Consider the following 54612-nt stretch of genomic DNA (forward strand, 5'->3'; position numbering starts at 1 on the left):
GATACTGAACCCCAAAATTGCTCCTGATGTGCAGTTGGCACCTTCGTGGCAGCCACTGCCATCAGTAAGGGTGCTGGCGACTCATGCTGGCGACTTCGCCCATAGAGTCACTGGATTTGGCCCCGCTCCACCTTGAAAAAGGTGGTATAAAGCGGTAACATCACCCGCGGCCCGCATGGAGAAAGCGGAAGAAAACGAAACATAAATACATTACTTATCAAACAAGATCACATAAAATAGTGTGCATACTATGACTTAGTAGAGTGGTGTTGCGAGTCAGAAACTTGTAAATACCCTTGGACAGACCTGTTTCATGTATTGGGTGGAGTCTAAAGTGGCGTCAAACAGCAAATTAGGCTATCTTGGCTCACCTGTTGAGTTGAGATTTGTCTGAGGAGAAGCCCACAGTCTCATACTTTGAAAACATCTAAAATCTAGATATTCAGAGCAGCACACATGTTCAAAAGAGAACCAAAAGCACAAGTTACTTAACTCGAGCAGTCATTGAGTTATTCAGCTAAATAACCACACCACTCTGTACATGCATGAGTCACCAATGTCCCCTTTTTACAAACACAAACCATAAGAGACCGGAAGTATGTGTAAATTCAGCTGCGATTAGGATTTAACAAATACACGTTGTTTACTCTTTCATGCGACAGAACACCGCTTGTTTGATTCTTTGACTTCATTAATATTTCAATTAGATGTCAGTTTTCTGTTATGATTTTTTTTAATCGGATTGTTTTCCTGCTGTTCAGTCTGGCTTTCAAAGGCTTTTCCAGCCTGATGAGTACAGAATTGTGACAGGAATCATGAATTTTTCATCATGACAATAGTCCCACACGCATCCAGTCCCATTTACTACCATTTTACAGATCTGCTGATAAAATCTGCTTGGTGAACGTAGTAACTTACTGGATGGTAGAACATTTTGTTTATCTAGTGGTGTGTCACTGTGACGATAGCTAACAACTACAGCCACTTCCAGCTGGCAACTGGCAGATGATTTACAATGTGGAGATAAACCAATCTGGCATAACATTATGACCACCTGCCTACTATTGTGTTGGTCCCCTTGTTGCTGCCAAAACAGCCCTGACCCATCGAGGCATGGTCTCCCCTAGACCCCTGAAGGTTTGCTGTGGTATCTGGCACCAAGATGTTAGCAGCAGATCCTTTAAGTCCTGTAAGTTGTGAGGTGGAGCCTCCATGGATTGGACTTGTTTGTCCAGCACATCGCACAGACGCTCGATTGGATTGAGATCTTGGGAATTTGGAGGCCAAGTCAACACCTCAAAATCATTGTTGTGCTCCTCAAACCATTCCTGAACCATTCTTGCTTTGTGGTAAGGCACATTATCCTGCCGAAAGAGGCCACAACCATCAGGGAATATGGTCTGCAACAATGCATAGGTAGATGGTACATGTCAAAGTAACATCCACATGGATGGCAGGACCCAAGGTTTCCCAGCAGAACATTGCCCAAAGCATCACACAGCCTCCACCTGCTTGCCTTCCTCCCACAGTACATCTTGGTGTCATGTGTTCCCCCAGGTATGCGACACACACACCTGGCCATCCATGTCATGTAAAAGAAAATGTGATTAATCAGACCAGGCCACCTTCTTGCATTGCTCTGTGGTCCAGTTCTGATGCTTACGTGCCCATTGTTGGCACTTTTGGCAGTGGACAGGGGTCATCATGGGCACCCTGACCGATCTGTGGCTGTGCAGCCCCATACGCAACAAACCGTGATGCACTGTGTATTCTGACACCTTTCTATCAGAACCAGCATTAACTTCTTCAGCAATTTGAGCAACAGTAGCTCGTCTGTTGGATCGGACCACACAGGCCAGCCTTCGCTTCCCACTAACATGTTAATTTCCGTAGTAATCTTTAGCCATAACTGTGACATCTAATCATGTGTATTTACAGACAGTGATCCTGACCTATCTGACATTTCTGCTGTGCTTATTTTATGTACCGTGTTGTTTTGTTAGCATCTTTTAAAAAAAAAACTAAATCTACCAAGCCACTGTCATGTCACTTCCACTCAGACTAACTGACCATTTAGCCTGTGGCCCAACAGGTGAAATCTGTCTCAAACCTAACATTAGTGAAAGTCCTTCTATTACGGAGATGTTAAATACATTTAAAAACATGTTGTTTTGATGGATTTAATGTATACATTTAAAGTAACATCCTGAAAAAATAAATGAAATTGTATGTATGCTATCTTATGTCGGGTTCATATACTTAGGGTTATTGTAAACAATCATTGTGATGTTTTGTTTGTTTCTTGGCCTGGGGCAGAGGATGCGAGGTTGCCTGGCAGCCTGTGGAGAGTCAAGGAAGTTACTCGCCCAAAAAAAATGGTGCATTCCATTTGAAGTGGGAAGCTTGAACTCGCAGTCACCATTTTCTGGACTGGCCACTGAACCTCGATGAACCAGAAAGTCAAATGCAGCCACAACCTCAAGATCCAAGATGGCTGCTCCGAGCATCAACAGCTGTAAAGGCTGTAGAATGTGCTGTTTATTAGCACTTCTTTCTTATCTTTGTCTCATGAAATCAGTCTTACACACCATACTGTCCTACTTCTATCTGTGGACATGTAGCTTCAGAGTTTGTATGCACAAAATACAGAGTAATGGGTCATCACCTGGTATCATCAATGATGGCCAATCTGCATACAACTAGTTTCCTGACTTGTACTGAAACATGGTCAACTCAGGTATGATGTCATTCCCAGCTCCAAATTATCAAATTTTACAAGCAGTGACATTACTGTTCATGGTCTGGGAGACAGTTGTACCATGTAGAGTAGGTTCTGGATGAGGGCTTGATGTTGTATGTTGTTGTTGCTGTATGCAAAAGTGAACAATAGAAACATGTGTGTGTGTTTACCTATACAATATACTTTGAACATGTATGGTGCTTTACATTGCCGCCAGACAGCCCTTTCCTTTGGCACTACATTCCCTCAACAATACAATGTCAATAATCCTGCCACGCACTGTATTAGGCCACAGATTAGCTGTTTGGGTTGGTCGTTCAGCAGCTATCTGACAGCAATGTAAAGCCCAAAGTGTTCAAAATATAGCATACACTTGATGAAGAGATGAAGTCAGGTCATGGTTAGCATGCCTTAGTATAAAGCACAGAAAAAAAAAGATGCTGTCTGTCCAAAGTTTAAAATAATGCCCACAACGTGTCATATCTTGCTTGTTTTATCGAAACAATCAGAAACATTAATAACCTGTTGAGTTGGCTGGGTTTTTTTTTTGCTGGTCCTGTTTCTCCTAGAACAGTTTCCAGCGGAGAACTCCCTCTCTAACTACAAATTTTTCTCTTTAAATTTCTGTTTGTAAATAGATAAAACCACTGTTGAATAAGCAAGCTTTATATGTGTTGGTGCACATGTTTGTAAACCTTTTTTTCTATCAAAGATAATTAAGTTAAAATAAGCTAATTGCCTCCAAGATCCTGCTCCATATTTAATAGGGATGCGAACACACATATTTCTCACAATGCCAAACTATTCCTTTGCATTTTAGATTTGAAGCACTTTCTTACACACCTTAGAATTCACCATTAAAAAGGTGCCAAGAAAGAAAGTTTGGAGGCAGGTAAACTGTATACTTGCATTTTTTTTTCTTTACCACATTCACAGCAACCAACTGGACAATCCTTTTCTTTCTAGCAGATTTGTTAATAAAACAGGTTTCTCATCCTCATTCCAGGTTGGTTCCACATATATTTTTAATAACTGAATAGAAAGACATTTTTGAATTGCAATAAAGGCTTGACTGTTTGTTTCCCCCTAGCAGAAACTGTCATGACAACTTTACCGTACTCTTTTCCTTGTGCGTCATGAGACATAACTTGGTAGTTTACCTTTAATGCACTTGAGATGTTTGTTGCAGCAACCTAAAAGAAAAATCTGTATGTTCGTGTGAATCTAAAGGACAATAAGGTGAAGTTAAACCAAGTCATGTCATGTGAATGAGCAAACAGAAGCAGTCAGCATCAAGCTAATGACTGATTTTCTTCATTTTTTCACCAAATGCCACCAAAAGTGGCACTTGGCGGAAGCAGTTTGTGTCAGTGCGTTGTGGTGTAAAACAGATGGAATGCAATCTTCTCAGTCCCATCAGCAACATAACAATCATCAAAGCAACCGCTCACTAAGACTTAGCCAGCCTGTCCACATCAGAAAAGGAACATATAGGTCAACTTTGAAAGCAGTTTATTACGACCCATATTTACATATCCTGTTACCTGGTGGTCAAAGGAGGATAAAGAGCTACAAAGTCTGACAAAGTTTGCATAGGGAGGAAGTCAGAGATGGACGGTCGGGTCAAATGAGCACAGGGCAGCCACTCAGGAAACCGGTGATAGTGTCCAGAGTGAAACTTTTTAGATTCAGTTAGGTCACATACATGACGTGGGTATGTTTGTAAGTGTTGTTACAAATGTAACGTAGTGACTTTAACCAAAACCATGATGCTTTACGGATACAACAGAGGTCCATTACACCTGTTGCTGCTACGCTGCAAGAGTCATGTAGTTTTGGGAACCGTGACATAAAATATGTTGTTTTGAAAAATCACTGGCAATCGACCTATTCAGTCGGTTAGGTTTGAGAATGTGTTGGACTCAGCAGATGACACTAGAACTAGAGTAAGAAATGAGCCACTTTACCAGCATCACTCTGTCCATGTCTGGCTCTTCTCATGATGAACTAAAGCCTTCAGTGCTGCTAACAGGAGAATGAGCCAGAGACTGCTGGAGTGGCTCATTATGACTTTACATAACTGGACTACACATACTTCAATAAAAAATGTATCAAGAGGTCATCATTTATTAAAGAGCCCATCTTGCAGTAAAATGCTGGATAGAAAATAAGTCAGTGTCTTCCTTGAAATTTGCCTTTAACAATTAAATCATTTGTACCTAGATCTCCCACCATTCATCATGTGTTTTACTTTATGTTTTTATTTAAACTGTACAATGAAAATATTTCTTAATTCTTTTAACACTGTCTATTAAGACAAACAGTATCCAGCATTTTAATCCATGATGAGTTTGTTGAACTGTTCTACTGTGCACAGTTAGAGCAGTAGCTGCATTGGAGGGGTGGAGTAGACAGGTGACAGCAGGTGAATCAAAAACCTTGAGTGTCCATCCTCCCTCGTTTTCAGTTCAGCCAAGCTGGTGGCGCAGTCACTGTACACATGGATCCACATAAATCAAGAATTAATGAATCACTGCAGAAGAAGCAGTGTGTGTCAGTGAATGAATGTGTGTCTGTGCTCTAGATACTGCTTATTTTGTCTTTTCCACGGGACAACAGATTGTGTGGTTTCAAAGTCTTACACAGGTCAGCTGAAAACAATTGGCAGGCCCTTCTCTTCCTCATCTTCATCTGAACTTCCTGATACTTCAGCCTCGTGCTGCCTCCTTCTTTCCCCTTTTCCATGTCAAGTTCCATCTCCTTAGCTCTTTGCAGATGTTACTTCTTGTCGCTGTTTTGAAATACTTGTTCATAGGGTGGAGGTGGATGGTTGCAGTACGAAGGGGGAGGAGGATAGGAGCTCATCATCATATGTGTCATGGCAACGCCTGGGTCGCCACCTGTCATGCCGTTGACCCCAAAGCCCTGCATACTTCCTGGCTGCTGGGAAACTGGAAAGATGAAGAGACAGTTATCATTTAAAATACTATAACACAAAATTTTAGCCATAACAGTAGACAGTTCTTCAAATATGTATGTTGCTGCAAAGAAGCTACAAACTGGAAAACATGAATGCTTCACACCAGTTCAGTATCTGATCTGATGTGAAATATGGCCACAACCTGCTCCTGGTCCTAAGTTATGGTGTTGAATAATGACATGAGAATGGTGTGGATGGATAGACAGACCACATAAAAACGTAATACCTCTGACCACAGCTGCTGCCGGCACTGAGACATAAAGACACCTGATCTAGTAAGTTCTCCAAGGCCAACACTGCTGTCTGGTTAGTTGAAGTTATGATCCTAACATTTTAGTCATGCTTGATTTGGAAACATCTGCATTTGGGATACACAATATGGATTTTTATTTTTTTTTCAACTGACACTGACAACCAATAACTGGAAAAAAAACCTTTTTTAATTACATTTTTGTATTTCAAAAAGCTCAGTGTATCTGAGGGTAGAAATAGGCTAAGATGTAGTAAGTAAAGATGAATGTTTTTATATTCCAAAGCTCTAACCATAAGTGCAAAGTAGCAGCGGCTCAGCAGAAAAAAACCTGGGGTCCAAATGTGCTGTTAGCCGGCGGAATCCTTGGTTTTCAACGACAGGAAAGGGCTGGTTGTCAAGTACCATAAATTCTATGATTTTGTTGGTAATTGCTTTGGCCTTTTGGTTTTCTTTAGAAAACTTACTGCAGTTTTCAAATGCCATGAATATGCACGAGTGTAGGCCTTGATCGCTTGTCTTTTTTTGCGTCTTTTTAAATACACTTTTGTGCTGTGACGACTTTTTAAGTGATTTATATGGTTTGCTGTGTGGAACATGTCTTGCAAATTGCAATCATGTTGTCTGAAACTTGCCTTTTCAAATGTGAGTAAACAGCAGTCTTAACTTATATTTACATTTAGAGAGCGTTTAGCAGACGCTTTTGTCCAAACTTGCACAAAAAAACCCTTGTTTTCAGGGAAGACAACATCCTCCAAGAGACTTTTGCATGATGTGAAATGTGAAAAGCTGATCACATTGTCTTTTGTCGACTACATCATGTTCCGTATGTGTATTTAATTTCAATGATAATGAGATAATTTGTAAATGACACCATAAATAATATGAAACTAATGTAATGTTTGATGTGATGACAACCTTTAGGATTCCTACTTTAACCCTCATTGTTGTTCCTAAATTCTTTGGTAACACTATCAATAAGTGCTTGCTCTGTAGCACACAAGTCCAGAATGACTGCTAACAGCAAACCAAAACCATTCATCAATTTCATTGAACTATTCTCTCTGTGTCTAAGCCCCCACAGTTACATCACTAAATTTCCTTGTTTATCTCCTCTGGGCTAAAATGTTTGGCTACCATCCAAAAACCTCAACTCTTACAAAATTCTGTCATCTTCTCACAGCAAAATGTTAGAAATTATTACAGGTTGTAGCAAGTGACACTTATTTTGGTGCTCACATATTTATGCCTTCCTCTGGTGAGTCAGAGAACTAGAATTGAGATTTACATGGTGGTTATTATTGGAGCGTTCCATTCAATTTTCTGCTTGACTGACTGACACATAGTAAAAATCCATTAACTCAAGACTGAAAGAGTTATATCAGCTGCCCTACTTTCCCTAACATTAAGTTTTAAATGAAGAATCCTTTAAGGCCACAGTGTTGATGGTAATGAACAGCATAAACTAACCCAGACTCACAGCACATCTTCTTAGGTTAGGTTTCTTATCGGTTTTCCAGATAACTTGTCTCTAAATAACTTGTCTTGACTCATTCTGGATTCTATTATTCTCATCTCCAGTGTTAAGTCCATGTCTGTGCTTGTACTGTAGTTATCAGGTGACATTTCAGTAATGATTTCCTTATTATTAGGCCGCCCCAACAAGAGTCTCCTGTAAAATCCAGAATTTAATTTACCTCTCGTATCTATGCTGCCGTAGGCTTAGACTTCTGGGGGTCTTTCCAAGAGGCACTGAGCTCCTCTCTCGCTGTCAATTTTTACACATTCATGTCGCATTAATGCTTGCCACTATCTTCTTCCGCGGAGTCACTTTGCTTTTGTGTCAAAAATGTGTCAATCCCCGCAAGAGCCTATGAGAAATAAACGTGTTTACAGCCTGGTACAGAAAATGTATTTGCAGTATCCATAGCTAATTTCCCTGCTCATGACAACTGTACGGGGAGTTTATTCCTATGTAACTCAGTGTCTTCAAATATACAATTATGCATAATTAAGGGCATGGCAGCTCTTAGTGACAGCTAGTCATGAGCAGTCTGCCAGGCTTCCCCTCAACTTATTGATGTTGACCCCTCGGCCATGTATCATGGTGCTCTAAGTTTTAAAACAAATATCGGACACATATTATGGCTTGCTGTGTGGTTGAGACCAGAATGGCTCACAACAACCCTGTTAGCATTAACAGGCAGACCGCTGCTGAATGTGGTAAGCTGTTTGTGGCAAATAAACCCACAGTCAAACTCATGTGAATAATGAATAACGAATAACAATGTAATTCACTACTTTTTATATATAAAGACGGTAAGCTTGTGAGCCCTAGCTAACTGGGCTCGCTTCACCAACACTCCACTACTTTGCCCATTTTGGATTAGCCGGGAATTACTCAGATACTGCCAAGATGGCGACAGACGGTACCACCCGCTGTGAGCTTCATTCTGGCTCTTCAGAAACCTGGGGGTGACATCGCAGTGGCTCTGTCCACTGTCTTATCCAGTCTGTGGTCTGCTCTGACATTTTTTCTCGCTGCTCATGGGGGACAGTTCGGTCTGTTATGGTGTCATGAGATTACCTTTGTTGTGAATTGGCACTTGATAAATATATTTGACTGAAGTTTGTCAAACTCACTAATTGGACAGAGTTGTTGGTTGTACAGCTGCTCAGCCAAGTTGCATTATTTGAACTTTTTTCAATTGTAGCATTTCACACATGCTTTTTAAATGTACAATTTAAAAGTAAGGTGTTACATCACTGGTTTTGACAGCTGCGTTAATTCAAACTGTTCCATCAGATGGATGCTAGTAAAAAGGGTGAAAAACATATCTGAAAGCTGCTGAAACTAGAGCTGAATAGAATTTTATAACTGTCCCTTTTTTATTTTAATATATTATTCTTGCATATGAAACTTACGAGTATAGAAGATGTGTTAAGAGTGAAAACATTCTGTCTATGGGCCTGTCATGGTTTTCGTCTTGTGATAGTTTAATGGTTTCAGGGCATATGTGATAGACATAGACATAGATTAGACAACAGACAGACTCTTATCCAAGGAATTCATCCTGAAGAGCATTTTTGTAACCTTTCTGTGTAACCTCAGGAGATATGTGTTCTGACAATGGCTGATGTATGAAACATGAACACATGAAGATAGTAGGAATGTTATTTCAATTGAGTCCAGATGTAGCCTTGTGACTGCTACAATTGTTTGTGTGTTGGTTTTCTACTATAAAGGCTGAAGATATAAAGACTGCCTCCCTTCAGTCAACATCTATGCTCTGCTGGTGTGTGGCTCTTGCTTGCAAGCAATAAAGAACTTGTAGGAAAGAAATATTATGTTGAACTTGGTGTTTGACTAACTCTCATCTGCACTAGACAAGCTACTGATTTTCAGTTGCCATGACTCTTCTATAACTTTTCTTTTATCTTTTAAATCTGTGGTTTCTACTTGTACTAGTACTCAAGTAAAGTCCTACTGTCCTATCTGTAATTACAAGAAATAATATCTTATACAATTACGCCTCTGCGTAAGATAGTCCAGCCGTCCCTGACTAAACTCCCATAGCGGCTTACATGTGAAGTCTCACTCACTGCCTAAATGGCAAAAAACAGATTCAGTGTGTTTGCCATCTTTCTTTTGTGTATTTGTCCGAATCCTACTGTACCTGGTGTGGTGACAGGGTGCCTGGTGAAGGAGACGTTGAAGGCTGGCTCGTCTCTCAGAGGGGATGGATACATCCTCCTGCGGATGAAGAAGCCAGCACCGCAGCAGAAGAGTAACCCCATCATCAGCAGCACCCTGAGTGAAAAACAAAGGACATCGTAGATCTTTCACTAACCCAACATCATCAACACTGCCATGCAAGTACAGCAGGGGCAGTTTTAGCATCTGATGATAATGCTTTGTAGATATTATCAGCAACACAACAGGCAGACACAGAGGTACCACCGTGACTCACAGAAACATGCCGTTCAGTAATATGTTCCCTCTGGGGAGATACTGGCAGTAAGCAGATTTTTATTTGTTTGAAGTTTCTCGTTTTTGGTGCATCTCTAGTTTTTCAGCCACATTAATCCACGTTTATACATCTAATGCTTTGAAAAGTTCACAAGTTCACACTGTCATGTCCGTCCTTTACACCTGAATTGTGAGTCTCACTTAAGGGATTCAGTCAATCTGAATATGCCAGAGCTGTTAAGTTAAAAAGTAAAGCTAAGGGACAGCTGATACAAGAGTAATTAAGTATTGTTTATGAGCGAAACAGGAAACTGAGAAGAGACTTCCTTAAATCGGTATTTCTTTTCTGAAAAATGATCATGATGTTCAAAAGCATAATGAAGTTTCCGTCTAAAACCATCAGATGTCATAAAGTCTAACCCTGGAACCCTCATGCTGTCACCTCAGCATTGATCACAGAGCCTGACAAGTAAACAGACAGAAGACAGAGGCAGTCGCTGAATTAACAGGTGTTCCTCCCTGTAAGAGAGAACAGTAGACACAGCCTGAACTGTAACTCACCAGAAGTACCATAGTCTCTGGATGGACAGGGCTCTCACACAGCAGCGAGTACCACAGCAGTCCTCATAAGAACGACATCTGCAACAAACAGGCACAGAGTGAGGCGATCAGGTCAACAACAGCAAAAATACAACAGATATGATAATCTTCAATATATATATATATATGTATATATATATATATATATATATATATATATATATATATATATATATATATATATATATATATATATATATACATTTATTTACGGCTCCTTTATGCTATGGAGCCGTAAAGGAGCTCAATGAGAGTTCTCATTTCAGTCTTGCTGTAGTCTTTTTTGGTCTCAAACATTTCTCATGTGTTTCTCCTAAAATTCCTTAGGAGCAATAGGTGAGACTTGACACTTTACCACTTAAACCTTGCTCCTTTCCAGCACTGGGGAGACATTCTGAAACTTCATTGAGAGCTTGATGAGATCTCCTTTGAAACTTACAGGGAGCCCAAGTTGAGATTTTCTGCACCTGTTTCTCAGGAGAAACAATTGAGAAACAGGAGAAATCAGCCACAGCCTCACTTTTGTCTCACAGAGATCTCATAGTTGTCTAGGAGAAATGAATGAGACACTACTGAGATCTCTTTTCCAATTTTCGTTTCCTCTGGGAATATATATATATCTATATATCTATATCTATATCTACATCTATATATCTATATATCTATATATATGTATATATATATATATATACATACATATATATATATATATGTATATATATATATATATATATATATATATATATATATATATATATATATATGTATATATGTATATATATATATATATATGTATAGATATATATATGTATACACACACACATTTACACACACCACTTGGACAAAACACTCACAGAACTGCAGTGAAAACTAGAAATGTAGTTTTTAGTTTATGATAAGACGGGAGGTGTGCATGGGAATGAGGGAGTTACTCATGATACAATATGATACATTTGACGATACGTTGCTCACGATAATGATTGTATCATGAGACATCGATTCTGCAATAACTGATACATTTTCAAGACAATCATCTCACAATACATCATGAATCTGTCTCACAAAAAAAATAGAAAATTCCCCTAAAATGACAAAATGCGGGAATTGTGTATTTATTCACTGCATTGACACAATCTGAAATGAAACAATTTAAAGTACTGCCGTGCCAAAGATCAGTCTAATGCCTCGTATCCGCACAAAAGTGATGGCCTTGTCTCTGTGACAACAAAATCTTGACAATTGCCGCTATATGATCAACACTGCCCCTTTGTGGTTTACTATCGGTTTGATTTTTATATGACATCAGAACACCAGTACAAGGAGGATGTGGGTGTGCAACACGATCCATTGGAGACAAATATATGGTGATTATCACCTAGGTCAGGAAAAAGAAAAAGACTGTGACATCATCATCGCTTTCCTGAAAATTTGAGAGATTTTCAACTGGAAGCACTCAGAGTGGCTGCACAAAAAAATGCTGGCTCAGAAAAAAACTCTGGACACAGGCCCTAATGGAACTGTTAGCATGACTGCAGATTTATTTAACCAGGTGCATTATCAAAATACAAAAGTGTGCAAATTTGTGAGTGTATCCATCCAAACAGAATTTATTTCTTTATAAGTTACATTTTTCTTTTCTCAGTGATTTTATTACTGTCCAGAGGGAGGATTTGGGTCATTTTTCACCCCGCACCAGGAAGAATTTCAGCTCCATTACATCTACGTGTTGAGTGTACTTTCATGGACCTTGTCTCTCACCCCCTCAACAAAACTCTGGACAAGCTTAAGAGCAGCTTCAGCAACAGACTCATTCAACCCTGCTGCCCAAAGGAACGGCACAGGAAATCCTTCCTACCAGGTGCAATCAGACTTTATAACACTCACATAACAAAACCTGAAACACACACATAACTATTGCACTTGATATTATTATCTGTATTTCTATCTATCTATTCAGATCTGTAATACAATACAAGGTGCAGCCTCACAGAGTTGGTATGACTGTGCACAGGCTACACCTTCCAACAACCTCGCTTCCAATTACTGGTTACACCTGATTGGATGAATGCCACCCATGTTGAAATGTGTACATCAGTTTACAGTCGGTGAGTTTTAAATTTTCGGGCATTTTCAGAAGCGAGAACACAACATCCCATCTCTAGAAACGCAGCACTACCACAATGCATAGCTGTTTACAAAGACGATGAATGGAAAGCATGGACATGGTAGGTCATGTGCACACATACCATTAATTTTATTACTGCTTTACTATTGAGCACATGGCGGAGGCCTTATTGTAAATCTGTGTTTTCAACTCAACTAAACAGGCTTTATATTTTGTTGACTTACTCTGAACTTCAAGCTCTGGCATATCCAATATCGGTATCGCTTCAATGTTCCCATGTTCATATCTCCCAACATCACAAGTAATTAAAAAATTACATTATAAATTGAATGGCATGAGGCACAGTTTTCAGGCTCAATTTTACACAATCTAAAGCAAATCACTGTTTTTTTTTGCACTTTGCATTTCCATTTAAGACTGGAAGAAAAATGTGCATATTAAAACAAGTCTACAGACAAAGTGCTCACAATTTCTCACTGAAAAATATGTGAAGATACCAGAATTAATCTACCTTCTTTGTCAATTATAGAATAAAGTTCCTCTTTAGGCAAGAAAATTATCATAGTGATAAAAATTCACAGCATAAATCAAAAGTGTCAAAGTGATTCATCATATAAGAACAAAGAATTTAAAAACATTAGACAGAAGAGTAGGTCGGGCCAGCCATAAAATCACATCTCCTGAACATATTTTTCAACGCTAGTGCCTTTCCATAAACCAACCCAGCATCACTATGAATAATTCACATATAGGACGATTCATATTTCAGTGTATAGATGAGAGCAGCCCATGTTGGTGCTTTCCCTTTGCATCATGCTCCCGCCCCTCTGAAGTCTTTGCCATATTCATAGCATAAAATAAGAACACTGTTTTTTGAAGCGCTTAGGTGTCCAAATCCTACACAGTCAAACAAACATTTATTCATTTTTATTTTAATGTTTATTTAACAGGGACGATACATACATTGCCACAGAAAATGGGAAAATGTGATGCATATAAGATGTCTAGCTTCAGCTAATTTGCAGTCTTAACAAGCATTTATTTTGTTCTATGATCTGCAATCTGCATCATTATATATGGGAAAAATATGGGGTTGATGAGTGTCAGTGTGCCTCCAGTAAAGTCGCTGAAAATGACAAATACATGTTTACCTTATTGAATATAATGTATTTCTTTCATCTAACTTATTCTATCATTAAGACTTTATTTTGCTGTTTTGGTCATTATCGCCTTATTGATAATCGGCTCTCTCCAGTTGCATAGAAATGCCCATATATGGTTTTATTGCAGGGCACAGAGCCTGCTTTGACATTTCTTTCACTATAAAAAGCCTCGAGGCAACAGACACAGGTGTATTGTAATGTTGCCATTTATCACATTTTCTGCTTCGTAAACAAAATTTTCAAAAGACTGGTTTCAAATGGCAGGCCCAGCAGCCTGGGAGCTAAATAATCAGAACAGAGGCCTAAGGTGATTGATCGGTCTATGGAGAGCAGCAGCAAACCTGCAGTAATACAGCTGAAGAAGTAATAACAAGGTTAGTGTAAATGTGTGTGTGTGTGTGTGTGCGTCTGTGTGTGCATGTGTGTGTGTTTGTGTGCGTCTCTTGATAGATGACTGTGGATAGCCAGCATGACAGTGCATACCTTCCACTCCCAGTTCTGTCTTGCATTCCAACACTATACCGAGGATGAGCAACCACTGTGCCCAAAGCCCGGAGACCATCCAATGAAAACAGGGGAATATTAACACCATGGGCCAATTCCTGCTATACTACCTGCCTGTCTGCATAAATCGTGTTTCTTTGTAAAGAAGGTAAGGCGATTCATTTACACATTTCTGATTTTGTGGATCCAGATGCTGATCTTGCAAGTCTGAAATAATATGAGAAAAACTAACATCTTCTCTGGTACATTTAAGTCATAATTATTAAGAAAACAAAAGTCATAATGACACCATAAGGAGTCCATTTTTTTTCCTTTTCTGAATCCACATTCTGAGCCTTTGTTGGTTTGATTGATTGATTGATTGATTGATTGATTTCATTATTGTGTCAAGGGCTTCCAAGACATTATCTTATAAGATTATCAGAAAAGAAGACAAACAGACCAGAAACCAGAACAGCAACATACAGACTACAGAAAGCACAACAAATCAACCTGACGTCTTCTCCAAGCTTTAGAACCAAAAGTAGCCCACACATAAGCATTAGAATTAAACAACCATTTGTTTATTTTGTCATGATCTGACATTTCATTCAGAGCAGGAATTCTTGATTTATTATGATAAAGTATAGGAAATAAATATATAGGAAAATTGATTTATTCTCAACGTCTCCTAATTCACATTATTCACACAACCTTTTGTTCACCTGGATATTCTAAAATCTGCTGATTTCAACAGCCAAAGGAATGATTCCTGTTCTCAGCTGTGAGTTTGTATTTCTAATATCTTGATCCTCTTAAGTGAGTGACTTTTGTTTGTAATTTTTCTCAGTGAAGTTTGAGTTTAAGTTTATAGCCTTTTGTTTGCCTCCGGTGGAGTGCCTCCTTTTGTTTCTTAATTTTTTCATAGATATCGATAGAGTAGTTTTGTTTATAGCCATTGTCTTCTTCCTCCTTTTTGGAGCGATTTTTTGTGGTAAGTTTTTCTTAGCCAAGTGTGCCATAGTAGTTTAGTTTAGTTCTTTGCAGTTTTCTTTTTCCTCCGCTGTGAGTGAATTTCTGTTCTTTATCGTTTTTTTTTTTAGGTCTTATGCCTTAGTAAGTTTTCTGTGTTTTGTTTCTTGTTCTTCACCTTGCAGATTAGAGATTGTGATTAATAGCCTCTTTGTTTAGTCACTTTGCTTAAGAGTTCAAGTGAAGAAATATATTTCACAATAAAAGCCTGATTGAATTGCCCTAATTCCGCATAAATAGGGAACAGATGAATAACATGTTTTTTTATAGTCTATGTTTGGAAATAGGTTTAACAAGGCATTTTTAGTCTGATCCATAGGCGCACCAAAAATGCCAAAAATATTAATTTCACCAAATTTGGTGCCACTACTCTGGGGGCAGATCTGAAGTGCCACACTGATATAATCACATGAACACATTTGTAGTATACTCTGCCGCTCAATGCAGAGTTATTGTTGATGAAGGTTTTTAGTCATCCAACTGGCTGTCAGGAATACACAGTTTTGTACATTAAGGAGATCAAAACCGCTCCATAAACAAATGGCACAACACAGGAGGCTCAACTTCTCAGGTCAACACTCTGCTGTCCACTTACATCTGAAGGAGAAAAATCTTTCCTTTGAGGACAACAATGTAAACATCTTGGCCAGAGAATACAGATGGTTTGAAAGAAGAGTAAAATAATCCATCTATGTCAAACTGGAACAACAGTCTTTGAACAGAGGAAGTTGCCTAAGACATTAGTTATCACCCACCTACAATGCTGTATTGAGTTCTCTCCCCAGACAGCTTAAAAACCTTTTACACCTGGGCTCACCTAGCCTTAGCAACCCACATGAAGGCCGATTTGACCAGCAAACCACAAGTGGTCCTAACGACTCTGAAACTCAGAGCTCACACATGTCCTTAATGACTCTAAGAACAAACCCACACAGAGTTTCAAAGCCTTGAACTCCCCCCCAGTTAGTTAGAACTGAAGAAGCCTCTTGGATGAGAGGTGAAACGTCTTTAGGACACTACAAGTCCAGTTGCCTACAATATAGCACTTAAAAATGCAGAGTTTAGCTTTTTAGTTTAAATACCAGCCAACAAAGAGGCCACTTTTCTAAATGTAGCACAACTTGATCCAAATTCCAAGAAACTCAGCCATGTGCAGCATTTATGAATTTACTAGTTTCAAGTTGTAGTAGTGAAACATTGTGGTACTTACATGAAGTATATGGGGTATCCACCTTCAAAATACCAGCAGTACTTTTTGGCTTCAACACACTGTAGAAGATAAAGACAGATTAAGGTTAATATTGAGAAATGACATTCTGCACACAAAATGCATTTTTAGGCCAACCACACATTGGCTGAACAACAGAGAACAACACAGTATGGATGTAATTGCTGGCAAATGAAGAACAAACATCTTCTCTACTTAGACAAGGGTCAGTGAAACCTCACTTTAGATAGCTACAGTTGCATGAAAAGCGACAACTATCTCTACCAGAGTCTTCCCTCATCCAATGTTAATGAGCCAGAAGATCACAGATATCCTGAGCACTACTAGCTTAAACTGTTGGCGGGGTTCGCCTTTCTTGAACCCAAGGCTGTTACTCGCATTGTAGGTTACACTATGGTCCAAAAAAGAATAGGAGAATGGTAAAGAGCTAATGTTGGTGCTCCCATAGGGCCATCCAGTAGTTTTATTTTAAACTTGGAGCAGCTGTTACCTTAGTTGGGAAGCTCATGACTTAAATATACCTTAGAGTCTTGGCTAATTTTGGAAGGACAATGAAGCATAAATTACTTCACTCGAAAGCAGCAAATCCAGCATGATGTATACATGTGGCCAAAGGTGGAAAGTAACATGTACTTGTACTTGAGTAACTTTTTAGAGTAAATTGTACTTTATGGAGTACTTTCAATGCAGCACATTTATTCTTGCTTGAGTCAATTTTGTAGAAAAACCATTACCGTTACTTAATGTACATTTTGTTAAGAGGCAGGTGGTCGGCTGGTCCCAAGTCGAAGCCAAAGCTCTGTTATCCCACCACAGACACACCTCCACATGACTCTCTCAAAAGCAGGATAATGACTGAGACTATATTGGGAGAATGGCTTTCAAATAGCATTAACTTCTCATATTGACAGACGACAAAACAGCGTTGCTCTTTCTGCCCTAATCTAAATATTCTAGCTAACCGTTTGCAGGCATTGTGCATGTAACTAGTCAAGATCATTGGTGCAGCCCAATGAAAAAAGTCAGAAAAGTAGAAACTAAATTATGCACATGGTAAATATACAACTACTTTCAACCCCTTCATCAAGTCAAAGTAAGGAACACAACTGTACTTAATAGACAATGATGAAACATCACAGGATAATCCCTTATTTATCCTAAATTAGTTACTCAGATATAGTCACTCTAATCATATTGTCTTCATGTGATTGGACAGACCTCATCTGTGGTAGTCTGTAATGGGAACTGTAGATCTATCTATCTATCTATCTATCTATCTATCTATCTATCTATCTATCTATCTATCTATCTATCTATCTATCCCATAAACAAACATGTTCTGTGTCTAATCTGATACAAATCTACAATGCCATGCAGAGCAGTACACTCCGCAAGGATCTCCCTGCATCCTCACTGCACCTTCCTTTTTCTATTACTGGCTTCAGTTCAGAAAGCACAGAGCACTGATGCTGGCTGGCTGGAGAGCGCCTTTAATTAACTGTCTTTGAAATGATCGCCTTCTGTAAAAAAAACAGCCTGCTTTGTAGTGGTATACTAAGGATTTTCCGCTTTATCATTCTGCCCCCTGTAACAACGCAGTACGGGATAGGCTGAGGGTGTCAAGCAGAAAGAGAGAAAGGGAGAAGGAAGGTGAGATAGGAGAAGAAAGGAGCTGGTTGGAGGCGGAGAGAGGAGAGTGTGTTAAATGAAGTGTATCATACTGCAGAGACATGTCTTGCCTCAGGGTGGCAGGCAGCATACACAGCATCACTCTCCATGAAAGTGGGGACATCTTCTCAAAGATAACAAGTTGAACTGCAGTCTCAATGCAAGTCAAAACATGCGTTCTTTGGATATGGTTATGAAATTGATATGACATTTACTAATATGGCATTGTTATGCACTGAACTCTATTAGCTCCTTTTAGTGATAAAAAGAGAAGTGCTCAGTACTCTGGAAATTATGTTTATTATTAAGTAACATTAAGTTAACATTAAGTTAATTAAAACATTAACATTACATTAAGTAACAACACAGGGAAGTGGGAGCAGACAGTGTTTGAGAGCAAATTAGATGAAGAAGCAGTCGTTTAGTCCTCAGTTACATGAACAATCCCCCACATGTCTCCACTGTGATAACATACAAGGGAGATTATATTACTGTGGCTGATGCAGTGCCAAGTGGCCAGTACAATATATCTCCGACATTGAAAGGCTGAAGGGGGTGTCACAATTTAAATTATAGATAAAAAATGAATCACAATTAGCGCTCCATTTCCGCAATTGACATAACTGCAAGACATTTTTATTGATCAATAAATTGCTATTGACGTTGAATACATAGGTGGTCCTGACACTGGTGGGGGTGGTGGCTGATGACTCTTCTGAGACAGTCAGGCTGGTGAGACAATGAAGCTGATGAAGCTGGTAAATCTGCGAAGACTGGGCGGTGATGGGTAGGTGGAGGGTGAACACAAAACAGCAGCATGAATGGAGACAATGGTATTTGAAAAGACAGCAGCAAGATGAGAACGATGGGGTGTCAGTGTGCTATTGGATAGATATGACCGGCTGATGTGAAATAATGAAAGGCCATTATGATTGTGCATGAGTGAGGGGGGGAATGAAAGGAAAGTATGAGTATTAAACTATGGACTGAGCATGCAAAACATTAGTGCCTCTGTCTGTAGCTAGAGCTTCATTTAATGCAAAACTTTGCTGAGCGTCTCTGTCGTGTTTTGGTGTTGTTAATCTCCGTAGATTTATCTCTGCTTCTCCCCTCTGCTGTCCGTCTGTGCTGGAGTTTAACACATTCAGAGGGATTTCATGATGCATTCAGGTGTAGTTTGTTACATCAACTTCAACCAGCCTTTTATTTTATCACTGATGAGTTTATCTACATGTTTTTACTGCTGCAGTGCAGTCTGGCAAAAGATACACAAGTATCCACTACCATAGCACCAGCCTACAAAGCAGCATCTTCGCTCAGGCTGTGAGACTCCTGTACTCAACCTCAACATCACCATTATACAAAAATATGTCGCATAAAGGAACAGCAACTTGCATTTTGTGGACCAACCCTGTGGTATATAAATGACAATTAAATGAAGCTAGAATTGTTGTTTAAAGCTTCTGCTGCTGCAGCCCTGCCTTCAAAGCTCCTCCCCACAGAGTAGCCTGCTGTGCATGAGCAGGCTTGTAACCACGGTAACAGAGGACGCCAGATAACTAAGATGGTGCAATCAAAATAACAACAACAACATAACCCCTGATTGTTCTATTTCCGATCAATATAACTAAATGACATTCAAAAATGTTTGGTGGGTCAGGATCTCAATCAATCACTGCACATTATAACTGCATCCATATGATTGGAGCCGTCAATAATGGAACAGTGATTGGTTGGGGTTTGGCATGAGGTATCTTTCACCATCACCGACTGGTTAGTCGCCACCCGCAAGGGGAGATGGGATAACAATGGCAGTGTCAACAACACGAGCAGAACATGCTGCTGCATGTGACTCGCCTGAAGACCCCCCGCTGCGTAAAGCCACTTTTGACAGTTGGAGATACAAACATTACTTTGAATTTGTTGAACATAAGGAAAATATCTTGACTGTAAGGTGCACACTTTGTCCGTGTTGGAAACTTCTCTCCACCACTGCTAGCACTATCTCAAACCTAAAGAAGCACCTACAGAGACAGCACGCACACACAAAGCTTGTTGCTAAGGAACTGTGGAGCAACATGAATGTAACAAGTAATGTAACTAGTAATGTAACTAGTAATGTAACTAATTACTTTCTTCAGGTAGTAATCAAGTAATGTAAGGCATTACTATTTTTGAGAGTAATGTGTAATGTGTAATATATTACTTTTTTGAGTAACGAGCCCCAACACTAACCGTCACGCCTCTTTAGGATCCGCAGCGCTGGTTTTCTGTGTGAATTACACACTGGTTCGTTTTTATGTCGGAGCTGCTTGGTTCTGTGTGAACAAATAACGGCCCTAACGGCGGAGAATTGGCGAACCGCCACAGTGGGGATGATGTGGCGACTCTTTGTGAGGGCTACTGTGTCCAAAGCCAACATCCATGTGTCTGCAGACAATGCGGTGTACATATTCATACAGAAACATAATACTTACAAATATATTATAATATCTATATTTATATCATATAGAATATAAAATAAGTTTGTTATAATGCTCAAATACTGATATGTGCCTTTATATCCAGGATCAGTCTTACTCTTTTGATACACTTCCTTTTATAAAAGCAGCCAACAGCTCTTCCAGTTCTTAAATCTCATCCCAGCTCACTGCAGTAACCCAGATGTGTCACACAGGAAATGAGTTCCAAAATTAAATAAATAAAAAGAGTCTATAAAGGGCCGTTATTGGTGGAAAACAGAACATCGGTGGTTGGATTGCCTCAGGGTGGTGTGACATTATGGTTTACAGAGAACTTCCAACAACCCAAAGTGCAGCCCAGGGCCTTTAGTTTTCAAACTGCTGATGATTACACTGGAAAAAGCTGTATGATTGAATGTAGGCTTGTTACAGCCCATACTGTGCAACCCATCTTATTGTTGGACTCCCTGCTGAGCCTGAGCAATAACACCCGTTTATCAAGCAACTCCCTCATTCTGTCCTAACAGCGAAGTGAAACAACCATCGGATTTTTAATTTATAATATATAAACAGAGATTGATAAATTAATTGTCCGTTGATTAAATGAAAACAAAAAGAAAACCGGACTGGAGCAGAACAGAAATCCAGCTTCTTGTTGAGGAGCAACATTAAAGAAAACCTAGTGAGGAGACTATGGGGCTGTAATGAGCAGACAATGGAAAAACATGAAAAGTGCCACTGCTGTGGGAAAAACCTCCTGCGTGGTTCCAGTACTAAGGATCCCTCACCCTAAGGACTTAAGGACAGTTACAGACCAGTTGCTCTCACTTCACACCTGAGGAAGACTCTGGAGCGGCAGGTCCTCGTCCATCTCCGCCCTCTGGTGGGTCCTTTTATGGACCCTCCCCAGTTCGCCTATCAACCTGGCATCGAAGTGGAAGACACCATTATCTTTCTCCTGGACAGATCCCTTTCTCACCTGGAGAAGCCTGGATGCACTGTGAGGATCATGTTATTTGCTTTGTCCAGAGCTTTTAACACCAAATAGCCTGCAGTTTCAGGGCGCAAACTGGAGCTCGCTGGGTTGAAGCAACACCTCACATCCTGGATCATTGACTACCTCACCAACCAGGTCAGAACAAACTCCATCTGCTGAGGAAGCTCAGGTCCTTTGGAGTGCAGTGGGTACTCCTGACTTCTTTCTATGACTCTGTGGTGGCATCAGCCATTTTATGGATTAGTCTTCTGGAGCAGCAGCATGTTAGCAGCAGGTAGGAAGAGACTTGTTAATTGATCAAGAAGTGCAGGTGGTGGTAGAGAGCAGGATGATGGACAAGCTGTCATTGCTGCGAGTGAAGGAGTCTCAACCCCTGCAGGACACTCTCACAGCACTGGGCAGCTCCTTCACTGATAGACTGATACACCTCAAGTGTGTGAAGGAGAGGTCGGTATTTTTCTAGATAATACGGCTACAATAATAAAAATATTACCTGCATCCAAGCTGTTCTTTAATAGGTTTTTTCATTTTGTTGAAACAAAGTGTATACTTTCATATGTCTCTTTCTTATTCTGCATATGCTACCGCCTTCCTTGTGTTAGCAGGTCAGTGTGTGACGCTGCACTGTGACAGCAGACCCTCGTGTACAGCCAGCTGAAGTGTGTGTGAAACGCAGCCCACGCTTGGTACCTCCATATGCACTATACTTTTTTCATATTCCTTAAATTGTCACATAAAATGACGTGGACACATTGCTTGTTGATTTCACAGTGTTCAGCATCTCCTGGATTGCCTGTTTTACATGCTCTGCTGTATGAGACCCATCAAACTAGTGTGCATACCGCATGTCGTAACTCAACAGTGGAATCAATGTAACATAATGCTGAAATGGTAGGACACACTGGAGATTTAAAAACTCCAGATGACGAAGAAAACCCTGATCCTCTACCACAGAGCCTGTATTGCTTAAGTGAACTTGTTGTATTCCTCAGGGCAGTGTCCAACATAACATTTTTTTCTTCCTGGCCCGCTTGGCCAGTAGATTTGAGTTTTACTGGCCCCATGTGTAATTTTAGTGGCCCAGCCACGAAAAAATGAAAATAACTATTTTTTTGAAAAAAAAAGAAAAAAAAGACTTGTTTATTTATTGAAATTGTTCCCATTTAATTGTTTAGAGAGTCTGTCCCTGCAAAATCAGTATGATCTGGCAATGATGGCAAAAAGTAATAGGGGTTTGCGTAATAACTAGTATTAAAATTTCAAAATTGAAATTACAACATATTTAATATTTTTGAGATGTATAATTTCTCTCACTCCTATAATTCTGCTATCATTTTTCAGGTGACTGATGTTCTGAAAGCACTGTACAAACAGTACTATTATTTTCTCCCGAAGTGGAGGGATCAGTATACCTGGCTGAACCACCGTGACGGCTTAATGTATTGTTAAGTATGTCGGCAGTTTAAAGGCACCTATAATAACGACACCCTGACATGTAAATGTGACATCTGTCTTGATTCATTTAATTTAACTTAAAATATGGACAACTGACTGCATAATATATGAATCAGAAACAGAAATGCTTTACAGCAGCTCCCATTCAAAGTCAAGAATATACAGAAAAATAGTAATAATAATATTAATAATAATAAACTATATATATGCTGCATATTAACAATAGAAGCCTACTGCAACTGTACTTTTTTTTACCATTAAATGTTATTTTATACATTATCATATTCTATAATGTTCTGTCATGTAGTACATCACTTCACTGCTTACAGAAAAGAAAGCAGCTCACTGCCAGTTGCAGCTTCTTATCGTGATCTGCAGTCTGCAAATCTTAATAGCTCTGCACTTACCTATAGACCCAAACATACAAGCGTAAACTAGTTTTTATTCTGTAATAGTTTGGATAATATGTGTATGGCTTAATCTTGAATAATGTAGTAATATTCTTAACATGATCATATTTATCGTTGTGGTCCTGGGGACGGCCACTTTCATCAGAAGAAGTGAGCTAGCTGCTGGGTGGATGCTGAACGGACCACGGCAGACCTCTTAGCGCTACCACGAAGGTAGGCTAATGGCTGAATCGGAATTTAAAAGCCAAATCACAGGAATCAATAATACAGGCCAGTTGCGCTAAAATGAAAATCATGAGACGTCTATCATCAGATGAAGGATAATAAAAAGAAAAGTTAACATGAACACTAAGCTTTTCCCTCCAAAAATGTAAAAGTTATCTAAGTAACAGCTTTTCGTTGTCACCCTGCCTCTCAAAATGCAAAACTGACATTAAGAACAATGTAATAATGCCATAACAGCTGAAAAAGTACTAGGGTGTGTGTTTTTTATTAATATTTACCGTTTAATAACTAAATCGCTGCTGCTGTCCCATAGAAGAACATGGCAGCCAGCCTGTGTTTTGGAACTATTGGGGCTTACATGAACCACGTGACTGCCCTGGCGGCGACATCACAGAGTGTCACAACTCTTTCTCTCTATGGCACTGGCCCGACGGGCCAATGACTGACCAATCGACATGCCCTGCACCGACTTTTACTGGCCCCGGGCCAGCGGGCCATGGGTTATGTCGAACCCTGCCTTAGGGTGTTTGTTTTTTATGTGCTGTACCAAAATTGTAGTATTCAATGTAGCTCTTTTGTTACCTCCTTATAAATGGTCGTATTGCAGATGTTACATGTCGCCGCTGGACTACTTTCACTTTCTAATTTAAAATATTTCCACACTGCAGACACTGCGGGGTGGCATGCCAGGTCGAGCTGTTTTGGTGGCTCACAACATGGCAACATAATAGCTTATTTGTCAGGCTAGTGGTGGAGGATGGGACCATATTGTGACACTATAGCTGAGAGAAAATGGCAGGAACACACAGAGAGACAGAGAGAAAGATGGCAGGGTAGATGTTAACAAAGCAAAGTTGCAGTAGAGGAAAGCATTGCATCCCCTCCCAAAGAGACAATGAAGGTACATCTACTCCATTGTCCAGATTGTGTCTGCTATCACAGTGGTCACTGGTGGGAAGTCCTATCCGCCCAGGCAGTGTGTATCTTCACAGAGATAGATAAACTGTTGTCTGAAAAACACTGAGCAAGTCTACTTGATCTTTACTAACCACAACAGTCTCAGCTTTTAATGTTTTCATCATATAATTGTTTGTGTGCGTGTGTGCACGCGCTATCATGGTAAAATGGGTTCCTGGAAACACCTCTTGTAGCAAGAACCACCCCAGAAGCAGTTTTGACAGGCAGTTATTTTTATGTCTGGCTGTCTGTCCATCCATCCATTTGTCTGTAGACAGATTTTGTTATTTACATTTATACTTAGGGCATTGAGCAGACGCTTTTGTCCCAAAACAACTTACAGTAGTCCATGCATACATTGATACACTGATAGCGGTGGCTGAGATGCAAGGTGCCGACCAGCACATCAGGAGCAGTTTTGGGTTCAGTATCCGCCCTATCACCGCCATAGTGTCACACATGCCTGCTTTCCGTACCACTGTGTACTGAAGTTTGGTTAAAATAAAACAGAACTACAACAACAAAAAAAACACCTGACCAGAGAGTGACAGAAGAGTGAAGGTAATTTTCCCATCAGAACTATGGGTCCATCGTCATGGAAGCATGAATGCGCTCTGTACATTTCTGTCTACACTCTGTCTGTTAGACTAAGAGGCATCTATGGCTATTGAGAGGGGCTAGAGGAAAGCCATGCTAGATGTTCTGTGAGGCTGCACTTAGGCACAAAAACACTTTGAGCCAAAAGCTAAATTCAGCATGCTTACACTCTCACAATGACGATGCTGACATGCTAATATTTAGCACAGGGAACTCAAACTGCTGGCCTCTGGACCACTCCCTATATAACATAATACTATATACAGTATACAATATTTAATATAGGTAATTATTTTTGTATTTAACTATTGTTTTTGTTGCTTCACATTAATTCAAAATACACCTTCATATGCAATAGAAATAAAAACACAATTCAGCTTTTTAAAAATGCTAGTTGACTTATTTTGAAGTAGATTAGTCACAAGAAATGCAATGTATTCAGTTCAGCACTACTGTCATTCATCAAAAATGCATCTATAGAGCTAAACAGTAGTTGTTTTTGGCATTTGTAGACAGCAGATCCATTTGAAATATGTCTGGGAGTAGTTTCGGTGTAAGCCCAACCACAAAACCTAGTGCAAGGTTTTAAATAAGTTATTTCTAAGGAAAAAAACATGTGTAGTAATAAAAACTAATGTGCATACAGATGTTTACTTCTCTTTGCACTTTTTTGGTAAAAATGAAGGAAATATAAGTAGAAGCGCTGCTGCCAGGGGTCTAACCCAAGAAATAAACAACAAAAATATTTCATTTGCTAGTTCAGTGCAAGTTTCAATAAGTTATTTAAGAGTAGAAAAAAAAGATTTGCATTCACTGTTAAGATTAATCATAAAAAATGCTATACAAACTGTTGTTTTTTGTTTTTCATATAATCATATTAATAATGGAAAGACCCCTGCTTTAGCAGCTCTAATGTTTCAAATGTTCACAACCTTTGTTTAACACATTCACACATCAACATTTGCTACCGAACACTACAGTACATATATGTAGCTGAGGCTGATGGGAATGACAGTAGAATTGTAGGTATTTGGGGAATTTAAATTACTTCTGATGATGGCACCAAATGAAAAGTCAGAGAATTGTTAAAGTGATAACATTTCATCCTGAGGCAAATCTGAATATCTGTAGCAAATTTCATGTAGAAGCAGCGTAAGGGTTTCTGGCACAACTTCCCCTACTTCCAAGTTGCATAGAGAGGGGACATGGGGGCATGGCAGTCCATCATGAAGTTGTTGAGAGATTTCAGTTAAAACTACAATTAAATCTGTTACTGCTGCTAAATGACAAGTCATGGTATTGCCAAATTCACTAGGAATCATTCTCTGGGGACCCAAGGGACATGTCTGCCCATCAGATTTACATATTTCTTGTAAAAGTTAAGTATTTATGCCTTTACTGCAGTTCAGTATCTAATTTTTGATATATTGGTTGGGTAGACAGTTTTGGACCTGATGGTGGTGCTGGTGAAAACATCAGAGTCTCCAATGTCACTAAGATGAATCTTTTTGAGACCATGAATGTTTTGCTAAACATCAGCCACAGCAATTAAAAAGCACACGTGCTAATGCTTAAGAAGATGTGCCATTAACGTCAAGGGCTTTCCATGTATGTGCCTTCCTCTCTGCATCACTATGCCCACTATTTTGGCTGCACTCAAATGCTGTTGCTGGCCTCTGTGCTACTGGAGCAGATCCTATGCACAGCTCACGCTCTAAAAGAACATTTAGCCTTGATCCTCCCTCTGAATCCTCCTCAGAATCTAAAAGCTTGTGGCCTCTCATCTCACAATAATCAAGCCAACATTAGCCTTCTTATCACTCAGTTAACAATGTCACCTCTGGCGGGATGGATGAGTGTAGGCAAGATAAATAAGGACAACTTCATTAACATACCATGTGCAGCACATTCAAAGAAACAGGACATAACTGCAATGCTCATATAATATAAATTTACATTTCTTCTGTAGAAAGACAAACAATTGCTACAATAACAAGCTTTAATTTCACAATATTCCACTTTGTTCCTATCAATCTAAACTAGTTTGGACCTAATTGTTATCCTTTCCCCAGTACTCTGCCAGCAATGGTCACCATCCAGCTCTGTTCATTGTCTTTCTCTAATTAGAGCTCAGTGAAAGCGCTGACAGCGGAAGAAAATGTCCCTCTGTGCTCCCATAGCACAAAAATGACCGTTACGCAACCAGAGAATGTGTTTTCCTGCTTTAAAAGAGGCTCAGATGGGTTTTGGCTAGAGGAATATGGGGGGATGAATAGTTCAAAAGGTTCTTCACTGAACATTAAAGCCTTAGAAGCTGGAGTGTGTGTGCCGTGATCAGGATGTGTTGTGCCTTTGAAGTTGCAGGATGCAAAAGATAGATAGATAGATAGATAGATAGATAGATAGATAGATAGATAGATAGATAGATAGATAGATAGATAGATAGATAGATAGATAGATAGATAGATAGATAGATAGATAGATAGACACTTTGATCACACAAAGCATTAAATGCTTGCTTCTCTGACTGGATTCAAGGTAGTTTAGTCTCACATTATGATCTAATTGAGGGTCCAACCTGCCAGCGATTAACTGTGATCCTTTCAATTTTGTAATAGCCCACTTGGAATTATCATTATCTTGGCAGGAAAATGCTCGAAAGGAGATTTTGAATATTGACACATGCATCAATATCAGCCTGTAATCGCCTAATGCTTTAATATGTGTCCTTCAACTCTTGAAAATCTCCTCATTGCTTGAGTGTAACATTCTGTTTTATCTCTCCCACTCGTCTATACTTTGCTCCTTTTATCCTTTTCTCTCTTGCATCCCTTTCTCCTTCCTGTCTCACTGATCTCCGCTGACCACACAGATACCTCTGCAATTAGCAAGCAGGAACAGGCGAACAAGAATCATTTCATTGTCAGTGTGTGTTTGGCCTCGAGTGGAGAAAAAAGTGAGGAGGAATATCAGCCAGGGGAAGTCTCTTATTTCATGTGCAACAATTATAATCTACTGGTCTGCCTGCATGACTTAGCAGGCAGTTGTTACTGTCTAACCTTACCAGAAGATAAACAGGTTCTAGTCCCTAACATTAGCCAAATTACCAATCTATCTACTGAATGTAAAATATAAATTTGCTTATATTTCTACGTGAAAATGGTCAAAATATGATTTCATGAGAACACTTACAGTACTATAGACTGAGCCCAGTTACAGGCTAAAATACATAATTAAAAAGCCGCCATTACTGCACAGAACTGCTAGCAATCCTGCACAGTGCTAAACAAATGTCTGAAATTCTGTATAATTCATTTCAGTAACTTTGTCAGCTTTTTTTAAATTCACATTAAGTGCATGAAACTGACAGTCGGAGTTGCCCGAAAAGGATTACATTGCAGCTGTAAGCTAAGGTGATCTACTGGAACGACCCCAACACTTTTGGTAAGTATGAATCATTTACACACCAAAACCTGTAGACAATTTGTTGAAAGTCATGTATTATACATTTAATATGACATGTTCAAGATATAGACAGGTCAACGCTGAGAAAATCTTTATTTAAAATGGGCACAGCTAGTCAGCGCCTGCAGTCAGCTGCTTCCAGCCTACACATCTCTTGCTAGTACAGAACACACAATATTCTTCTTTTATATTTTCATCAGATTCAGATATGTAGTAAATGATGCATCTGATTAAGATACAACAAATCCTTAATCAAACATTTGTTGATTTTGTAATCATCAGTAATGTCAAAGTAATTCCAGTCAGGTTCATTTACGTGTTAATTTATCTTCACTGGTCGGACTAAAGTGGTATGTTACTGTTATTTTCCCCAGAGCCTTTGTCACAACCACTCTCTCACTAGTGGTTCACACATTTATATAAACAACTCTGATCTGCCGAAGGGGGGGACTGTCATGTGGAATCAACCCAAATATCTCTGTTTTCACTGACTGGGAAAGTTTGGGTCTGCCACGACAGTGTTGGCAGTGTAACTAGATGTTACTCCGCTGACAAATTAGTCTTTAGCGAGCCTAAGCCCTGAGATCATCTTCCAGTTAAGCTGCCACTCCAGTAGCATCAGTAACTGTGCATTCATTCCTTTTTCAACAGCCTGTAATTTATATTAATATGAAGTTTAAATAAGTACTACAGTATATTAAATGTGCACTATGTAGTTATATAGAGTAGTGGGAAAGAAATTTAAGGAAACTTAAGGTCAAATTCATGTGCCAAGTTCTCTTCAACTTTTAAAGAACAGTAATAAAAATCCTCCTGAACAAACATCACAAAAACACAAATCTACAGACATTGGTCTGTAGATGGTACCAGATATCATACAGATATCGGTAAAGTGACATGTCTACACAGAGCCCAAAGATACTAAAATACAATGGCCACCCTGGCCACAGTCTGTTCACCCTGCTGCCATCTGACAATAGATAGAGTATCTGCTACTATCATTCCCCAGCTATGATACTCCTCAACACTCCATAAAAAAATGTTACAAAATGACAAAAAAAAACTTGAAAACATGTGAAACACACAGCGATTACAATTTGCTGCTGGAGCAGCCTCATGACTAACTAAATCTAAACTAAATCTAAAACTAAACTAAATCATGTAATATGTTGTGACTGTCCACATGGTTCTGACATCCGAGCGGCCTGCATGTAGCCCACAGCTCAAATGCAGGCTCATTGCACTAACAAAGTCTGATAGGAAAAGGAAAGTGCATCGACCCTACCGTCCAGTAGGTGGCGCCTGTTTGACACAGTCCCCCAGGGTTGACAAATCCCATCTCACATTTGAGAGCGCACCTGAATGCATCATCAGTTCCGCAATGACCGGATGAACAGAGAAAATAAGAGCAACTGCATTCCCATTTCACTGCCAGTCCCAGAGTTACATGTTGCTGGAAGCATCGACTGTCATCAGCGCAACCACAACCAAACATCTGGATTTAACCGCCAAATGCTGCAGTGTTTCATCTCGTTGGACGAGTCAAACTGCCCCGTGTTACCAAACGCGCTCTGGATCCAGAATAGTAGCTGTGCAACTAGCCTCATTTTTTTTTTGCCACAGAAAACGCCCACTTTGTCCGTTTTCTTCATGCCCATGTCGACCATGTTTAACAGCCAACACAGGACACTGCAACCGCCTTTAATTCATGCTGAGGGAGCGAGCTGGATTATAGAAGACACGCTACAAGTGATGCTTATTCAAAGTCTGGGCAGATACTTAGCGTGTATTTTGTGCTTGTGAGCTACAATGATTTGTGAGTTTGTGGACCGCCAAATCCTTTTTCATTGCTGTTAGTTTTACGCAGTAAAACATTTTTCATTGCTTGCTTTCTTTTAAGCTCATTATGAGCTGATCTGAGTCTCTCCACTCTGTTGAGCGGAAAGTGTTAGCTTAGCCGCCACTAAGGACATTGGCCCCTTTGTCTGCCTCTCTCTTTCTCTCTCTCCCTCTTTTAACTAACCCACATGTATACGTACACATACCTTAAGGGTTATGCAGACACATGTGTACATCCTTTGAGTGATTTCTTGGAGACTTATGGTTAATAACCTGCTATAACATTTGATACGTGTGACAATATCTTTTTTGTGTATCCAAAAGTGCACATGAAGCCAACGCCGTTGTTCAAATCCTGCACATTTGTTCCATTGACGACCTTTGTGTGACGTATTCATGTCCACTATTTTTGAATTCCAGATGCATGATTCAGCAAAAGACTATTGTTGTAGTTTTTAGAACATGACTTCCCAAGGTCATATTCAGTCTTTCATGGAACACTCTGTGACGTCACCTTCCAAGAGATTGTGACCGCAATTTTTGGCTCTCCACCATCTTGTGTCTTTGACTACAGCCAACATTTTGGCTGTCTTTCTTTGTCCCTCTGACACACACACACACACACACACAAAATGCTTGTTTGTTATTTGTGCTTGAGTTTGTTGTTTAGTTTCAGAGTTAGCTGCTTCAGTCAAGTGATGGACTTTTGTTTGTTGAAAGTATTACTGATTTGATCAATGTGCTTATATTAATACATTCTATTATATTGTACATAGCAGTTTTCTGTGATTACTTTGTGCATATGTTTGTGATGGTCAGTGCTTGGTACGGATGTCCCAATCCCATCTGGGCAGTTTTATGCTGATCGAAATCAGCTATTTTGAACGTGGACCCAAGCCCGATTTTTTTTTTTTACGTCAGAGCACAATTTGTGGCACAACGCAGACGCGCGCATAGTGTTACTCTGGCAGACCTGTGGATAAAGTGTCTGCAGCGTGGAAAGAACTTAAATTAGAAAGTGAAAGCAGTCCAATGGCGACATGTAACATCTGCAATACGACCGTTTCGCGGAGCTGCATTTAATACTACTCATTTGATATGGCATATACAAAACAAACACTCATAGAATACAACGTGTTCACTCGAGAGTACAGGCAAGGAGACCAAAGCAACAAACAGTCGCGGATACTCTCAAAAGTTGAGAAAAATATCCTCGAGACAGCAACATGTCCACAAATATTACAGAGAGGGTCATCAAATGAATCTCTCTAGATAACCAGCTCATCTGCGTGGTAGAGGATCAGGGTTTTCTTCATCACCTGGAGTTTTTGAATCCCCAGTATGCCCTACCATCTCTGCATTACATTAGGGTTCCAACGTGCCTGTATGGACACTAGTTTGATGGGTCTCATACAGCAGAGCGTGTAAAACAGGCAATTGAGGAGATGCTGAACACTGTGAAATAGACGAGCAACGCGTCCACGTTATTTTACGTGACAACTTAAGGAATTTGTAAAAAGCAATAGATGATATGTACCAAGCGTGGGCTGCATCTCACACACTTCAGCTGGCTGTACACGAGGGTCTGCTGTCACAGTGCAGCGTCACACACTCACCTGCTAACACAAGGAAGGTGGAGGCCAATGTTGTAATATGCAGAATAAGGAAGAGCCATATGAAAGTATAGACTTTGTTTCAACAAAATAAAAAACCTACTAAGGAACAGCTTGGATGGAGGTACTTTGTTTCTTAATGCAGCTGTATTATCCAGGAAAATATTAGTCAAGGCTAAGTATTGGATCGGGACTCGGTATCGGCAGATACTAAATATTAAAGGACTCGGATCGGGATCGGGGTAAAAAAAACCTGATCGGGACATCCCTCGTGCTCAGATTCTTTCCTTCACTGTTTCTTTAATTGTAAATATTACACAAATATCTACATTAAAAGTGAACCCTTCTTTGAGACTATTTTGGGCTGGTTACTGGTCCTTGATTCCAGGGTGGTGCCCCGTTTTAATGATTTAATCATAATTTGTATTAATTTTTATTGATTTAATTTATGATAATTATTTGAGAGGAGCGGCGGAAGCTTTGCTTTGTCTTTTGTTCTGTTTGATGTTGAGATTATTTTGAAATCTATATGCTTTTTTCACAGAATTAAACCTGAGACGTGAAACTGTTTCAAAGTCTCTCCTGCCGTTTCTTTGTTACTTTGAGCCGGTAATAAATGAGGGCTCGTCCAAACAGTTTGTCCGCCTTTATGCATTTACCTGTGTTGGGCCTTCCTGCGCTTTGTTCTCGGTGCATTAGGCCGCGGCAGGATGTTTAGGTTTATTCTTTACTAGGCCTAAAACTAAAATTAAGGCCTGGTCGCTTCATCTGAAGAGGTGAAGCGCTGTGCTATTTAATCCGCTGTTTAAATATTTGCTAGAATAATTTAATGTTCACAATGGGAAAGTCGCGTTGTTGAGCAGTGGGGTTGGATAGACGCCTGGTAGTAGTTGATTTGTTGGTTTATTGACACTTTCTATTATTTGTTATTTGTGCATTTTCCCCCTCTGTTCTTTTCCAAAAGCTATGGGAGAAGTGTTAGTTGTAGTGAAAAGCGATGTGCATTCTTGTGCGCGGGAACATCGGACAGTGAGGTTTGGTGAGTTCAGCGGTATATTTTCAAGGCCTTTTACCTTTCCTTTTGGGCTTACTTAATCGCGTCTTTTTGGGATGTGTGGTTTATTACAGTTCCGTGTGGCTAGAGCATTTGCACTCCGAGGCATTGGTGGATTCACCAGTTTCTGGTTGGTTTGCCATACCTGTGGGCTGGGTACTTAATTCATCCCACCACTGGCCTGTTTGGAGCTTCACGTTTAGTTAATTACATGGGTTGTTTTGTTTTGCCCAGGGGAAATGGTCATTGGTCTTGGCTTGTATTATCGCTGGGGTTCCCGGTTTAGTTTTTGTAGTCTGACTTTTGTGTATATAGTCTCCTACACTGTTCATTCAGTTGGTGATAAGCGCACAGTTGCTTAAATAATAACATCACTTGTTGAGAAGTTTGTGGAAGAACCTTCCAAAAGTGTGTTTGATGTATTGACCAAGGACCAGTTGATAATATATAATTGGCTGGTCATTACAAAATTGAAGTCCCATCTATACGTCTTTAAGGTGAAAGGTAAAAAGATTGTGAAGGCTGCTTTATGTGCTATGCGTTTGATTAAGGCGTCCGATTACGCATCTGATGAGGAGGATGACAAAGAGCCTCCAGTTTCAGAAAATCCTCTGTCTCCTACACCTGCGGGAAGCTGGACTTTTGCAGAGTAGAAAGAATTGCTTCGTATACAGTTGGAGATTAGCAAATTTCTACATCAAATGCAACTAGTTGGTTTTGCTTTGATGAAGAAAATGAACACGCTCACCGAGCATTGTAGCAGCGAAATTGAGGCTCAGTGTTTAGATCTTATTTGACAGGGGAAAATGCCTGCACCTGGTGGAGTAGATGCTAATAAGCATATTGTCACTAGTCTATGTTTGATTCCTCCTTTTAATGAAAAGGACGTAGATATCTTTTTTCTCTTGTTCAAGAGAGTGGCTGATGCACAAGTAGAGTTCTCAACGGGTTCGGGCCGAAAAAATACGCAAATGAGCCGGGTTGGGTTGGGCCTCGGGCTTCCTTTTTTATAAAACACAATTCATAAAACACATTCCATGCAGGTTTTAAATTATATATTGTTTGTTGTGAATCATCGCTGTTCACGTGTGGTGAAGAGTCAGTCTGGCTGCTGCTTCATGGGGAGGGGCAGACGCAGACCTGACACTGCTGCTTAAAGTTACGATAACAAGTGTCTGAGGAAAACAATGCAGGCGTGCGGGGGGTCGGGTTCGGGTCGGGTTCGGGTCGGGTTCGGGCAGACAATTCATGCTGGTGTGTCGGGCTGCGTCGGGTTCGGGCTTAAAAACCTGCGCGTCAGGTCGGGTCGTAATTTTCAGGCCCGTTGAGAACTCTACGCACAAGGCTGGCCTAGTTCACGCCGTGCGCTTATGCTCAAATGCGTTCTTCCGGGGAAAGCACAGCGGGCTTTCTCGGCTCTGCTCTCGTAGTTATGAAACTGTGAAAGCTTCGGTCTTGCAAGCATATTCCATAAGCTTATCGTCAGTGTTTTAGGAACATGAGTAAACGTTCAGATCAAAACGATGTGGAGTTTGCCAGAAATTTGCGCTCGCTTTGCCAGCGAAAATGCGTTGCCGGTAATGTAAAAACCTATGACACCAATGTTTTTTATTGTCCTCGAGCAATTTAAGAGCACATTGCCAGAGCGTGTTGTAACGTATGTTAAGGAGAAACAGGCTAAGAACGAGGATGATGCTGCTGTTTTGGTAGATGAGTATGAGTTAACTCACAGAGCTCACATGGGCTCATCAGAGGTCTTGTCTCTTTTTGCAGAGATAAAAGTCTAAACGTTAATACATTACCTCCTTCTGGAGAAGATCGTTCAGTTGTTAAATCTGATGCGGAAATTTGCTATTACTGCCATGCAAAGGGTCATCGGAAAGGGAACTGTCTAGTACTGAAACAAAGCCTCCGCATACCACCCTCAGAGCCAAGGTTCCCTTGAGTGTTTCCACCAGACGTTAAAGTCTCTGCTTTGTGCTTACTGCGTGGAGTTGGGACAGAGCTGGGAGGAAGGATTACCTTGACTGCTCCTTGCTTCAAGAGAGGTGGTACAAGAAAGGACAGGGTTCAGCCCAAATGAACTTGTCTTTGGCCATACGGTGCGTGGTCCTTTGGCTGTACTGAGGGATGGTGCAGGCCTTCAGGAGCCACCAAAACCTTCTTTGTGTAATTATGTTAATGGGTTTAAAAGACGTCTATATGAGGCAGTTCTTTTGGCACGTGAAAATGTGTCTGTCAGGCTAAGATAAAGCAGCGCTACGATCGGAAAGGTCAGTGCCGTGTATTTACATTGGGTGATCGGGTGCTGGCTCTTTTGCCAGTTACCTCCTCACCGTTTCATGCAAAGTTTGCTGGTCCATACAATGTGATCAGAAAGGTGTCAGATATTAATTATATGATTCCCACTCCTATAATCCTAATAATAATTATTATCAATAATTATCAATTTCTAATAACCACACCTGCCCTACCGTCTATTCCCAACAAATATATCAAATTACCACGATATGGGCTATTTGTTGTTATTCAATTTCAAAACCATTGCAGAGAACAGACACACCACAGAGAAATATCATTAATAATATTGGTACAAGATAATGCAATCATATTCTAAATATAGGCACAGAAATGACATCCTTGCAAGCCTGGAAATTACCTGTTTATTTACCGGACAACTGCACACAATAAGCCTGCTCTAACACAAGAAGGGATATCATGGCCTATGCAGGTCAAATCAAGATCACAGCCTGTCTTTGTTGGGCAAGAAAAAACAGGGTAAACAGAAGGCTGTGGAACATGTAGTGTGTAAGCAGGATGGGACAGATGGTGCAGAGGCTAATTCATATTGAACATAACAGTTTGAGAAGACCGGAACAACAGGGAGAAGGATCCAGCCAACTACTGCAGTAAGTGAAGTGAAAGAGAAAAAATGGCAACCCAGAATAGCTGTTGGCAATATACATTTCTGCAAAACCACTGACATGTTGAAACTTGACACTTCTTCATGTCACAACTTTAGGTTTCATAAGGCTCAGTTTTTAACTTTAAGTTATAACAATGCAGTGCTTTTGCTCTGGCTAGGTTTATGCACAAAAAACACTTGGTTAAGGTGAGCAAAAGATGATGTTAGCTTGAAAATACCTGTTTTGTCAACAAATATGCCTGGAGATGTCCCAATTAATGATGACCCATCAACAATATCTCCACAAATGCAGGGTGTCACCCTCGTAAGTGTCGGAAACCTGTGGTCCCTTTCCAGAGTTTCCAGTGGTTTCACACTTCGAAAAATAGCCCCGAACTGAGGTCACTATCTTGCCAGCCTATCCCCTCCACTTCTGGACATGAAATGTTCATAAACATGTCATTTGAGTGTGATATGGCACGTTTGTTTTTAGAAATGTCAATGTGTTACAAGGCCTATGACATGTATAAATACAAATCTTTGTTTTGCTTCTATTTAGAACAGAGAAGCACAAACATTTTCCCTTGGAGGGCCAAAACTGAAACGTAATGATTGACTACAGGCCTAAAGCAAACACCTATTGCAGTGTGTTGTTTTGTCAAGATGGATAATGGTACTGGGATCTCAAGTAACCTAAACTGATTGATCTCTGCCAACCATGCTCAATATATGAAAACTAACTGATAATAAGGGATCTTACATTTTAATGAACATTTTTACCTTACAAAAAATAAGTATGATTATCATTTATTTAAGCGCATTTTTAATTATTCTTTGTTCAAAAATATCCAGGGGGCCAAATTGAAACTCGAGGCCTGTAGTGCTGTGGAGAATGTAAACAGGAAATATAATTTGCCATGTGAATTATGTTGTTGACTGCAAATTAATTCTATAACAGTTGACATTTTAACAAAATAGCCCCATTAAATACTTCCTATTTGTAGAGCACCCATGGATGACAGACAGACAACAATCACTGGATAATTTTGACAGTGAAGAAAATGTAAAAACCTGATGATTGTCAGATGAGTACTGGATTATAAGAGGCATATTTTTTGATGATCAGGCACAAAAGGTTTTGTGTATCACAGCCACTGCTGCTACTGAAGCCGCTGACTGTGTTGATGAGTGGGCCAAATGAGTGGGTCAAATTACAATAAATAACTTTTCATTAGTTTTAGAATGTTAGCATGTACTTTTCCCTTTCTATTCATGTGGTATCTTGGCCTCATTTGAATAATTCTGCTTTAGATCTAAAGAAGCAGGGGTCCTGATTCTGATTTTCACTAAATATCACTATACATTCATAGAATTTATATAACCCTTGAAATACTTTTTTTTACTGTTAAAAACAAATGTAACTAGAACTGCAAGCAGTTATGAACGGGGGCCAAGCCCCCCCGCGCACCGCAGAGCCCACAGAAGTTGGCCCAAAGGATGACGGGCTCTGGGCAAAAGTGAAGACACAGGCCAACGTCTGAGCCGTGGTGTTCGCTGTAATGGAAAGTGCACTGGAAGTGCAAAAGGCTGAATGTGTGCCGATTTGGATTTGTTTTACTAAGCCACGCCCACATTGACCAGTAATGACCACCTTCAAGAGGTCACCGGAGAGCACCGACCAAATTTCGTAAAAATCAGTGTAGCCGTTCAAGAGATATAAAGTTCCCATCTTTTTAGCTCCCCCTAGTGGCCAAAATTCGCCAAATTCGGCTCATCCCTTCCCAGTGTCATGGCAACCAAGGAACTGAAATGTGTTGTTAATAGCATGTAGTTTGACCGAGATATCAGACAGTTAACATCTTTATAGCTAGCTAGAGAAATGTGTTCGTTAATAATTTGCGCATTTTTTGACAGAGGAAAATTCTTTTGATAACTTTAGATCAGGTCCAGCTGAAGAGTGTACGTGCCAAGTTTCACGCAGATTGGACAAAATCCCAAGGAGGTGGTCGAAAAAGTAGGTTTTGCATATGTGGCGCCTATTCTGTACCATATAAATTTCAAAGCTCTCAGCATAACAGTTTGGCTGAAATTAATGTTTGTTGTTTATCTTGTAATAAGCCACGCCCACATTGACCAGTCATGACCACCTTCAAGATATGGCATTGGCGCATTTTTTGACCGAGCAAAAATCTTTTGATAACTTTAGATCAGATCCAGCTGAAGAGTGTACGTGCCAAGTTTCACGCAGATCGGACAAAATTCCAAAGAGGAGTTCGAAAAAGTAGGTTTTCCTGTTTTTGCGATTTTGCGGAAAAAAACGTTCTAACCGGAAGTGGGCGTGGCCACTGATTCAGCTCCATCCAGGAAATCTGGGGATACAAGGTTTTTGAATGTGCGACATACGGTTTGGGAGTTATAGGCAAAAACGTGTTGGCCTAGGTTATAGCTCCCCCTGCAGGTGGATATATGTAGTTTTTTGTGTCTGAGATATTCGCAGGAGTCTGGACCAACCCTCCAAATTGCACCGCCCTCCCTTGCACGGTTTAGCCTGCAGCAGCACTTTTAGCCGGAGAAAAATAAAAATAAAGATCTTTACAATTACAATAGGGTTCCTAGCACCACTGGTCCCAGGAAACGCGTATGCTTGCATACGCGTTCCCTCGGCCCCTCGGGCTTGGCCCCTTAATTAACCAGAATTCAGTATTTCTCCTCCAGCTCCAGAGCCATGGCCCTTACCAACCAGAGCAGTCAAATGAATGAATACAAAGAGAAAGAAAAATTACTAGAACTCACGTTTCTCTGTGTGCGTAAAATGATTTAGCGGGGGACGGGGTTGCACTGGGGGAAAGTCAAGCTCATGACCTCAGCATTAAAACAAAAAGTTGAAATTTAGGTCCTCTGGTTTGGAGTTTCAGACAACAGAGCTCTGTAATGTTATGCTGATAATACATACTCTTCATCTCCTGAATGCATTACCTCAGGCACATACGTTTCAAGTCTTTTCAGTGAATACAGTGTAATGTAGCTTTCAACTGTAAATGCTGTTTCATGCGATTAAGATTGAAAAATTAAGACAAGAGAAGATGAATGTATGAATGATATGTTCAAAGTCCAGTGTTTCCCATAGAATCAGACTTTAATCGTGGCAGTGGCTGTCCAGCTGGGGTGCTATAGAGCAGTGATTCTTAACCATAGGGCCGCGGCCCAAGCTTGGGCCGCAAGCGCCACCTAGAGGGCCGCCAAAAACTTTCAGTTTTGCACCTGTGGGCCGCGAGGGCCGCGGGACTGCATAGGTTATCAACTGAAGACACCAGAGAAAAGCTGTTATCCATGAGACGCTCAGTTACAATGCAGCTTCCGACCACACGGTGGCGGTAATGCGTCAGTAAGTTGTTTAAGAAGCTCACAGAAGAACAGAAGACACGGGTGACTCGCACCGTGGGAGGTGTCAGTGTTTCAACACCCACACTTTTCCCGGTGAGAGGGTTCAACACCCTCACTTTTTCTGCCGTTTATCCGCAGTTTTGCACAAACGCCTCACTACAGTCGCTCAGTTTCTCTGGCCGCTCTGTGTCTGCGCTCGCTGCAGCTGCCTCCTCTCCCCCTCCCTCTCTTGTTGCTGCTTCAAACAAACATGACACCGGCTTTGGGACTGACCGGCTGATGATTGGCTGTTCTGCCTTAAGTCCCGCCTTTCTTGCTGTGTTAGATTTATTGTTCAGCTCGTGCTGATGATGCGGGAACAAACATAAAATACCAAATAATAGCCCGTTTATTTGTTTCAATCACTTAACAGACCAGGCGTTTATTTGGGACAGGCGTTTAATTCCCTCCTAACAAAACTCCGGGTTGAAAATGTCACAAACTTGGCAAGCTTCTCTGTGAATTCTCTGGCATCCTTCTGGGCACAACACGTGAAAAAGGCGAAGAAGAAAAACGTGCAGTGTCAGTGGTCACGTCTTCTTCCTTGATGTTTTTTCAAAATAAATTAGGCTCTGCATTGGCGGTTATTTACCCAAATATACACCTCCACCCAGCGTTTAAAGGGGACCACATGATGTGTTTTCTAATGTTTTTATTCTTTACAGCTGCTAATGTATGTAACGCTGTTACTGTGATGATACATGACAGTTAAATATTGAATATGTCTATAATAACCACATCCTGACATGTAACTGTGATTTTTGATGGGTACTAATAATAACAATCATTACAAAAAATTAACAAAGACTGCAGATCACGATAAGAAGCTACGGAAGAGGATTAGGGCCACACATGAATTTTTTTTGTAGTTCTGACTTTAAAGTCAGAATTCTGAGATTAAAGTCAGAATTCTGAGAAAAAAGTCAGAATTCTGAGATTAAAGTCAGAATTCTGACTTTTTTCTCAGAATTCTGAGATTAAAGTCAGAATTCTGAGATTAAAGTCAGAATTCTGAGAAAAAAGTCAGAATTCTGAGATTAAAGTCAGAATTCTGAGAAAAAAGTCAGAATTCTGAGAAAAAAGTCAGAATTCTGACTTTTTTCTCAGAATTCTGAGATTAAAGTCAGAATTCTGACTTAAAGTCAGAATTCTGAGATTAAAGTCAGAATTCTGAGAAAAAAGTCAGAATTCTGAGAATAAAGTCAGAAGTCTGCACATGTACATTTTTTTTGAGTTCTGACTTTAATCTCAGAATTCTGAGAAAAAAGTCAGAATTCTGACTTTAATCTCAGAATTCTGAGAAAAAAGTCAGAATTCTGACTTTAATCTCAGAATTCTGAGAAAAAAGTCAGAATTCTGACTTTAATCTCAGAATTCTGAGAAAAAAGTCAGAATTCTGACTTTAATCTCAGAATTCTGAGAAAAAAGTCAGAATTCTGAGAAAAAAGTCAGAATTCTGAGATTAAAGTCAGAATTCTGAGAAAAAAGTCAGAATTCTGACTTTAATCTCAGAATTCTGAGAAAAAAGTCAGAATTCTGACTTTAATCTCAGAATTCTGACTTTTTTCTCAGAATTCTGACTTTTTTCTCAGAATTCTGACTTTAAAGTCAGAACTAAAAAAAAAATTCACATGTGGCCCTAATCCTCTTCCGTAAGAAGCTGTAACTGGCAGTGAGCTGCTTTCTTTTCTGTTAGCAGTGAAGTGATGTACTCCATGACAGAACATTATAAAAAATGATAATGTATAAAATAATGTTAAACGGTGAAAAAAAACGTACAGTTGCAGTAGGCTTCCATTATAAATATGCAGCATATATAGTTTATTATTATTATTATTATGACTACTACTACTATTTTTCTGCATATTCTTGACTTTGAATGGGAGCTGCTGTAAATCATTTCTGTTTCTGATTCATATATTATGCAGTCAGTTGTCCATATTTTAAGTTAAATTAAATGAATCAAGACAGATGTCACATTTACATGTCAGGGTGTGGTTATTATAGACACAGATTCAATATTTAAGTCATTTATCATCACAGTAACAGTGTTACATACCAGCCTTAAACTGGTAAACTGGTGAGTTAAACTGTGGTCACTGTATGTTACTGCGTTGACGATTCAGGACCCTTTTTAAAATTAAGAAACTGTTCTGTGAAACTTTCTTCTGCCCATGCCCACAATATGTTGACAGAAGTTCATTAAAAATATTTGTGGTTATCACGTATAATCACGTAATTGTATTATTTATTCAACTTTATTAACGTATTACCATGTTAAACTGTAAGTGGATTTTACTTATTATTGAATACAAATCAAACCAAGAGTGAGATCAATTAAACCTATATGCAGTGTTGGGGAGACTTAAACTACATGTAGTTGAACTACACAGCTTAACTACAATTTGCTGTAACTTGCTGGTAGTTAAACTACATTCATATTTTGTGCTGCGTCAAGTAATTCAACTACTTTTTGGGTAATTTTTTGTAGTTTAACCACTCAATGTACTAACTACAATTTTGGCAAATAAGACGAGTTTTCATATATATATATATATATATATATATATATATATATATATATATATATATATATATATATATATATATAGAAATAAAAGATCTATATAATATACATTTTATTTTATTTTTCTTTGAAGAAGTTCAACACTGGTGTCCCAGCCAGTGCAGCATGTGAGCGGCTTTTTAGTGTTGGTAAAGATGTTTATAGTGCCAAATGGATCCGGCTGTCTGATAAAAACTTTGAGAGACTGCTCATGTGACATCTAGTTCTAGTACCGAAGTGTTAGTGCCTCTGAAGTTCCTGTGATGTTGATCAAAAATGTCAGCTTTTGTTCTTTAAAAACTAAAACTTGAGTTGAGAGGCATATTTGTATGTGAATTTTTTGTAGGCTATTATATTTTGTTTCATATACATCATATGTTGATTTATTTAACGCTGATTTAAATGAGTATAATGAGTATAAGTAGTTGCTAAAGCTACTTTTTTTAGCAGTAGTTTTACAAACATTTCTCCAGGAGTAGAAATGCAGTTTGTTAAAACTACAGCCAGGCTGAACTACATGTAGTTTTACATGCTACGCTTGCAAACTAGCTTCCCCACTGCATATACAGTGTTAATATTTAATGGGCCCCGGGCCACTCTGCACTGAAAAAATTGGGCCTTAAGGTTGAAAAGGTTAAGAACCCCTGCTATAGAGCATGCGCACTCGAGACTTCCGGTTTAGCACCTAGCTAACATGGATGGGGATAAAATGTAATCGGTTTGCTCTTCTAGACTCTCCAAATTGTACTGGACTGAACTGCCCAAAATCTGACAGTAAAATGAGTCATTTTGCATGGGGTGTGAGCTTTTATGACCATCTTACAGCTGCGCCTTTCACAATGTTAGCGTCTGGGAAAAAGTCCCCAGTGCATCACAAGACAATGTCATTACAAGGCTTGGCCACGCCAATAACTGGCTTCAAGGCCTGGCACTCGTTGTGAGGGCTTGATCTTGACAATGAGGCCAGCCATATTCTTTGCAGAGGAAGTCTTTGCAGACTATTTAACGCAGTCAAGCCAAGTGCGTTAAATAGTGCTCCTCCTTTTCTATGTTGGTTTTACCGTGGGACTAAAAGCCACAACGCCATCCACTGTATCAGAGTATATAACATCATGCTATTCACTGACGGGTGCGCTGTCTTGAGTGAGAACCGGATGCGCTGCTCCAAAAATAGAAAATCAATACCAATGTATATATTGTGGCAGTCTGAGGTGGATAGTAGTGATCTGATTTAGGAATGTTTCTGAATTGAAAGAAACGGGACTGAACCAGTCTATTGATGTGATTGCAACCTAACATCTGACTGTTGTGCACACATGCTTACAAAGACCCGTCTCCACCATAACACACCAAATCAAGCTGCACTTGACGGGCGGGCTATGCTCCGAGCTGACACAGTGCAGGACTACAGCGGGACTAGGAGAGGTGGACTCTGGGAAAGCTCCAGGAGCTAATATCATCTCACCCGTCCTCCATTAAGAGAATTATTGTTCATGTGGGACCTAATGACACTGCCCGTCAACAATCTGAATTGACCTAAGTTGATTTCAATCACCAAAAAGAAATGGTCTCAATCCAAATATCCTTAGCTCATAAATGCTAGCTGCTAATATTCAGCACGCTGTGCAATCCTCGTCATGTGACTGACTGTTTACACTCCAGACACACTCCCCCAATCCCCCCTCGTCTTCTCCAGTCTCAGCTTGTGTTTGTCTCCCTTCGTGTTCACCCTGTATTTTCCACCACTTTCTTCCCCAGTGTTTCTTCCAGTGTCTCCTCTGTCTACCGTGCGGTATGTTTCTTATTTTGTTTCTGGTTTTATCTGTTGATTTGCACTGGTGCTTTGCTTTAGCCTTAATTGCTACTTTGATTTTGTCCTAGTGACTCCTTTTGATTTTTCTGGTTCTGCTGGTATTTTGTTTCCTCCCATCCTGTTTCCCATGTGTGTCTGCATTTGGGTCCACGTCTAATTTCCTCCATAAATGTGACAAGGTCACCTGCAGCACAAGCTCCCCATACTGCAAGGGAGAGCCCTTGGCATCAGCACCATTGCCAGTTCCTCTCTCTATTCACTACAGCCCTCGTTTTTCTAATGACAGTAACCCCACTTGTCACATAAACTACTCATCCTGTACAACTCACAGCACTCACAAAAGCAGCATAAACCCAGCTCTGAGGCTACAATATCTTTAGACGAGACAGAACTGAGGAAAGAGGGGGTGGGGTCGTACTTTATATCAACAAACACATCATCTGTCATCAAATATGCTGGCCTTTTGTCCATGACTTAGAGTATATTGGACTGAACATAGTACTCTCATCTGAAATGTCTTTTGTGATCATCGTCCATCTTCTTCTAATAATGATTTTTATGTCACATTGAAAAGCCACTTCAAGCATGTGATTTTAAAACTGAGTTCATACTACTTGCCGATCTCAACTGTAACTGGTTAAACAAGACTAATGGGAAATTCCTTAAGCAGACCACAGACAGTCTGGATTTTACACAACTGATGGAAGGTCCAACTAAACTAACTGCATCCTTCCAGACACAGATAGACCTTATATTTACTAACAAGTCTGAAAGAGTCGTTAAGATGATTAATTTAATCACTGGACTGTCTGACAATAATATCCAGAAAACGTACAAAAAATGTTTTCATCATAAAAAAAACTGGAGCAACTCAGGATTCCAAAAAATGAATTGACTAATTTTCAAAGAATAGTGCAGCAGACTGATTGGGACAACATACTCACTGGGAGCAACACAGAAGCAGACAGCGAAATGTTTACAACCAAGTTACATAGCTTAGTTAAGGAGTTCACGAGAGGGGTCAATGGGAAAAAAAACAAAAACAATGCACTCTCTTGGCTCAATACTGAAATCTTTCATCTGATGAAGGAAATAGACTCTGCACTGAAAAGATCATTGAAGTCCAAGTAAGATAGTGATAGGCATAGGTTCACCTCATTATGAAATAGAGTAATCAAAGAGATGAGAAAGGCTAAAGCCACTTTTTTTCATAACAATTATCAATGAGGCAAAGGGAAACACAAAGCTGATCTGGGAGCAGATTCAGAACGTTATGGGAATTGACCACAGGTCCAGGAACCAGTCAGAGCTGAACCTGAATGGTAAATGAATGAAATTACACAAAATTTCCCTTGAACAACTATAAGTATTTCAACAGCAGATAGGGTGTGGTTGGTGATGTATTTTAGACCTTCATATGGCTTTTGACTCAGTCAATCATCACATCCGATTCAAGACAATGGTGCTGGCCTTAAAGGCCATCAACGGAACTGTAACCATCTACCTCCAAACCCTGGTCAGACCATACGCCCAAGCACTTTGCTCTTCTACATCAGCTGGCTGGCTGGTACCGCCATCCCTGAGAGCAAACAAAGCCGGCTTAACGAAGTCATGACTCTTCTCTGTTTTGGCACCTCAGTGGTGGAACGAACTACTGGCCAATGTCAGCTTCTGCAAAAGACTAAAGACTCATTTGTTCAGACTTCACCTCGACCCCGCATAGCACTTAAATCATAGCACTTGTGCACTTGAAGTATGAGGGCTTGACAATTGTTTCCATTTTTTCTTTTTACTCTATCGACGGTGATATGTCGTGGTTTCTTTCTTGTGACAAATGTACTTATTTTAAGTCGCTTTTTAGGGTCTGCTAAATGCCCTCAATGTAAATGTGAATGTAATTGCCAAACTGCCTGCTTTTAACTTTGCACCCCCCCCGACACTCAAATGGATTGAGTCAAAATTAAATGGTAGAAGTCAACATGTTTCTGTGAACAATCATCGTTCACCAAGTCTCAACCAATGCACTGGTGTACCACAAGGATCAATACTTAGCCTGCTTCTGGTTAGCTTGTATATTAATGATCTGCCATCGGTTTGCCCGGAAATCAATACACTAATGTATGCGGACAACACTGCCGTATATGTCCATGCTAGTACAAAACATTTGGCTGCTGCCAAACTCACCACAGCGATGGATCAAATCACCATGACCATGATCAAAAGCCTAACAGTTCACATCACTGCATCATTTAAAAAAAAAACATAAACTGCTGAGCTGGTAAGATATAATCAAATGAAAAAACATCTGCCTGGTCTTCGAAATCCTGCATAACATCGCTCCTCCCCCTCTCAACTCATTTATAATCCAACCTAACAGTAGTTACACAAGTAGAAGCACCACACAAGGTGACCTTATAACCCCATTCAGGAAAAGCAGATTTGGTCAATTCATCACTCCACCTTCACTAAACACCTAAAAACATGGCTAGCAGATAACTACAACGGCAAACATTTACCCCTGTCAGATGTGATATGTGACAGGGGTTGATGTGACATAGTCATTAGTTGTTGCTGCTCCATGCCTTGTATATACCTCTTTTTTATCCTCCACATTCCGTTCTTTTTATCTCTTGCATTCTCCTTGTAATGTAAGCTACTCACATTGAAATTATTTTATATTATGATAAAGACTGGGGACTACAGCCAGAAATTAGCTATAAAGGCTAAAGCCACTCCATTGACTGTAAAGTTTTTCAAAGGGGACTGTCCACATCAAATGAATAAAGAAATCTAACATTGGCAATGTGGCAAGTGAGTTTAGCACTTCTTTTGTCCATTAAAGCTTCTGTAAAGTAGTCAGATTTCAAATTTACGAGACGCTCCCCTTGCACAGCTTTCTACTTAGACTATAAATTAGAAATGTGGGAACAACGGATCCTGTGGACACGACCCATTAGTACATGAATGCTGATTTGACCAGCGTTAGTGTTTACTCAGCTATACTTCATTAACCTTGATTTGGTGAGTTGGCTGTTGCTGGGTTAATGTGCTCTTAGTGTCAGCAAGTGCAGCGCCACACCAGCCACTAAACTAGATTCAGAGTCAGCATGTTACATCATGGCCGGTTCCTCCTAGATTTCCTAGAGTTCTCACAGTTTTTTCCCCTTCCTTGTGTTTCCGGTGCTCCTTTGTCTGTTTTTCTCTCTCTCTCTCTATCATGTTTGTCCATGTGCATGTCCTGGCATGGGCGTGGCTCTCCCTCCTGGTTCAGCTCAGTGTGCACACCTTCCTGCAATCAACTCATCACTCCGCCCTGTCTACATACCTGCCTCTCATATACTCATCACCCTGTGATCTACCTAAGCTTTCCTTCCACTCTCTGCCAGATTACTGTCTCACTGTAGTAGTAGCTACAGGATCAGCTCCTGTCCATGTTTATGTGTGTACAGGTGTTTCTTAAAACAATGCTTTTTCTATGTGTTTTGGTCTTCTGTACACACATAAACAGTGTTTCAGGTCACTGACAACTGAGCCTTTGCACTGTCCAGCATTAAGATATTAAACAGTGATTGTAGCATCATTAGTAAGTGTGAACTTAGGTGTAGGTGTTATGTTATTGGAGTATTGGACTTTGTACAGTGACAGAATGGATGTTACATTGTTTGGTTCTATATTCAGAAAGACACAAATGGACATTGGTAAGACAACGAAGGAAAAGAAAGACATAAACAGCTGCTACCTTATTCAAAATATTTTCAGTAGCTAAGCAACTGACCAGAGTACACAATCTGCTTCATGTTTACAACATCACATGCATGCTGAGTGTATAAGAATTGCCATGAGATATATTTTTTAGGTATGTTATTATGTATGATTATTTCTGAAATGGTGCTAAAATGCTCGTCTGGACAGAAATCTTTCTTATTTTAAAGCCCTGTTTACAAAATAGCCGTGTGCATATAGACCACGCCTTAGGTTTGCTCCTTGTGTTTTTGCCTTCTTGTGATTTTTCCCATGCTCTAACCTACATTCCTCTTGTGTCTCAGCATCACCATTCACTGCCAGCCAGCCATTCCCTGCCTGCCACGCTTCCCCACTCAACCCTGCTCACACCAGCCTCACTCTAACATTTCTTTGAGCTGCCCTGAACTTCCTTTTCCACTGCCATCATCTAACCCTGCACTTCATATAACACAATTTACTGCTCCACCCTGTTCCATGTCCCACACTTACATCCAAACTTGTATTCTGAAGACAGCAAGCTCAATAAATCACTTTTAAACATTCTAGATTAATTAGTTTGTATTTAGCATTTTAATATTATACAAATGCTTTTGAACGTGCTACATGTCCTGAGATAAAGGGCATGCAGCTCCACTGGTAAAGTGGATATTTAATTGTCCTTATGAAATATGGGAAATATTGTACACTCAGCATTCAAGTTGAATTTAAAGCTTTGAATTGAATTTGAACAGCTCACCTTCATTCCATAATGAATCAAAATACTGCATACACACAAAAAAATAATGTTATAATTATCTAATCTGACTGCAGCTATACAGAGAAAGCACAGATTTGAGATTATGCTTGGCACGAGTGTATCATGTTTAAAATTTACCACACTGAACCAGTATTGGTCTGAAAAATATTTGATTAGATATTTTTTGCAAATTGTACAACTTTGCTTCAAGCATGGTGTTTAAGCCATTTGAGTAATGCTTAAAACGGATTTCTAAATCGGATACTGCTGTGATGATGTTTTAACAGCACTGATTCATGCTGTATGCTTAGTCCCTACAGCCATATGTGCAATAAAGTAGTGTAGAATGGGACTAAGGAATCCACTAAACACTAAAGTAGGTCCCATGCAGCAAGATGCTTGCTAAGCACAGTGCAAGGCCTCTGGAAGGTAATGCAGTCACACTGAAGAGCGAAGCTTCTGCAAAGTAAAAGTCATACTGTGCCTTGTGAATCTTCTCCTATGTATGGTAACGATGTTTCCATTTAGCTCACACCACAGCTGATATTAAAATCGACCATCGATTTCCCCCTTCAAACAATTGGAGGAGAAATCTGGGTGGAGAGCTTTGTTGGTCATAAAAGTCTGCACAGATTATCTGTTAATGTGAGATGTGTACATATCCAGTCTTAAACCCTCCTGCATTTCTTCAGACTCACAGGGAACTCCCTGATAAGTATCAAATACACCCAAGGTGAATCAATAAAAAGCAGGTTTCAAAATGTGGAAGACCAAGATTGTCATTATGTCAGTACTTTCACAATAGCCAATGATAGCAATATCCCAGAGCAGCTGATGGTGTTGTCAAGCAACGATAAACAACCCTAGACCTAAAGGCTAGCATCAGCTACCGTTGGCAAGTAATAACACTGAGTTTGCAGGTTTGAGATTAAAGAGAAGAACATCTGTAAAGGTTTTCCATATGTACCTGATGCAACCTGATTTCACAATCAGTTAGGACTTTAAAGTCCTGTAGTGGGAGTCCAGCTTGAGTCAAAAACCAGACTGGGCAGGTAATTCCAAGTTTTACCACTATGTTTTGCATGCTACTCAGCTGCTCCCAAGAGGAACATACCAGCCACTGCATGTCCCACCACTGCAATAAATATAAATCTAAAGAAAATATTGAAATCTCATAGCAATCAATTCAATATATTTTCTTTATAGACATAATATAATTCTAAGGGAATTATGAACAATTTAACTTTAAATACACCAACAAGTTGATATATTGCAATTAAACCTCCTGTCTGTGGACATTTTAGATGGGAAAGGCTCATTTAGAGCCTTGAAGTTTGATTTTCCTTTAGGAAGCATTTGGTTTTATTCTAGAGATTGTACCAACACTGTCATTATGGTGAGAAATGTTTGAGCATAGATATGTATGTACTTAACTGTGGCTGCAACAACATGTAGGTAGAGGGCTAAACACCACTCACTAACTACGTTTTTCCTCGCTAACGGCACTTTGACAACAGAAACATGTGGAAGGTCAACAAGGCTCCCGGGCAGTGCGTGTGCCAATGCCTTCACTTTCTAATGCTTGCTGAGTCCAGCAACATAAAAAGCAGGATGCACTTCATGCACTGAGTTCAAACTTTAACCTGTAAGTAGCCATTTTCTTTGTATTGTAGCATGCTGGAGCAATGTTGGAGTATTGAGGGGCAGTCAAAAGAAATTGTGGGACATAACAAGAGTAGTATGTAACACTACAACGCAAGCTCAGCTGGCTCCATGACCCTCATCACGATGTGTTTCATAGTAAATATCATTCAGAACTTTTACAATTTTACAGTGTTCTTGCAATTTTGCAGTTAGGTTGACTACACATGACTTTGTCATGGCAATAGTGATTGTGGTTTTTCAAACATGATAAATGCTAGTGATGCCTGCAGAGTGTCCTTAGATATCCTTTAGCCTTAAAAAATGTGCAAACTGGTACAAAATATCTTCGCACTTAATACACCCTAGGTCAATGTTTTTCAAGGCTGTTCCTGGGGGCGTCCTGTCCTGTATGTTTTAGATACATCCCTGCTTGAACACACCTGATTCAAATGTCCAGCTTGTCATTCACCAAGTGCTTCTTAAGCCTGATAACGACCCATTGATTTGAATCAGACGTGTTGGAGCAGGGAAACATCGGAAACATGCAGGACAGGCCCCACCCCCATGCACAGGATTGAAAAAACACAGCCCTAGGTATCATAAAATCCTGTTCTTCACTGAAATTCTAACTAGAAATGGCCAGCCCTGGAATGGAAATGTTTAATGTCTCTCCAAGTAACTCCCATCAAATGACAACATAATATGCATCTGCTGCCCTTTCACTAGAAAGCTAGATGGCAAGTCTAATTATTATTTGACTCATGTCACTGACGGAACAGGCATTTAAAGGTCCACTGTGGAGTTTTTGAGCGCTAGTAGCACCATGGAACTGTTTTGGTGCGAGTGGGTGTAAACATGGATGTAAACAATGCTGGATCTAAAATGTTTCAAATCTGCTTTACAAATGATTCATAGGGAAGAAAATGTATTCGACACTTTTGTTGGACATGAAACCATGTCATTGACCCTGATATCAATCAGACACCAGTCGCCTTAACAAGTGTTTTTGGCATAGATCATCTCTGAGTCCACTGGAAAGCTCGGTCATTCATGAACATAAAGAATCACAGAAATCCTATCATCCTGAAAATTTGGTAATTCTAAAGCAGTAGCTCCCACACTGGACACCTAATCTTCATGGTATCCATCTAGCTTTGCCATGTGTGCATAATAGACATCCCGATCTGTGTTTCCACAAGACTTGGTACACTTTTGCTTGCAGTTTATTTTAAAGAGGTTACCCAGATTACACTTGGAGAAGATAAACATGAATCATGACTTACAAGATTGGCCAAAAACACTGATCATGAGATCCTGAGAGTATTGAAATTCCAGAGAATTTAAACCTGAACTTCAAGTGAGACATTTTATGCAAACACTGTAGAGTCACACTGGAAAAATGGCACTTGAAAATAAGTAAAAAACACACAGGTGTCAAACCATTCAGCGTTCTTTATGGAACTTATGGCAGCTATAGGCATGATTTAGAAGTGATGACCAGCGAGAGAAGTAATTGTTTCTAAACAACAATAGCTCCTCAAGAGGTCAGTGAAGACAACAGCATCAGATACAGCAGAACTGGAGAATTGATTTCATTAAAAGAACAGCGCCGAAGGCTATTTTGCAGTGGACAGAAGCTTTTGTTCTTTGGATTGGATTGGAGCATTTGGATTGGATCTGTGAAACAAACACACTGGACAATGGTCTAGATGACACTAACCTGAAGACACTAACCTACTGAGTAAAAAAAAAAAAAAAAAAAATGGCCAATTGAACAGTGACAATTTCTTAAAACAAGTCCCAATTGTCTAACTGAAATGCTCCTTTCAAGGTGATTGTGTCTTACATGGACATGAGATGACATAAGCTTTAGCTGGATAAAGCTGTTGAAAATGAAACAACACATCAGCCACCTCAATTCAAACAAATGTATCAAAAAGACCACAGCAGTAGCACTACATGGTCTAAGAGCTTGAGTCCCTCCAGGCTGCCTGCTCACATTCAAAGTCGATGTGCTCACTAAGTCAGCTGAATGAAATAAAATAATAATGATGAGTTAATAATACATGAATAGACATGAGTGTCGGCGGTACAGGACTGGCAGGAAGAGTGGGATGGTGACCACATTGTGCTACTTTCACAGCCCTGTAAAATCTAATTAGAGCTTACTGTCATCCTCTAAATGATCCTGAAATCTCTGACAGTGGTCACTCCCATGGCTGAGAGAGTGTAATCATAACATAATATCATAACATGAATTTTAAAAACCACACAGAATAATGAGACAAAGAAACAATGAACAGCATTTCCTGTATTCACCCTCCTGTCTCTCATACACCTTTAGTGTGTGTGTGTGTGTGTGTGTGTGTGTGTGTGTGTGTGTGTGTGTGTGTGTGTGTGTGTCCTACAGGCCCAGTAACCTAGTGAGTGAGTTATGGGGGTCTGGGAACAAGGACAAAGGATGGTCCTCTCTCAGGTAGCTCTGTTAGACTACTTGGCGATTCTGCGTGCACAGAGCACCTCAGCGGGTAGTTTACTGTGGATCCGTCTTCAAAGGACCTCTGTCTGTCTCGTGTCCTTTAAATCACAAGCGAGATGGTGGCGGACAACAGCGTCAACCAGTCTAAAGTTGAGATATTATTGATATTAAGCGCCTCTTGGTGGGTCACTTGCATGCCGAAGTTACCGGAGGATGCCATACATCTTACAAATATAACCATTGTCCTCTATGATGTGAGTCATTTTAGCGTTTAGCGAAGGAATATTAAATTATGCTCGTTTTAAATTGAATTTGGCGAACAACGCTCTCAAAACAATACCGAGCGGCACGTATCGGAGGTACATCACAGGCAGCCGGCTGGCAGACAGATAAGCCCCCAACAAAACCACTTATTGTCCGTCCATGACACACACACACACACACACACACACACACACACAGGACAGCGCCGTCCTGTCAACCACACGCGCTGGTCCACCAAAGCTTAATAACATCGTCGCTCATGATAATAATGGCTCACCTCTAGAAACAGCCAGAATGTCAGGGCTAAATCGGCCAGTGGGTTCCTCATATCTCCGCCGGTAGGAGAGCGAAAGCCGAGCTCCGCTAGTGCAGAAAAGACAGACGAGGAGGAGATGCTCCTGGATCACTACGTCGGTTTCATCCCGCTACTGGAGACACCCAGAGATCAGATCCAGCCGGGCCCACACACGGAGTCCTTTGGGTGACAGGGACGGATGAAGGTAGCCTGGGTGACAGTCAGACGGTTCACAGGCGGAGATTAAAGGCATGGTGGGGAGCTGCATTAGCCTGTGATGCTGATTCCACGCCCCTTTCCCAGCCCCCCCTCCGCCCGGAGCGCACGCACGCACGCAGATGTATTATCATTATCATCATATTTTACAGGAATTATTATTATTTTCACATGCAGTTGTGTTAAAGGTTTACAATTTTTATACATTAAAGCAGAAATAACTAGATTTTTTTTTTTAATAGCACATTGTATCTTTTCATTTGGCATAAATATACATGAGCCCATGTAGTAATCTCTTGCAATTAGCATGTATGAATCACCTTTTTTAAATTTTGTGATTATATTTTTATTTGGAAAAGATTACATACATAATCAGCATTCAGAGCAGGGCCGTAGCCAGGATTTTTGAAATACCGAGGTCCTCCCCCCCCCCCCCCCCCCCCCCCACCCCAAACCAAAAACCACAACTAAGTTGAACTATTACTGTATACACTAAGTGTTTGGTATAGGCTATGGTGATAGATAGATAGAGAGAGAGAGAAAGAGAGAGAGAGAGACGTAATAACAAGTACACTAATACCAAAGCTTACAAGAACTCTTAGGGAGTAGCCGGGTCATGGGCTGATAATGGACCTGACTCCACATGCATCTCACTGGTTCCTTCTCCTGCTCTCTCTCTCTCCTCTCCTCCTGTCTCTGTCCCTTCAACCTCTTCATCTCTCTCTCCTGTCTCATCCTCTGTTGAATTTTTAAAATGAAATGTCTAAGTGCACTACTGAGTCATGACCTAATATTTTAATGCCATGTTTAGTCACATTAGCTATTACTTATCCATCCAAACATCCAAATAATATTATTGATAGATAATTCATACTGTGACTGAACATGGCCTTAAAATATTCTGATTCATTGCATGTCCTTTCATTTTTTTAGCCTAGGTTACATTTACAGTAGGTTACAGGTTAGCATCTCTATTGGCTATCTGTTGCAGCTGTAGGCTTATTCACTATTTTTATCATTCTCTTAGCTTAGTACAGTTCTCACCAAAAATCTTTTGACTGAATGTTTTTTCGAGCTGTAGCCAAGTCATGTTCCCAATTTGTAATTTGTGAAACATGTTACTGGGCATTTTACTTGACACGTGCTAAAAAAAGATTTACAGCCTCACCACACACCATGTTCTCTAATGCAGACATCAGGTTTAAATATTTGAC

At 40.0% G+C, this 54612-nt stretch overlaps 1 protein-coding gene across 1 annotated transcript; it reads right to left on the reverse strand.

Moving 5' to 3' along the window:
• Window positions 1-3747: 3747 nt before the first annotated feature.
• vopp1b (VOPP1 WW domain binding protein b) lies at window positions 3748-53479 on the reverse strand. The gene is made up of 5 exons (XM_030397848.1): window positions 53165-53479; window positions 16554-16612; window positions 10502-10579; window positions 9648-9781; window positions 3748-5691 (listed from the first exon to the last, which is right to left on the reverse strand). The coding sequence occupies exons 1-5, from the start codon at window positions 53213-53215 to the stop codon at window positions 5519-5521; spliced, it is 495 nt and encodes a 164-aa protein (XP_030253708.1). The 5' UTR covers window positions 53216-53479; the 3' UTR covers window positions 3748-5518.
• Window positions 53480-54612: the final 1133 nt, after the last annotated feature.

Source organism: Sparus aurata, chromosome 19 (genome assembly GCF_900880675.1).
Source record: "Sparus aurata chromosome 19, fSpaAur1.1, whole genome shotgun sequence".
Classification (NCBI taxonomy): domain Eukaryota; kingdom Metazoa; phylum Chordata; class Actinopteri; order Spariformes; family Sparidae; genus Sparus; species Sparus aurata.

Excerpts from the sequence above, each read along its gene's own strand:
- vopp1b (XM_030397848.1), bottom strand. The coding sequence starts at position 53,215 with ATGAGGAACCCACTGGCCGATTTAGCCCTGACATTCTGGCTGTTTCTA. Across the intron at positions 16,613-53,164 it reads CATTCTGGCTGTTTCTAGAG|TGTGTTGAAGCCAAAAAGTA; the intron begins GTGAGCCATTAT and ends TATCTTCTACAG. Across the intron at positions 5,692-9,647 it reads GCACCCTGTCACCACACCAG|TTTCCCAGCAGCCAGGAAGT; the intron begins GTACAGTAGGAT and ends TCATCTTTCCAG.